Genomic DNA, 72,089 nt, shown 5'->3' with positions numbered 1-72,089 from the left:
TTTGGGTAGTGTATTGTAGGTTATGATAGAGTAGTGTAGTGTATATTAGGTTTGAGTAGTGTAGAATTGGGTAGAGTAGTGTAGGTTAGGGTAAAGTAGTGCAGTATAGATTAGGGTAGTGTAGATTAGGGTAGAGTAGTGTAGTGAAGATTAGGGTAGAGTAGTGTAGATTAGGGTAGAGTAGTTTATTGTAGAGTAGTGTAGGATAGGGTAGAGTAGCATAGTGTAGATTAGGGTAGAGTAGTGTAGATTAGGGTAAAGTAGTGTAGTGTAGATTAGGGTAGAGCAGAGTATTGTAGAGTAGTGTAGGATAGGGTAGAGTAATGTAGTGTAGATTAGGGTAGAGTAGTGTAGATTAGTGTAGTGTAGATTAAGGTAGAGTAGTGTATATTAGGGTAGTGTATTGTAGAGTAGTGTAGGATAGGGTTAAGTAGTGTAGTGTAGATTAGGGTAGAGTAGTGTAGGTTAGAGTAGTGTAGGTTAGGGTAGGGTAGAGTATTGTAGTGTAGATTAGGGTAGAGTATTGTAGATTAGGGTAGAGCAGTGTATTGTAGAGTAGTATAGGATAGGGTAGAGTAGTTTAGTGTAGATTAGGGTAGAGTAGTGTAGGTTAGGGTAGGGTAGAGTATTGTAGTGTAGATTATAGTAGTGTAGTGTAGGTTATGATAGAGTAGTGTAGTGTAGATTAGGCTAGAGTAGTGTAGATTAGGGTAGAGTAATGCAGATTAGGGTAGTGTAGAGTAGTGCAGTATAGATTAGGGTAGCATAGATTAGGGTAGTGTAGTGTAGATTAGGGTAGAGTAGTGTAGATTAGGGTAGAGTAGTGTAGGTTAGGGTAGAGTAGTGTAGTCTAGGTTAGGGTAGAGTAGTGTAGTGTAGATTAGGGTAGTGTAGATTAGGGTAAAGTAGTGTAGTGTAGATTAGGGTAGAGTAGTGTAGATTAGGGTAGAGTAGTGTAGGATAGGGTAGTGTAGATTAGGGTAGAGCAGTGCAGGTTAGGGTAGAGAAGTGTAGTGTAGATTAGGGTAGAGTAGTGCAGGTTAAGGTAGAGTAGTGTAGTGTAGATTAGGGTAGTGTAGTGTAGATTAGTGTAGAGTAGTGTAGTGTAGATTAGGGTAGAGTAGTGTAGGTTAGGGTAGAGTAATGTAGATTAGGGTAGAGTAGTGTAGATTAGGGTAGAGTAGAGTAGTGTATTGTAGGATAGGGCAGAGTAGTGTAGATTAGGGTAGAGTAGTGTAGTGTAGAATAGGGTAGAGTAGTGTAGTGTAGATTAGGGTAGAGTAGTATATTGTAAAGTAGTTTAGGATAGGGTAGAGTAGTGTAGTGTTGATTTGGGTGGAGTAGTGAAGGTGAGAGTAGTGTAGGTTAGGGTAGAGTAGTGTAGTATAGATTAGGGTAAAGAAGTGTAGTGTAAATTAGGGAAGAGTAGTGTAGATTAGGGTAGATAATTGTAGGTTAGGGTAGAGTAGTGTAGAGTAGATTAGGGTACAGTAGTTAAGGTTAGGGTAGAGTAGTCTAGTGTAGATTAGGGTAGATTACGGTAGTGTAGATTAGGGTAGAGTAGTGTAGATTAGGGTAGAGCAGTGAAGGTTAGGGTAGAGTATTGTAGATTAGGGTAGAGTAGCGTAGTGTAGATTAGGGTAGAGTAGTGTAGATTAGAGTATAGTGTAGTGTAGATTAGGGTAGATTTGGGTAGTGTAGTGTAGGTTATGATAGAGTAGTGTAGTGTATGTTAGGTTTGAGTAGTGTAGAATAGGATAGAGTAGTGTAGGTTAGGGTAAAGTAGTGCAGTATAGATTAGGGTAGTGTAGATTAGGGTAGAGTAGTGTAGTGTAGATCATGGTAGAGTAGTGTAGATTAGGGTAGAGTAGTGTAGGATAGGGTAGTGTAGATTATGGTAGAGCAGTGCAGGTTAGGGTAGAGTAGTGTAGTTTAGATTAGGGTAGAGTAGTGCAGGTTACGGTAGAGTAGTGTAGAGTAGATTAGGGTAGAGTAGTGTAGATTAGGGTAGAGTAGTGTATTTTAGGATAGGGCAGAGTAGTGTTGTGTAAATTAGGGTAAAGTAGTGTAGTGTAGATCAGGGTAGAGTAGTGTATTGTAGAGTAGTGTAGGATAGGGTAGAATAGTGTAGTGTAGATTAGGGTAGAGTAGTGTAGTTTAGATTAGGGTAGTTTAGTGTAGTGTAGATTAGTGTAGTGTAGTGTAGATTAGGGTAGAGTAGTGTAGTGTAGATTACGGTAGAGTAGTGTAGTGTAGATTAGGGTAGAGTAGTGTAGTGTAGTGTAGTGTAGGTTATAGTAGAGTAGTGTAGATTAGGGTAGAGTAGTGTAGTGTAGGTTAGAGTAGAGTAGTGTAGATCAGGGTAGAGTAGTGTATTGTAGAGTAGTTTAGGATAGGGTAGAGTAGTGTAGTGTAGATTTGGGTGGAGTAGTGTAGGTGAGAGTAGTGTAGGTTAGGGTAGAGTAGTGTCGTGTAGATTAGGGTAAAGAAGTGTAGTGTAAATTAGGGAAGAGTAGTGTAGATTATGGTAGATAAGTGTAGGTTAGGGTAGAGTAGTGTAGAGTAGATTAGTGTACAGTAGTGAAGGTTAGGGTAGAGTAGTGTAGTGTAGATCAGGGTAGTGTAGATTAGGGTAAAGTAATGTAGTGTAGATTAGGGTAGAGTATTGTAGGTTAGGGTAGTGTAGATTAGGGTAGAGCAGTGTAGGTTAGGGTAGAGTAGTGTAGACTAGGTTAGGGTAGAGTAGTGTAGTGTAGATTAGGGTAGAGTAGTGTAGGATAGGGTAATGTAGATTAGGGTAGAGCAGTGTAGATTAGGGTAGGGTAGAGTAGTGTAGACTAGGGTAGAGTAGTGTATTTTAGGGTAGAGTAGTGTAGATAAGGGTAGTGTAGTGTAGATTAGGGTAGAGTAGTGTAGGGTAGTGTAGTGTAGATTAGGGTTGAGTATTGTAGATTAGGGTAGAGTAGTGTAGGTTAGGGTAGTGTAGATTAGGGTAGAGTAGTGTAGATTAGGGTAGTGCAGGTTAGGGTAGTGTAATGTAGATTAGGGTAGAGTAGTGTAGAGAAGTGTAGATTAGGGCAGTGTAGTGTAGGTTAGGGTAGTGTAGATTAGGGTAGAGTAGTGTAGATTAGGGTAGTGCAGGTTAGGGTAGTGTAATGTAGATTAGGGTAGAGTAGTGTAGTGTAGAGAAGTGTAGATTAGGGTAGAGTAGTGTAGTGTAAATTAGGATACAGTAGTGTATTGTAGAGTAGTGTAGGATAGGGTAGTGTATTGTAGGATAGGGTAGAGTAGTGTATTGTAGAGTAGTGTAGGATAGGGTAGAGTAGTGTAGTTTAGATTAGGGTAGAGTAGTGTAGATTAGGGTAGATTACGGTAGTGTAGTGTAGATTAGGGTAGAGTAGTGTAGATTAGGGTAGAGTAGTGAAGGTTAGGGTAGAGTAGTGAAGGTTAGGGTAAAGTAGTGTAGATTAGGGTAAAGTGTAGTGTAGATTAGGGTAGTGTAGTGTAGATTAGGGTAGAGTAGTGTAGGTTAGGGTAGAGTAGTGCAGTATAGATTAGGGTAGTGTAGATTATGCTAGAGTAGTCTAGTGTAGATCAGGGTAGTGTAGATTAGGGTAAAGTAGTGTAGTGTAGATTAGGGTAGAGTATTGTAGGTTAGGGTAGTGTAGATAAGGGTAGAGCAGTGTAGGTTAGGGTAGAGTAGTGTAGACTAGGTTAGGGTAGAGTAGTGTAGTTTAGATTAGGGTAAAGTAGTGTAGTGTAGATTAGGGTAGAGTAGTGTAGGATAGGGTAATGTAGATTAGGGTAGAGCAGTGTAGATTAGGGTAGAGTAGAGTAGTGTAGACTAGGGTAGAGTAGTGTAGCTAAGGGTAGAGTAGAGTAGAGTAGTGTAGATAAGGGTAGTGTAGTGTAGGTTAGGGTAGAGTAGTGTAGTGTAGATTAGGGTAGAGTAGTGTAGATTAGAGTAGTGTAGTTTAGATTAGGGTAGAGTAGTGTAGGTTAGGGTAGTGTAGATTAGGGTAGAGTAGTGTAGATTAGGGTAGTGCAGATTAGGGTAGTGTAATGTAGATTAGGGTAGAGTAGTGTAGTGTAAAAAAGTGTAGATTAGGGTAGTGTAGTGTAGATTAGGGTAGAGTAGTGTAGTGTAGAGTAGTGTAGGATAGGGTAGAGTAGCGTAGTGTAGATTAGGGTAGAGTAGTGTATTGTAGAGTAGTGTAGGATAGGGTAGAGTAGTGTAGTGTAGATTAGGGTAGAGTAGTGTAGTGTAGAGTAGTGTAGGATAGGGTAGAGTAGCGTAGTGTAGATTAGGGTAGAGTAGTGTATTGTAGAGTTGTGTAGTATAGGGTAGAGTAGTGTAGTGTAGAGTAGTGTAGGATAGGATAGAGTAGTGTAGTTTAGATTAGGGTAGAGTAGTGTAGTTTAGATTAGGGTAGAGTAGTGTAGTATAGATTAGGGTAGAGTAGTGTAGTGTAGGTTAGGGTAGAGTAGTGTAGTATAGATTAGGGTAGAGTAGACTAGTATAGAGTAGTGTAGTGTAGAATAGGGTAGAGTAATGTAGTGTAGATTAGGGTAGAGTAGTGTAGATTAAGGTAGATTAGTGTAGTGTAGATTAAGGTAGAGTAGTGTAGTGTAAATAAGAGTAGATTAGGGTAGAGTAGTGTAGATTAGGGTAGAGTAGTGTATTGTAGAGTAGTGTAGGATAGGGTAAAGTAGTGTAGTGTAGAGTAGTTTAGTGTAAATTAGGGTAGAGTAGTGTAGGTTAGGGTAGGGTAGAGTATTGTAGTGTAGATTAGGGTAGAGTAGTGTAGATTAGCGTAGAGTAGTGTAAATTAGGATAGAGTAGAGTAGTGTAGATTAGGGTAGAGAAGTGTAGTGTAGATTAGGGTAGAGAAGTGTAGTGTAGATTAGGGTAGAGTAGTGTTGTGTAGATTAGCGTAGAGTGGTGTAGATTAGGATAGTGTAGATTAGAGTAGTTTAGTGTAGATTAGGGTAGATAAGTGTAGTGTAGATTAGGGTAGTGTAGTTTACTGTAGGTTAGGGTAGTGTAGTGTAGGTTAGGGTAGAGTAGTATAGTGTACATTAGGGTAGAGTAGTGTACTGTAGGTTAGGGTAGTGTAGGGTAGTGTAGATTAGGGTAGAGTAGTATAGTGTAGGTTAGGGCAGAGTAGTGTAGTGTAGATTAGGGTAGAGTAGGTTAGATTATGGTAGAGTAGTGTAGGGTAGATTAGGGTAGTGTAGTGTTGGTGAGGGTAGAGTAGTGTAGGTTTGGGTAGAGTAGTGTAGGTTAGGGTAGAGTAGTGTAGTGTAGATTAGGGTAGAGTAGTAGAGTGTAGATTAGGGCAGAGTAGTGTAGGTTAGGGTAGAGTAGTGTAGGGTAGAGACGTGTAGTGTAGTGTTGATTAGGGTAGATTAGTGTAGGGTAGATTAGTGTAGTGTAGATTAGGGTAGAGTAGTGTAGATCAGGGTAGAGTAGTGTAGTGTAGATTAGGGTAAAGAAGTGTAGTGTAAATTAGGAAAGAGTAGTGTAGATTAGGGTAGATAAGTGTAGGTTAGGGTAGTGTAGTGTAGATTAGGGTACAATAGTGAAGGTTAGGGTAGAGTAGTGTAGTGTAGATTAGGGTAGATTACGGTAGTGTAGTGTAGATTAGGGTAGTGTAGTGTAGATTAGGGTAGAGTAGTGAAGGTTAGGGTAGAATAGTGTAGATTAGGGTAGAGTAGTGTAGTGTAGATTAGGGTAGATTAGGGTAGTGTAGTGTCGGTTATGATAGAGTAGTGTAGTGTAGATTAGGGTAGAGTAATGTAGATTAGGGTAGAGTAGTGTAGATTAGGTTTGAGTAATGTAGAATAGGGTATAGTAGTGTAGGTGAGGGTAGAGTAGTGCAGTTTAGATTAGGGTAGTGTAGATTAGGGTAGAGTAGTGTAGGGTAGAGTAGTGTAGATTAGGGTAGAGTAGTGTAGGTTAAGGTAGTGTAGATTAGGGTAGAGCAGTGCAGGTTAGGGTAGAGTAGTGTAGATTAGGGTAGAGTAGTGTAGTGTAGATTAGGGTAAAGTAGTGTAGTGTAGATTAGGGTAGTGTAGATTACGGTAGAGTAGTGTAGTGTAGATCAGGGTAGTGTAGATCAGGGTAGTGTAGATTAGGGTAGTGTAGATTAGGGTAGAGCAGTGCAGGTTAGGGTAGAGTAGTGTAGTGTAGATTAGGGTAGTGTAGATTAGGGTAAAGTAGTGTAGTGTAGATTAGGGTAGAGTAGTGTAGGATAGGATAGTGTAGATTAGGGTAGAGTAGTGTAGGATAGGATAGTGTAGATTAGGGTAGAGTAGTGTAGATTAGGGTAGAGTAGTGTATTGTAGGATAGGGTAGAGTAGTGTAGTGTAGATTAGGGTAAAGTAGTGTAGTGTAGATTTGAGTAGTGTAGTGTAGTGTAGATCAGGGTAGAGTAGTGCATTGTAGAGTAGTGTAGATTAGGGTAGAGTAGTGTAGTGTAGATTAGGGTAGATTAGTGTAGTGTAGATTAGGGTAGAGTAATGTAGACTAGGATAGAGTAGTGTAGATTAGGGTAGAGTAGTGTAGATTAGGGTAGAGTAGTGTAGATTAGGGTAGAGTAGTGTAGATTAGGGTAGAGTAGTGTATTGTAGGATAGGGCAGAGTAGTGTAGATAGAGAATATATGCCAAAGCATGGGGGCCTGTGGTGGCCAGTGGGTGGATGGCCCCTATTCTTCGGCATATATATTTTATATTTGTTGGCACATTTCATGTGTGCCCACCATTAGAAGTGGGTGGATGCAGGGAGGTTTCTAATGGTTGGCATACCACCACACACTTTTTCTGGCAGTGATTTCTTCTCTTTTTTTTCATTCAGCCCACAGGCTGCATAAAGAAAAAATGAACATAGCATATACACCCAACAAGGAACAGCGACGTACTGGTACATCACTGGACTTTGTATGGTTATACCATTTTTTCAGCCAGCAGTGGGCTTTCATGGAAAAGCATTCCTAGTGGTTAATTAGCTGCAGGATTGCTTTTAAAAGCAGCGGGAAAAATGACCCCCCCCCCCTCCCTGAGATAGCATTAAAAGTGATTAAAAAAAAATTAAACGGACAGTGTAAAAATAATTAAAAAAATCAGAAAAAAAGGAAAAAAAAGGACCCTCGCCCATCCGCGCACACCTGCGGTCGTGAGCGTTGACCCTGTGCCAGTATGGAAACAGCGATTGCACCATGCATGTGAGGTATCGCCACGAACATCAGATCAAGGGCAGTAATTATAGCTCTAGACCTCCTCTGTAAATCTAAAATGGTAGCTTGTAAAGGCTTTTAAAGCGTTGCCTATAGATATTTAAAATGTATGCAGTTTGTCACCATTGCACAGGGCATGTGTAATTTTAAAGCATGTCATGTTTTGTATCTATTTGTTCAGCATAGCATCATCTTTCATATCATACCAAATAATTGGCCAATATATTGTGTTTTTGTGCATTAAAATTAAAAAAAATGTATATTTTTCAAAAAAATTGCGTTTGGAAAATCGCTGTGTAAGTAATATGTGAGATAAAAAATTGCACCACCCACCATTTTATTTACTAGGGTGTCTGCTCTAAAAAAATATATAATGTTTGGGGGTTCACTTTAATTTCCTAGCAAAAATACAGATTTTTTTAATGTGAACAAAAAGTGTCAGAAAAGGCTTGGTCTTCAGGTGGTTAGAAGAGTGAGTGATGTGTGGCATAAACTTTTAATGCTGGGCATAAAATGCCCCCACCCCTCAAAATGACCCCTTTTTGGAAAGTAGACACCCCAAACTATTTGCTGAGAGGCATGTTGAATCAATAGAAGAATTTATTTTTCTTGAGGACAGGCGTGTCCTCAAGACGGATCCAGGTTTTAGCTCTAAAGTATCCTCCTCCTTTCACAGGTCTCAGGATATAGTCCTGCCGATCTTTTACTCTTCTCCTGAAGGTAAGGAAGAAGAAAGGCTAAGTTTGCTAGATGTAAGGAGGAGTCTTATGATTTATCTTGATAGATCCCGGGAATTTAGAAAGTCAGATTCCCTTTTTGTTTTGTTTTCTGGTCAAAAGAAGGGTTCTGCAGCATCCAAATCCACTATAGGTAGATGGATTAGATTGGCTATCGGGGAGTCTTACAAAGTTTTAGGTATTCCTGCCCCCTTTCTTTAAGCCCACTTGACGAGATCCTTAGCGACTTCTTGGGCAGAGAGGGCCGGGGCTTCGCAGGAGGAGATCTGTAAGGCAGCCACCTGGTCAAAGTTGTCTACCTTCGTCAAGCATTACCGCCTAGATCTCCTGTCAAATAGGGAGCAGGCATTCGGACGCAGGGTCCTCCAGGCAGTGGGCCCGCCCTAAGGGGTAAGTTCTTTATTATTGTCTTAAGGGGCTGTCCTGGAAGACGTAAGGAGAAAACCAGAGCTAGGCTTACTGGAAACTCCTTTTCTTCGAGTCTTCCAGGACAGCCGCAATTTCCCACCCTTCAAATGTACAAATGTTGTATATGGGGTTATCTATATGTATATATATTTGTGTCTTCCGCTAGTTCTCGAATAAAAACTGGGGATGGAGGTCTGGAGGCCCGCCTTTAAAGGCGTGAGGGATGGCGTGTTTCCTGACCTGGAGGGAGGAGCTCTACGTCTCAAGGGACTGTCCTGGAAGACTCGAAGAAAAAGAGTTACCGGTAAGCCTAACTCTGGTTTTTCCTATATGAGCAGATATAGATTTTTTCTGTAGGTTACCGTGGTTATATAGCTTGTAAAGTTCATGGACTTACTGTGCAATGGGCTAAAGAGAGCTTGTAGACAGTCCTCCTTTGGGCTACCTCGAGGGGAATTTACTTAAAATGGGTGCAGACAGGATCCGGAGTAGTTGTGCATCGTAAGCAATCAGCTTCTCACTTCAGCTTGTTGAGTGAAGGTTTGAAATGGACACAAGGAGCTGAGTGGTTGCCATACTCAGTGGCTCCAGATTCTGTCGTCTCCCTTTTTAGTAAACGCCCCCTCAAAATACTACAAAGCTCTTTACTGCTGTCCCGTCTGCGTGTGCACGCTCGACTGTAAAACGGGGAAGAAGGTGTACCCCTTTACAGAGGATAGACAGCAGGACCTGTTCGCCTAAAGTGTGGTTTTCCCATGGGCGTGGTCAACCTGGTTCTTTACACAACAGCCACTGTTGTTAGAGAGAGGTGGGTGGTCAAAGTTGACCAGACAAGCGACAAACCGCTGGCCGTTTTATTGCAGCACGGGTAGGGCGGTTGCGTGCCTCGTGCGCACCCACTACTTGTTTTGCAATATCATGTTTTAAACGTGATTTTGCCCAGCGGTGCCACCTTGTGGCTGTTTTTCCACAGTGGCTGGATGGCAAGCAGTTACATGCCTCTACTTGCCTGCTCGATGTCCTCTCCAGCTCTGTAACCTGATCTGCACATGCACAGCTCAGCCTATGGCTCCGGGCCAGTCTCTGTGTGTCAGAATGACTAGCTCCTGTGCATGCGCAGAAGTGATGTCATCTCGTGTCAGCCAATGAAGATGGAGAAGATTCAGGACAGGATTGTTGGCGGAAACATGAGTATATCGCTCCTTTTGGTTCCATTTTTATTTCTGTTGTGAATGCTCCAACAGGAAGACTCTCACATTTATGAGTTGGACCGCACTTTACAGAGGAGCCTTGGTGAGGCAGTGTGGCTTCCACATACATTTGCAAATGTCTGCAACTAAAATCTCTGTTTTTAATGTAAATTATTAGGTTGAGTCATTTTTCTTTTTCAAGCTAGCTGGTAAGTGTGCTGGGAAATTTTCTGTTTGAACTGTGCCATGCCCTCCATGTGCACCTTCAATAGCTAGTTATAAATTGGGATTGTTGTCATTTTTTTTTATAGCTTGTTCACTGGATTTGCTGTGGAGACACATTGTACGCCTTCAGGTGCCATTGTGCTCCTGCTGGGCTTCTATTGGGAGGAAGGGGCTCCCTCCAGGTATACTTGCCTTTCACCGCTTGATGTCAAATCACGTACATGTATGCCATTTGGTGTTAAGTGGCTGTACTGGGATGATAAATGTAGCTTCATGCAGGCATCATCCCGATACCATTTTTTAGAGCCGACGGTCTAAAAATAAGCAGCTGGAGGGGACACCTCCACCGAGACACCCGATCAACCAGTCCGCGCTTCTGCCGGCTGATCACAGAGCCGAACAAGGAGGGCAACCGCTCCGTTCGGTTCTGTGATATAGTGAACTGGAAAGGATGACCTTACATCACTTCCTATTTATCTGGATGTAAACGGCACCATTTTTAAAAATGAAAAGCATGTGATCAAATACTTTTAAGGGCAGAAGAGGGATTTGGGGTCTTATTGACCTCAGAACCCTCCATAAAGAGTACCTGTCACATGCCTTTTATTGTCACAACGATATTTACATTTCTTGTGACAGCAATAAAATTGATATAAAGAAATTAAAGTGACAGTGTAAAAATAAAAATTAATAAAAAAAAAAAACATTCAAGTGCTCTCATTCCCTTGTGCTTGTGCGCAAAGGCCAAGGCACTCACCAGTCACGCGCAAATGCACTCAGCAGTCACGCACTCAGGCAGTGATCGTCCCACACGTGAGGTATCACTGCGAACGTCGGGCACTAATTCTAGCCTATGGACAGTAAAATTTTCATCATTTGTCGCACAGGCATGCAAAATTTTAAAGCGTGACAAGTTTGGTATCTATTTGCTTGGCGTAACATCATCTTTTATATTTTGCCCCAAAAAATTAGGTTATGTATTGTTTTTGCATTAAAATTAACAAAAATATATTTTTTTCCCCAAAAAATTGCATTTGAAAACTGCTGCGCAAATATCGTGTGACATAAAAAATTGCAACAACCGTCAATTCATTTTCTAGAGCAGGGGTGTCAAACTGGCGGCCCTCCAGCTGTTGCCAAACTTCCAAGTCCCATCATGCCTGTACCTTTTTGGAGTCATGCTTGTAACCGTCCGTCTTGCAATGCCTCATGGGACTTGTGGTTTGGCAACAGCTGGAGGGCCGCCAGTTTGACACCTCTGCTCTAGGGCATCTGCTTTAGAAAAATATATAATGTGTTTTGGGGTTTGTGACGGGAGTCACTTAGGGTGGGGCGGCCATGGAACCCAGCTCACTTAGGAGACCCCTGTCTCAGCTCCCCATATCCCTCTTATGTGTAAATCACCCTTTGCCTGTTAGGGGTACAGGGTGATCTGTCCTAATATTGGGGTGGGGGGGGTTGTAAATAATAAATACATTTTAGTAAATTGTTTGACTGGATTTTTGGTCAAGGTATGTGTATGCACATTTATTTGCACATTCAATGCATGGACAAATGAAGTTTGAAAAATTCACTTGCTTTTAACATTAAATTTTAAAATAAATATAATTTTTTAATGAAAACCACATAAACCGTTCAACCCACTAACGATTAGGAAATCGAACGAATGTTCTTAAGGTGAAAATTTTCATACAAAAATTATATATTTGTATGGCCAGCTTAATAGATGGACAAGCCGAAATATCAGACAAGTGTTTTTGAATCTGCGGATTCCTGCTGATAATAAGGGAGCACGAGCAATTCTATCCCTTGAAGCTGCCGAAGAGTTTGACAGCATTGAGTGGCATTATTTTTGGCAGGTGCTCGCTACATTTCAGTTTGACCCATGTTTCATAAAATGGATATGGTTACTGTATACCACCAATGTACGTATAAAATTGATAATGTATTGTAGGACCCCATTTCCTCTGCATGGGGAATGAGGCAGGGGTGTCTTATTATCTTCCTTGCTCTTTGGTACTGGTACTTCACTGGATTGGAAGAGTGATATCTTGTTCATTACTGCAGCTACAAAAATGACGGCGATATCATTTTCTTCTGCCAGCAATCCCCTTCCCTGTAAAAGCAATCCTAAGAAGCTGCTGGATTACTGTTACCGGTGACGGAAGGTGGTCCCATCTCACTCCCCCTGCCGCCTTTACCTGGCTCTTCTGAGCAATCGGGGAGCCCCTTAAGGATGCCACTGGCAGCATCGGCTTCCCTGAACACAGAGGAACTGATCTTACTCCTCCCACTGTGTGATGTCAGAAAACAACTGGTTTCTGACGTCTCACAGTGGGACAAACAAGATTTCAGTTTTTTTCTTTGCAAGCCATTCCTAGCTTGTGTAGCAGCAGATCAAACCAATCTCAGTTTTTTGTCCGCTGCTTTGGAGGCCAGAGGAGAGATCTGGGGTCTCAGAGACCCCAGATGTCTCCATAAAGAGGACCTGTCATGGTCCATGCTATTACAAGGGCTGTTGTTCATCCTTTGTGATAGCAATATAGATAAAAAATATAAAGATACAGTGTAAAAACAAAATAAATAAATAAATGAAATTGAACCACTTTCCAGCCGCCCTATAGCAGAAGTAATGCTACAGGTCGGCAGGGCTGCGCAGTCACATGTGTGTATATATATATATATATATATATATATATATATATACAGTGGGGATCGAAAGTTTGGGCACCCCAGCTAAAAATTTGTATTAATGTGCATAAAGAAGCCAAAGAAAGATGGAAAAATCTCCAAAAGGCATCAAATTACAGATTAGACATTCTTATAATAAGTCAACAAAAGTTAGATTTTATTTCCATCATTTACACTTTCGAAATAACAGAAAACAAAAAAATGGCGTCTGCAAAAGTTTGGGCACCCTGCAGAGTTAATATCTTGTACTGCCCCCTTTGGCAAGTATCACAGCTTGTAAACGCTTTTTGTAGCTAGCCAAGAGTCTTTCAATTCTTGTTTGAGGTATCTTTGCCCATTCTTCCTTACAAAAGTCTTCCAGTTCTTTGAGATTTCTGGCACTGCTCTTTTAAGGTTTATCCATAGATTTTCAATTATGTTGAGGTCAGGAGATTGTGAAGGCAATGGCAAAACCTTCAGTTTACGCCTCTTGATGTAATCCCCCGTGGATTTCGAGGTGTGTTTAGGATCACTGTCCATTTGTAGAAGCCATCCTCTCTTTAACTTCAGCTTTTTCACAGATGGCATCAAGTTACCATCCAAAATTTGCTGAAATTTTATTGAATCCATTTTTCCTTGTAATCGTGAGATGTTCCCTGTGCCATTGGCTGCAACACAACCCCAAAGCATGATTGATCCAACCCCATGCTTAACAGTTGGACAGAGGTTCTTTTCATTAAATTCTGTGCCCCTTCTTCTCCAAACGTACCTTTGCTCATTCCGGCCAAAAAGTTCAATTTTAACCTCATCGGTCCACAGAACTTTTCTTCTGATGACTCTTCCATGAAGACCATATTTGTACAAGTATCTCTTTATAGTGGAATAGTGTACCACAACTCCAGTGTCTGCCAGATCTTTTTGGAGGGATCGTGCAGTCAAACGTGGGTGTCAGGGATCCCGGGCGCTCGGCGGTGCGCGCATGCGCAGACTGCCGATCCGTCCGAGCCGGCGAGCACAGAGTCCTCGGCGATCGCGGCGGCCGCGCATGCGCACTATCGATCGCGGCCGCACCAATGGGAGAACAGGGAGCTCTATTTAAACCTGCCCTGTGCATCTCCAAGTTGCCGCAAGGTCTTGTTCCTGTTCCTGTAAGTATGTTTCCTTGTTGCCTGTTCTGATTTATGCTGACCCTCTCCTGCTCTGACCCCGGCTCGTCCCTGACCATTCTTCTGCCTGTAGTTTCTGTTATTTTGGACCCCCTGTTACTGAACCCGGCGTGTGACCTGACTACTCTTTGCCTACTGCTTGGTACCGCACCTGTCCCCACTGTTACCGACCCGGCTAGTCTGACCTCGCTCACTCCTAGCAGTCATCCATCCATCCCGCTCGGATCGGGACCTGTCATCCCCTTCACAGCAGGCTCATGCCGGGCACACACCCTCAGCGGGACCCCTCTACCACCGCCGGGGGTGCCCAGGGGCGCGACCTGGTTCCAGTCTTGCACCAAGTCCATCCCCACCATCAGGGGCTCTGGTGAAAAGGCAGACTGGGACTTAGACTCCGCGTCCTGGGAAACCCCGTGCTGTGGACCACTAGAGATCCCGTTGGTTGGAGCCTGACAGTACCTTGCGGCCATGACTGAGCCTGGAAGGGGAACTTCCCCTCTGGATGACATCTGTCAACAGATGGAGACCCTTACACAAGGAGTTAGGGGTCTACAGGAGGGTTATACGGAATTGGACAGTCGCATGCAGACCTTAGCTACACCTACCAGGGGGTCTGGGGAACCCACTAGGGAGACACCGGGGGTTTTTACCCGTTCCAGAACCCCGTGTCCCCACACCAGAACGTTTTTCTGGAGACCGAAGTAGATTCAGGGCCTTTCGTTGCTCCTGTCAGCTATACTTTAACCTCCAGCCTCGGACCTTTTTCTCCGAATCGGTGATGATAGGGTTCATCATTTCCCTACTACAGGGTGAACCCCAAGACTGGGCCCACCGGCTCTTAGAGAATCGAGACCCACTGTTGAGGTCGGTGACAGTATTTTTTGAGGCTATGGCCCTCTTGTATGACGACCCTCTGCGCACAGCAACGGCCGAGAGGGCCCTATATACACTCAGGCAGGGTCACCGGACAGTGGAGGACTATGCCGCCGAATTCAGGCGTTGGCGTAGTGACAGCCAATGGAACGAGGCAGCCCTGCACCACCAGTTCCGCATAGGGTTAGCTGAGTCACTGAAGGACGAATTGGCCCGAATAGACATACCTAGTACTTTAGAGGCCTTAATAGCTTTGACTATTCAAATTGACCGACGGTTGCGGGAGCGCAGGCAGGAAAGACCGACTGGAACACCCCCTCATGCTTTAACCCAGTCGCAGCAGGCAAGCCAGAATCAGGATGCTATGGATACACCCAAGTCCGGGCCATCGGGAAGGATACGGCCGACACTGGCACCTGAGGAACGCCAGAGGCGTCTGGCCAACCATCTCTGCCTCTACTGTGGGGGAGCAGGCCATGTGGTACGTACCTATCCAGCCAAGAGGGGTAAGTGTTCCGCTGTTTTCTCTACGGTCACTTCTAACAGTATGGGCAACACTAGTTATCTAGCGGTACCTGTGTCACTTCAGCTGCCTGGGAGGACGGTGGTGACCACAGCAATTGTGTACTCTGGGGCGTGTAGTTGCTTCATAGATTTGGACTTTGCAGTTCAGCAACAAATCCCCCTACAAACAAAAGAGGTGGGATTGAATATTTTTCTAGCAGATGGATCCCGTATTAAGTCAGAGGTGGTGGACCACGAAACCCCACCTATCCGTACTACCGTATCGACCCATCATGAAGAACTCCTTCGGTTAGACGCCATAGCATCCCCATTATTCCCAATTATTTTGGGGCTCCCGTGGTTACGAGCCCACAATCCCCAGGTGGACTGGAAGACGGGTTATATCCAGTTCCTATCCACATACTGCCAGCAGCATTGCCTCCCTAAGACCTCCCCGATTCCGGAAGCCTTGTTGTGTCTAGAGACAGATGCGGAGCTGGCGCAAGTCATTCCTTCAGCCTACCATAGTTTTTTGGATGTGTTTAGCAAGCGGGGGGCGGACACTCTTCCCCCGCACCGAGCTTATGACTGCCCAATTGATCTCCTCCCAGGGTCGGAAATCCCATTTGGGCGGATATTCCCCTTATCCGAACGGGAATTATTAGACCCTCCACGTCACCAGCCGGGGCGGGCATTTTCTTTGTGGGAAAAAAAGGACAAGTCCCTCCGGCCCTGCGTAGATTACCGGGACTTGAATAAGGTCACAATAAAAAAACGCTACCCGCTACCACTGGTCCCCGAACTTTTTCAGAGGCTGAAGTCAGCATCTGTCTTCACTAAACTAGACTTAAGAGGTGCCTATAATTTAGTCCGTATCAGAGAGAGGGACGAGTGGAAAACAGCATTCCGTACCAGATTCGGACACTTTGAATATTTGGTTATGCCCTTCGGCCTATGCAACGCTCCAGCCACCTTCCAGCATTTCATAAACGATGTGTTCAGGGACTACCTGGATATCTTTGTCGTTGTGTACTTAGACGATATCCTCATCTTTTCCCCAACCTTGGAGGACCATAGAGGTCACGTGAGGCGTGTGTTAGAACGGCTCCGCCAACACAGCTTATATGCCAAGGCAGACAAGTGCTGTTTTGAACAGCGTAGTATCTCGTTTCTGGGTCTAACCATCTCTACCACGGGAATAGCCATGGATCCCCAAAAGGTTTCAGCCATTTTAGATTGGCCAGCACCCACCGATAAGAAAGCGGTCCAACGCTTTATCGGCTTCGCAAATTTTTATAGAAAATTCATTAAGAACTTTTCAGGCCTAGTGTCCCCTATCACCCAGCTGACTAGGCAGGGAGTTCGCTTCCAGTGGACACCTGAGGCACAGAGGGCATTCGAAGCCTTAAAAGAGTTGTTTATGGCAGCTCCTATTTTGAGCCACCCTGATCCGTGCTTACCATATATCTTGGAGGTAGACGCATCCGAGAATGCGGTCGGGGCGATCCTGTCCCAGAGAAAGGGCATCAAGGAGCTTATGCACCCGTTGGCCTTCTTCTCCAGGAAACTAACTCCTGCCGAAAGGAATTATGATATCGGGGATCGGGAACTCTTGGCGATCAAGGTGGCGCTAGAGGAATGGAGATACGTGTTAGAGGGGGCGGTACACCCAATATTGATTTTCACGGACCACAAGAACCTAGAATATTTGAGAACAGCTAAACGTCTAAGGCCACGTCAAGCCAGGTGGGCACTGTTCTTTTCATGGTTCTTTTTCCACATCACCTATAGGCCAGGGTCAAAGAATACGAAACCAGACGCGCTCTCCCGCATGTTTGGGGATCCCGAAGAGAGTCCCAAGCCAGACACTATCCTGTCCCCAGGGAATTTCCTAGTCCTCCAATCGGAGCTCCGTTCTAAATTGCAGACTGCTTCCGTAGGAATGCAAGGTCTACCCGGTGTCCCCTTACTGAATAGGGAGGGACTTCTCTGGAAGGAGGATCAGATTGTGGTCCCTGAGGAAGCCCGTACGTTAGTATTAGGATACTGCCACGATCACCCGCTGGCCGGGCACTTTGGGGTACGTAAGACCTTGGAGCTGCTGCAGCGTACTTTCTGGTGGCCTAATATGGCCAGGGAGTGCGAAACTTACATAAAGACCTGTCCCGTTTATTAGAGAAACAAACCCACTAGGAATAAGGCTTGCGGTCTCTTGCGTCCACTACCAATACCTGACAGACCATGGACAATGATTTCCATTGACTTTATTGTGGAACTCCCACCCTCTCAGGACCACACAGCAATCTTCGTGATTGTAGACCGCCTGTCCAAGATGGCTAATTTTGTACCTTTAAAAGACACACCTACGGCCTTTGAGACAGCACGAGTTTTTATTAAGAAAGTGGTAAGACTCCACGGAATTCCCAGGGATATTGTATCTGACAGAGGGGTTCAGTTTACATCTAGGTTCTGGAAAGCTCTATGTGAAACCCTGGGAATTAAGCTATCATTCTCCTCAGCTTACCACCCACAGACCAATGGCTAGACGGAGCGTACTAACCAGACCCTAGAACAGTACCTCAGGTGCTATACACATCACATTACGGGACGTCCGGCGAGAAGGACGTGCGTCGGCGAGCTCCTGCTCCCCTGGCCCCAATCCGCTGCCATCTGGGCAGCAGCGGACCCTGACGGGGGCCCCACGATCCTTCGGTCCCTGCTCGTCAGCCAGGTAAGGCCACTGGACCTTTTTCCCGGACCTCCGGGACTTGCGGCCTACCCGGCACCCGAAGCCGCGGCCTCGATTTTTGGCGCGGCCGACTCGGATCGCCGGGCATCAGCCCAGGCTGCTGCTGCTCTGTTCCCCGGTCCCCGCCGATCAGCCAGCCTCCCCAGGGCCCCCCTCACTGGCCCTGGGTCCATCCCGACCACCGGGTACCAGCTCGCCCAGAGCAGCCACGTGCTCGTCAGCTCCGGTGCCCCCGCGCCCCATCCGCTGCCATCCGAGCCCCTGAGCCTGCTGCCGATGTCCCCACCAACACCCTGAAGGGGCCACAGACACTCCGTCCCTCCAGCGGAGCTCCGGCGGTCCGAAGCGGCTTGAGGCCTACCACGGCACCCGAAGCCGCGGTGTTTCCTGCCGGCCGTGGCTAGAATCGCAGTGGGACGCCTCCGCTCCTCCGGGGAAGCTACCACCACCACCAACGGTCCTCCTAACATAGGAGGGATCCACCTCCACCCCGACGCTCCAGGACCCAGGACACCAGGTACTCCACCAGGGGCACCCACTACCCATCAGGGAGCCCAACCACCATCCCACCGCCAGCCACCAGGGACACACTCAGGGATCCCACCATCCACCGGAAACCCGAACCACCAGGGACCCTTAACCACTATCCCTCCAGGGATCGCTACTACCCCACCAGGGATAGCATGGCCACCATCCCACCAGGGAACCCCTGCCCTCCACCCCACCTGGGACTACCAGCCACCTCCCACGGCGTTTCGGACACTGCTTCGCCATCCCTGACCAGCACCCCCTCACCCACCCCGACCCTTCCTGCACCCCGCTCACCCCAACATGCCGCCCGCGCTCCTCCTCCTCGTCCTCCTCTCCTCCATCCCTAAAACCGCCTTCCTCTACCCACCCACCCCCGCTAAGCAGCTCTATATCGCCCCCGCACTTCTCCCCTCTCTTCACTACGGCACCCACCACCTCCTCCTGCTACTCCATTTCCCCGCTGACCCACTTGCCACCTCTTTCAGACCCAAGCGCTCCTACACCTCCCGTTCCCACGCCACCTTCCTCACCCTCCTCCTTCTCATATCAGCTGGAGACATCTCCCCGAACCCTGGCCCCTCACCACCTCACCCCGGCCCCTCACCACCTCACCCCGGCCCCTCACCACCTCACCCCCCCCCTAGAGCCCCCCCTGCTCACGCCAGCCGACGCGACCCCCTCAACCTCATACCCCTCCTCCCCATATCTATCCCCCCTCTCTCGGTTGCACTCCTGAATGCCCGTTCGGTTTGCAATAAGCTTACCGCCATCCATGACCTCTTCATCTCCCGCTCCCTCAACCTCCTAGCAGTCACCGAAACCTGGGTACAGGCCACCGACTCCACTTCCCCTGCGGCACTCACTCATGGAGGTCTCATCTGGACCCACTCACCAAGACTGAGCGATCGCAGAGGTGGTGGTGTCGGCTTGCTCCTAGCACCGCTTAGCACCTTCCAGGTCCTCCCTAACCCACCCTCTCTTTCCTTCCCCTCCTTTGAGGCGCACTGCATCCGACTCTTCTCACCCACCCCCCTAAGGATCGCAGTGATCTACAGGCCTCCCAGACCCATACCCCGCTTCCTGGACAACTTCGCCGCCTGGCTCCCCTTCTTCCTCTCCTCTGAGTTACCGACCATCATCCTCGGGGACTTCAACATCTCCATCAACGACAACAACCCGGCCACTTCCCAATTCCTCCACCTAACCTCCTCCTTCGCGCTCACACAGCACACTCAATCCTCCACCCACATCGGAGGGAACACCCTGGACCTCGTCTTCTCCCACCTCTGTACCCTCAACCAGTTCTCTAACACCCCCTTCCCTCTCTCCGACCACCACCTCATCACCTTCTCCATCTCCCCTTCCCCCAACTCCCCCCCTCAAAAACGCCAAACCATCACCAGCCGCAACCTCCGCAACCTGAACCCGGCCCCCCTCCACTCTGCCGCCGACCGCCTACACGACAGCATCCTCTCACTGTCATGTCCTGACATAGCCACCACCTTGTACAATGACTCACTGTCAGCTGCCCTAGACTCTCTGGCACCCCTAACCACACGCATCATCAAACCCAGACCGCATCAACTCTGGCAGACCGACAACACTAAACGCCTCAAACATCGCAGTCGCGCACTGGAGAGACTGTGGCGCAAAACCAGGTCCCCTCATACTTTCTCCCTCTACAAATCTGCATTTCTTATCTACACCTCCTCCCTCCACGCCGCCAAGCAGGCCTACTTTGTTAACCTAATAAACACCCTCTCCTCCTGCCCACGCCGACTCTTCTACACCTTCAACTCCCTGCTCTCTCCCCCCCCTCCTCCACTCAGTACCTCTCTCACTGCCCACGAGATTGCCACCCATTTCCACAACAAGATTGACGCTATCCGTAAGGACATCGTCAACTTGCAATATACCTCCCCACCTAGCCTCCTCACCCCCGTCACCCCCTCATCTCCCCCCTCCTCTGCCCTCACAACCGCACTGCCCCCCACCTCTCCCAATGCCCGCCCACCATAACCCCCCCTGCACTGCACTCCCTCAGCCCTGTCACTACTGAGGAAGTCGCCAAAGTCCTCTCAGAAGCCCGCCTCACTACCTGCCCCCTGGACCCTATCCCCTCTCAACTCCTCCGGTCACCCCCCGCCTCCCTCATCCGCTCCCTCACCCACATCTTCAATCTCTCCCTCTCTACTGGCATATTGCCCTCCCCCCTAAAGCACGTGCATATCACCCCCATCCTCAAAAAGCCCTCCCTGGATCCCGCGGACCCCAACAACCTCAGACCCATCTCCCTGCTGCCACTCACCTCCAAGCTCCTTGAACGCATAGTCTACGATCGCCTAAGCTCCCACCTTACAGATAATAACCTCCTTGACCCTCTACAGTCTGGCTTCCGTCCCCTACACTCCACTGAAACTGCCCTCCTCAAAATCACTAACGACCTACTAAACGCCAAAGCCAAGGGCGACTACTCTGTCCTCCTTCTCCTGGACCTCTCTGCGGCCTTCGACACAGTTGACCACCCCCTCCTCCTTAATAAACTACTCTCCCTTGGCATCAGAGATACTGCTCTCTCTTGGTTCTCATCCTACCTATCCTGACGCTCCTTCAGTGTCACCTACAATGGTGCCACCTCCCCCTCCCTCCCCCTCTCTGTTGGGGTCCCCCAAGGCTCTGTCCTTGGACCCCTTCTCTTCTCCATCTACACCTCCTCCCTGGGCAAACTCATACACTCTCACGGCTTCAACTATCACCTCTACGCTGACCACACCCAAATCTACCTCTCCACCCCTCTCCTCACCCCCACTATCTCCGCCCGCATCACTCACCTCCTAAATGACATCTCAGACTGGATGTTGCTACATTTCCTCAAGCTCAACCTCTCCAAAACCGAGCTCCTCGTCTTTCCCCCTGCCAACACCCCCCCCCCCCATCCTATCCATCATCACCAACAACTCCACTATCACTCCCGCCCCGCAAGCCAAAGTCCTTGGCGTCATTCTTGACTCGAACCTCTCCTTCCAACCGCATGTCAAATCACTCACAAACACATGCAGGCTCCATCTTCGCAACATTGCCAAGATACGTACCTTCCTCACCCTTGACACCACCAAACTTCTAGTACACTCCCTCATCATCTCACGCCTTGACTACTGTAATTCTCTTCTCACCGGCCTACCCAAGTGCAGGCTCTCCCCGCTCCAGACCATCCTGAACTCAGCGGCTAGACTCATCCACCTCACCACCCGCTCCACCTCTGCCACCCCCCTCTGCCTCTCCCTCCACTGGCTCCCGATTGCCCAACGCATCAAATTTAAACTCCTAACCCTGACCTACAAAGCCGTTCACAACACTGCCCCTGACTACCTCACCAACCTGATCCCCAAGTACCGCCCTACCCGTACCCTTCGCTCCTCACAGGACCTCCTTCTATCCTGCTCCCTGGTCTCCTCCTCCCATGCACAACTGCAGGACTTCTCCAGGTCCTCCCCCATCCTCTGGAACTCACTGCCCCAATCCATCAGACTGTCGCCTTCCCTCTTCACATTCAGGCGCTCCCTCAAAACCCATCTCTTCAGGGAAGCCTACCCCACCCTCACCTAACGGCCATTCTCCCTCTTTCCTCCCACCCCTCATTCCCCTCAGCCACTTCCTACTGTACCTTTACCCCCTCCCTCCTAGATTGTAAGCTCGAAAGAGTAGGGCCCTCTTACCCCTCGTACGTTGTTTGTTGTTGTTGTATTGTGCCATGTATTGTCCCCCCTCTATTGTACAGCGCTGAGCAAACCCTTTGGCGCTATATAAACTCGTAGTAATAATAATAATACCACCTTCCTCCAAAATGACTGGTTTACTCTCCTGCCACTTGCGGATTTCGCATATAACAATGCGAATCACTCTGCTACTAGACAGTCCCCGTTTTTCACAAATTATGGGTTCCACCCTGTATTCCTGCCAGATCTGATCACGGAGGTCGCAGTCCCGGCCACGCAGGATATGTTGAACTTTTTGTCGACTAACAACAAAGTATTGCAGGAAGCAATGGCAAAGGCCCAGGGTGACAATAAGAGGGCATTTGATAGGAAAAGAAGAGGGGAATTAAGTTTGCAGCCAGAAGACCAGGTTTGGTTGTCCACCGCAAATTTAAAGATGTCCTGTCCCTCGAAGAAATTGGCTCCCAAATTCCTGGGGCCTTTTCGGGTCAAACGTAAGATCAACGAGGTAGCATACGAGCTCGCACTGCCCGAGTCTATGAAGGTTCATCCGGTCTTCCACGTGTCCCTGTTGAAGCCAGCAACTCCAGACCCCTTCCCGGATCGAAGGTCTAAACCACCGGAGGCAGTAAACGTGGATGGGGAGGAGGAATTTGAAGTTGAAGCTACCTTAGATTGTAGGAAAAGGGGAGGCCAAACTCAGTTTCTGGTTAAATGGAAGGGATATGGGGTGGAGGAAAATTCGTGGGAGCCGGCCCAAAATGTGCACGCCCCAAGACTTGTGCAGGAATTTTTTCAGAACCAGCCGTTAAGAAGGGGTCGGTTGGGCATCCGGAGGCTGCCCGTAGGGGGGGGGGAAATGTCAGGGATCCCGGGCGCTCGGCGGTGCGCGCATGCGCAGACTGCCGATCCGTCCGAGCCGACGAGCACAGAGTCCTCAGCGATCGCGGCGGCGACCGCGCATGCGCACTAGAGATCGCGGCCGCACCAATGGGAGAACAGGGCGCTCTATTTAAACCTGCCCTGTGCATCTCCAAGTTGCCGCAAGGTCTTGTTCCTGTAAGTACGTTTCCTTGTTGCCAAACTCGGCCTGTTCTGATTTATGCTGACCCTCTCCTGCTCTGACCCCAGCTCGTCCCTGACCATTCTTCTGCCTGTAGTTTCTGTTATTTTGGACCCCCTGTTACTGAACCCAGCGTGTGACCTGACTACTCTTTGCCTGCTGCTTGGTACCGCACCTGTCCCCACTGTTACCGACCCGGCTAGTGGACCTCGCTCACTCCTATCAGTCATCCATCCATCCCGCTCGGATCGGGACCTGTCATCCCCTTCATAGCAGGCTCATCTTGGGCACACACCCTCAGCGGGACCCCTCTACCACCGCCGGGGGTGCCCAGGGGCGCGACCTGGTTCCAGTCTTGCACCAAGTCCATCCCCACCATCAGGGGCTCTGGTGAAAAGGCAGACTGGGACTTAGACTCCGCGTCCTGGGAAACCCCGTGCTGTGGACCACTAGAGATCCCGTTGGGCGGAGCCTGACAGTGGGTTTTGAATTGTTTTTCTCACAATCCTGCGAGCTGTTCTGTCTGATATTTTTCTTGGTCTTCCAGATCTTGCTTTAACTTCCACTGTTCCTGATGACTGCCATTTCTTAATTACATTCCGAACAGAGGATATTGACATCTGAAAACGCTTTGCTATCTTCTTATAGCCTTCTCCAGCTTTGTGAGCGTCAACTATTTTCAGTTTCAGTTTTCTAGACAACTGCTTAGAAGAACCCATGGTGCTGATTGTTGGGGCAAGGTCAGATGAGTCTGGGCATTTAAAACCTTTGAGCTTGACATCACCTGGTCTTCCCAGACGATGATTGAGAACAACCCATGACACTGGCAGGTCTCAGCTTTGCAAAGGGGGCAGTGCATGCTATAAATTCTGCAGGGTGCCCAAACTTTTGCAGACGCCATTTTTTTGTTTTGTGTTATTTTGAAAGTGTAAATGATGGAAATAAAATCTAACTTTTGTTGACATATTATAACAAAGTCTAATCTGTAATTTGATGCCTTTTGGAGATTTTTCCATCTTTCCTTGGCTTCTTTATGCACATTAATACAAATTTTTAGCTGGGGTGCCCAAACTTTCGATCCCCACTGTATATATATGTGATTTAGTACAATTGTAGAAAGTGCAGCGCTAATAATAAGACTGGATAATTAACAGGATATTATCCAAATAAAGTGCTTAGTAATAACAAAACAAAATGCTTAATATCCAGATAAAGTGCTTAGTAAATAACCACCATAGGAAATAATTGATATTCAAATCAATGAATAAAAATTAATAATGTTCATATATATAATAAATAAAAACAGTCCCAATAAGTGTAAGTGATTCGGATATGAACTAATAAATCTTGTTATCCCAGTGGCATATAAACAGATATTCTGGTGACGTGTGTGGTATGGTAAAAATGCACACTCACCAGATGTGCATTTTAAATGTGCAGTGTATAAATATGTTGTAGTCAGCCAGAGGTCCCCATTAGGGTGGGATGAAATACAGCCTGGTCTGAATATCCCTCCTCTGGAGTCTGGGGTGGTTAGAAATCAGCCAGAGGTTCCCCTTAGATATTCCATCCCATCTAAAGGGGACCTCTGGCTGAAGGTTGTCTGAAAGTACTTCAAATTACCCTTTGCTTTTACCATTGGATTGTCACATGATTCTGTCTTCTCCCTTTTTAGTAAACTCCCCCTCAAAATACTACAAAGTTCTTTACTGCTGTCCCTTCTGTGTGTGCACTCTCGACTGTAAAACAGGGAAGAAGATGTACCCCTTTACGGAGGATAGACAGCAAGACCTGTTCGCCTAAAGCATCGTTTTCCCATGGGCGTGGTGAACCCATCATTCTTTACACAACAGCCACTGTTGTTAGAGAGGTGGATGGTCAAAGTTGGCCAGACAAGCGACAAACCACTGGTCATTCTATTGCAGCAAGCACCTAAGATCTCCGTACTCCTTTATGGGAAACAGACAGAAGGACCTGTTCACCCAGAAAGCGGTATGGTATCGTATCGTATGTGATATGCATGCAAAAGAGACGGGGCATATAGTTTGTAAACTGCTCAAAGAGGATCTACAACCATAAAAAGAAAAAAAGTCAGCATCTACAAATACTGCAGCTGACAAATTTAAAAACGGATATCTCCATGTCCAGGGATCCAGCACTGTCCTAACCCAGGCCGGTTCTTTTCCAGTTTTTGGGTCCCAAGCGCTGCCATGTTGACTGTTTTAAGCCTGCTGTGACTCCTTGCGGCTTCACAGCTGGCTCCCCACCATGCATGCATGAGCTGCACTGTGATCTCTGAGTGGTCCTGCAGCTTCTTAGGAGCTTTGAAGTTTCCCAGGAGACTGCAGGTCGTGAGGAGGGGGACAAATTTCCTCTGGGAACACCCAGACAATGCCAGCAGAAGTGAGAGTGGGTACTTGTCAAAACCAAGTACCCACTCTCCCCCCCCCCCGAAAATAAAACAGCTTTGCATTAGTGGCAAATAGCGGGGGAAGGAGTAGGAACAGCAGAACTTGCAAAACAGTTTACATCAAAATCAACATTTATTCCTTTAGTCTTCCTGGGACCAATGTTTTTTGAATCTTCAATCCATTTCTATGTGTTTGTTTAGCACCAGAGAGATTTAGAGAACCCCAGCTTGGGAAACATTGTCTGCAGTACATCCCATCTCCACCTAAAAGAGCCCTGGAGAAGGTGGTTCCATAGACTCTGCACCTCATCGGTGGGGACCCCAGAAGAGGCTTGAGACTGCTCTGTGCAAAACCATTGCACCCACAACGTTTTTTTTAAATTTATTATGGTGCCAGTTTTTAAATCTAATTACCACTTTTTTTTCTTCACTATAGCTCAGAAATTCAGCTGTCCATTTCCCCCCAGCTAAAAGAGAAAGTTTCCTTTTAGTTTATTTCCCCAAGTTAAAAGAAACAATATTTCCTTTAACTCTGGGGAAAGTGACAGCTAATTCTGTGAGCTATAGTGAGGAAATAAAAAAGCTGGCAATTACATTTAAAAGTCGGCACCGACATACACTTCGTATTGCAAAAAAAATTTGTAAACCGAGGCGTTATTTTCAATGGATTTTCATTCGTAAAACGAAAATTACGTTAACCAAGGTATTTGTAAACTGAGGTACATCTGTTTTTGAAAATAAATGATGGTTTGCATTTCTAATCATTATTTTTGATAAGACTATTATACTGTTATTTTTAATTGTTTATTATTTATCGTCACCTATTATATTTTATTACCATTTTGCACTGATATTTATTATAAATAAATCTATATTTTTGCACGTTACAGCTTTTTATTTTTCCTTCAGATTAGCACAAATAAAGAATTCGAAACATCAGTTGATTTATGAAAATTAGTAGTCCTTAATTCCAGATCCCCCCAATTTTCATAATTTTATATGCTGATTATTTTCTCAGAGCTAAAGTTCTGATATATTTTGGAGGTCCCACTGAGATTTGCCTACATTTGAAACAAATAGAAAAAGATAATTTTGCAAGTATATATATTTTATTGACATTTTTCTTGGTTTTGAAAGCACTGTTGTCAGTAACATATACAGAAAATGTCCGATCCCAAACGCGTTTCTAGTATATCTAGGCATACTGGTGCAGAATCTGAAGCTATTTTGAGTCAGAGAGATGTTAGAGAATTGATGACATTTAAGGTGATGTCTTTTATGAAAGATAAATTGGACATTGAGGAGCATATTAATGATTGGGTGACTGAAATGCAGAGAAGGATTGCAGGGTATGCAAATGATATCTGGTCTATTGAATCACGTATTGCTGTCTATCTGTATAAAATAGCTGATATTAAAACAAAGAAAGAAAAACATGGCTGCCTAAATCTTGGCCAGAATTATTTTTTGTAATTTTTGAATTGGCAGAACATTAAATAAAGCATAACTAGATACCAGGCGAGAGGCTGATAATGTTAACAATTTACAGAAAGCACTTCATGAGATAGAAATTCAGTCTGCAAACATTTCTGGTGAAATGGAACATTTGTCAGCTACAATGTTTAATTTTAAAGTGTTTGTACAGGCTGAAGTTTTTTTACCTTCATGCATTCCATGGATGAAGGTAAAAAAAACCTGTGTGCAGCAGTGCCCCAGCCCCCTTAATACATACCTGAGCCTCATTGCTATCCAGCGATGTGAATGACAGCCTCGGCTGTTCCGGGTCTGTGCCTCCTCATTTGCTGAGACAGCAAGCGGGAGCGATGTGAATGACAGCTTTGGCTGTTCCGGGTCTGTGCCTCCTCATTGGCTGAGACAGCAAGCGGGAGCGATGTGAATGACAGCCTCGGCTGTTTTCCGGGTCTGTGCCTCCTCATTGGCTGAGACAGCAAGCTGGAGCGATGTGAATGACAGCCTCGGCTGTTCCGGGTCTGTGCCTCCGCACTGGCTAAAACAGCAAGCGGGAGCAATGTGAATGACAGCCTCGGCTGTTCCGGGTCTGTGCCTCCACATTGACTGAGACAGCAAGCGGGAGCCATTGGCTCCCACTGCTGTCAATCACAGCCAGTCAGCCAATGAGGAGAGAGAGGGGGAAGGGCCAAGCCATGGCTCCATGTGTGAATGGACACACAGCGCATTAGGTGCCCCCATAGCAAGCTGCTTGCTGTGGGGGCACCTGACAGACAAGAGGTGCCAGGAGAGCCTGCAGGGGACCCAAAAATAGGAGGATCCAGGCTGCTCTGTGCAAAACCACTGCACGCAGTAGGTAAGTATGACATGTTTGTTATTTTCCCCCAAAAAAATGAACCGTTAGAATCGCTTTAAGGAAAAAGATTTTAAAAATAAAGAATTGATCACTTCTCTACAAAAGAATCTAGAGCAAATTTCTGATTAATTGTCTTATTGTAATGGGATAAAATCCATTTTAGAACGAGAATGTGAAAAAGTGAGCATTGCTAATACCCATCTCCAGCATGAGTTAGATGTCCAAAACTGTGCAATCGGCAGTTGGTACAGGAAACACAGGAGTTAAAAGCCAGCAGTACAAGGGTTAAACCTTCTACTTGGCAGAGAACAAATGTCATTGAAACCTGTAGCTGCTCACACCCAGACTGTTCTGTGAAGCCTAAAATTGTACACCCATTAAAAACTGAGGCTTCAGAATCTGAGTGTAACTACAGTGACCCCTCAAATGAAGATGAAATGCCTTCCAGTAGTGAACAATATCTTCCTAAATTAAAAACCATCTCACTTAATAAACACCCCAAAAGTGAGAGAAAATCCCAGAAGCCCGTGTATGATACCACCAAAGTGATAAAATTCTTAAAATAAACTGTGGGTCTCTTTACTAAGAATCGCCTTCTATAACTGATCATATAGAAACCTATGAAGAGGCAATGATCACACTAAGTTTGAATTATTATTATTATACAGTATTTAGAAAGCGCCAATAGTTCGCTCAGCGCTGTACATTACAAAGGGGGACAATGTGAATAATCATATGCTACCTATACCATATATAAATCCCCAATCTTAAAAATAAATAAATACAAAATGTATATGATAAAGAAAGTGTCCAAATATAAATAAGGGCAAAAATAAAAAAAAATAAATTAAAATGTTAAAAATTGTGTCCTTCAAAAATTAATATAGTTCCAAAAAAATCCTGGTGTTGAAGCCTTTCAAACGGCTCCCACGGACAAAGTAAACCTCAAAGCAAAAGAGAAAGTACGTGCATTATCCCTGATAAGCCATTATAAACATACACTGTGTCAAATAAATATACTCTGTAAAACCGTATCAAAACCAAAAAAACGCAGGTGACCACTGACAGTGAAAAAGTGAATTGATGTGTCAAATGTGACAGTGAATCAATCATGTGAAAAAAAGGCATCCAGCAACAAGTGTCAATAACTGTGCACACTTCTATTGTGTAAGGAGTGAATACCCTTATTAAAATTAATAAACACGCCTTTAGAACCAACAGGATAAGATATAATTCCAAAGAATGTACTCCACCGAGGAGATCCTTTCAGGATATCATCACAGCCTTATGGATACATTCCTGATGTCACCTGGGTAAAGCAACCTGCATATTCCTTTATCCTTCTACTACCAGGCTCCACCGATGCCCACTCTAGGAATGTCATGGTATCCTCCACGAGTGTTTAGAGAGGATTTACCAGTAACCAAGATGGCCGCTCCGTCACTTCTGGTTCCACTGCGCGTCTGATGTCACTTCTCTTGACGCGTTTTGTCATCGGACTTAACCATAAGGGATGCGGACCTCGGACAGGAAGGTCCTACTTATACTCCTCCCTTACATGGCGCCGGGACCATAGCTGCCATGTTAAAGCAGGGAGTAATGCCAGTAGTATTCGGTATGTAATAAACGGAAGGTATATAAAGTACCGCAGTTTCTAATTCAACTACCCTCCGCACTACAACTAGTAAACAATAACTCAGGCAGTACAAAAGGCTAATAATAGGATATTATACAAATCGCCAACATAAACTACAGTAAAACTTATAGCATTTGACTCTATCATTTACATAAGCCACCCCTGGAGGGTACTAAATTCATCAATTAACAATAACTAAATGTATATGTGTGTATATATAACTACATTCACCTATACTCATATACCTCATCACATTTACCTGAAAAACAATACCTATAATAATAATAAATATAAGCAGATATATTAAAAAAAGTACGTATATCTAAAATACTAAATTAAATTACATGATCCAATAATAATCTTAATAAATCTATATTCTAAGATACCTATATAATACTGATACTTCTATAAATATTATTTTATTATTACACCCTCTCATTTATTTAAGCTTATTAAAATTGTTAAAATAACTAATAAAATAATAAATAATTTAATAAATACATATATAATACTAATAATTCCATTAATATACCCTCTAAATTATTAAAATAACTAAATAATCTAAGAAATATAACTCAACTAAAAATTATGTCCAAATTCCAATATTATGATCGCCCTAGTCCATATAGTCTCCAACATGTGACCATAGAGGGACATAAACATGATAATTTAAATAATGTTAAAAAATATTTTTTTATAATATAATCCAATATAACCCCTAAAAGCATTAATAAAAGACTACATAAAACTAAGTCACTTCCATGTCCTGCTCCATTCATTAAAAATTAGAAATAAAACAATTAATATCTAAATCTACATTTAAACCATTAGGTCTTAAAGTATGAAGTTCATATATCCAAAAAGTTTCATTTTGGGAGATTGCTTTTATTTTGTCTCCACCTCTCCAACAAGCTTCTATTCTATTAATTCCACAGAATCTGTGGACACTAGGATCACAATCGTGGCAAATCACTAAAATATCTCGAAAGACAGTGATCCTTTTTCCCTTTTCTAATATTAGCTACGTGTTCACTCAGTCTTTTGGATAATAGTCTAGATGTTCTACCCACATACTGGAGTCGGCACGGACTTTCCAGTAGGTAGGTCACAAATGAAGTGGAGCAGGAAATACTTTTTTTATATTACAATTAAGGCCTGTACTACATGATGTAAAATCCAAGATTTGTCTAGTCTTGATATTGGTAACCTTACATATATTATATTTCCTGCATGGATAAAACCCTTTTAAATCAAACATATGTAATTTTTCTTTTTAGGGGGAGATATAATATTTTTAACCAAAACATCTCTTAAATTATTTATTTTTTTTAGGTAAAATAGAACCCAGCACATTATCCTTCCTCAATAATGGCCAGTACTTATATAAAATAGATTCCATTTCCTTATATTGGCAGTTAAAACCTGAAATAAAAGCATATTCCACCTTATTTACTTTATTCCTATTGTTTTTTTGTGACATTTTAATTTTCTTTTCCCCTATAGAGCTCTTACTGACTTTATATCTAATTTGCTCCGATACCTCAGGATCATATCCTTTTTGTATGAATCTATCTTTAATTAGCTCCGTTTGCTCTATATATTCCTTTAATCTAGAACAATTTCTAAAGATTCTAATAAATTGTCCTTTTGGTATACCATTAATCCAAGAGGGGTGGTGGCAGCTATTAGTCAGTATATAACCATTCCTATCTGTCTCCTTAAAAAACGTTTTCGTAAATAAAACATCATTTTCTTTAAAAATATTTAAATTTAAAAAATTCACTGATGTCTTATCCATATTAAAAGAAAAACCTAAATCATGTTAATTTTTTTCTATAACCTTTAAAAAAGCCTTCAAAGAGTCCATCGGGCCCTCCCAAATTAACAAAATGTCATCTATATATCTTTTCCAAAGGGTGAGCCCTTCCCACTTCTTGATAAAAATCTCCTTTTCCTCCCATTTACTTAAAAAAAATAAATAAATACCGTAAATTTAGATACAAGTTTGAATTATGACAAACAGAAAATTGAATTTGTCCTGTTGGTTGTTTGAGCCAAAGCACAGTTATTTCTTTAGTTGACTTACAGGTGTAAATAAATGGTTTGAAGTGGTATCAGAAATAAAAACAGAATTTGGTCCCCTACCAATCAGCTACAGCTGCTAAAAGAGGCATGTTGACTTTAAAATGTTGACCAAATTAAAGCCCCCGAGAGTTTTTGTCAGTTCTCAAGAATGCGTATAGCCTGGCTGAAAAAAAAAGTCCTGATTATGACAGCCCTGAATTTGTCCAATTGTTTTATGATGCCTTGCCAAATAAAATAAAAATGATTTTGGCCTGGAATTACAATCCCTGGAAAACTCTGGATTGGCTAATGACAGAGAGTACCACCCTCTACGATGTTTTACAGCATAGTGAAGAGTCTCAAGGCAGTAGATTTAAAAAGCCCACAAAAAAATAGTTGAGACTCAAACTGACCCCTTGCCTACCGGGCACTTCTACCCCCTTCCTGCCCAGGCCAATTTTCAGCTTTCAGCGCTGTCACACTTGGAATGACAATTGCACGGTCATGCAACACTGTACTCATATGAATTTTTTTGCATTTTTTTTAGATAAAGCTTTATTTTGGTGGTATTTATTCACCACTGGGATCTTTATTTTTTTGCTATGTAAATTAAAAAGTCCAAAAAGTTTGAAAAAATGTGTTTTTCTTATAAAATTTTGCAAATAAATAGTATTTCATTATAAATCTTGGCCAACATTTATTCCGTTATATTTTTAGTAAAAAAAAACAACCCAAATTAGTTTATAACCAAAAATTATAATTTTTAAACATTTTTTTTTTTAATTTTTTAGATTATTATTTTTTTATTTATTCATTTTATCTTTTTTTTTTTTAGACAGAGCTTTCTTTTGGTGGTATTTAATCACCTCTGGGTTTTTTATTTTTTGCTAAACAAACCAAAAACAGCTGAAAATTTTGAAAAAAAATGGTTTTTCTTAGTTTTTGTTATAAAATTTTGTAAATAAGTGATTTTTCTCCTTCACTGATGTGCGCTAATGAGGCTGCAGTGATGGGCACTGATAGGCTGCACTGATAGGTGGCACTGATGGGCATTGATGAGGAGGCACTGATAGGTGGCACTGATGGTTATTGACGGGCATCACTGATGGGCACTGAAAGGCAGCACTCATATATGGCACTGATAGGCGGCACTGACTGGCACTGTTAGGTGGCACTGACTGGCACTGATAGGCGGCACTGATTGGCAGCACTGATAGGTGGCACTGACTTGCATTGATAGGTGGCACTGACTGGCATTGATAGGTGGCACTGAAAGACAGCTCAGATGGGCACTGATATTTGGCATTGATGTGCACTGGTAGGCACTGGCACGTAGCACTGACAGCTGGCATTGATGGACACTGACAGGTGGCACTGCTGGGGCTACACTGATTATCAGGGCACACTGATCATCAGTGCCCTGATGATCGGTGTACATGTCCCCTCTGAGGGATGCCGATTACCGGCTCTCCTCTCCTCAGCATGACAGCTCGAGAGGAGAGCAATGCCAACAACCGGCATTTCCTTATTTCCATGCAATCAGCTGTGATTGGACACAACTGATCACATGACCGAGCCGACATCTTCGGCTCTTTCTGTTGATCGGTGATCCGCCGTGTCCGAGGGACAGAGCACACCACCAATTGCAGCGCTGCGTGCCCCCGTAGCTGCGCACGCATGGTTAGAGTGGGAGGATGTCATAGGACGTCCTCCCAGAACAAGAGAACCGCCTTGCGCCCGTCATTTCCTTATATGGTGGGCAGGAGGCGGTTAAAAGAGATCCTATAAGTTTGAATCCCCAAAAAGGAGTTATGCTGAAATTGAAACTCCAGACCTCTCAGTCAGAACAAGCCTAAGCCCAATTCAGATTTCAAAAAAACTCAGACAAAAAGCCTCAATTTGCTAAACGCCATTTCCCTAATAACAGGAGAAACCAGGGAGGTTATTACTGGAATTACAGGTCTAACCAGAAAAACGTCCAATCTGGATCTGAAACAAAGTTCTGTCAGATCCCAGACTTCTAATTCCAAAACTCCAACCCCAAACGTACATTGAAAAAATAGAGGTAATGTATATGACCGCAATGGCCAGATGACGGGTCAGTTCAGTGCGGTAACAGAACAAATGGAAAAGATAACCAATTTCTTCATTGCTAATAGCAAGAATCCTTTTTTAGGGAGTTCCATTCCTGCAGAAAATCCCCCACAATAGAAAGCAGGAATGACCAACTTAACCACTTCATGTCCAGACACTTTTACCCCCTTCCTGTCCAGGCCAATTTTCAGCTTTCAGCGCTATCACACTTTGAATGACAATTGAGCGGGCATGCAACACTGTACCCATATGAATTTTTTAGCATTTTTTTTTGAGACAGATAAAACTTTATTTTGGTGGTATTTATTCATCACTGGGATTTAAATTTTTTTTGCTATATAAATGAAAAAGTCCAAATTTTGAAAAAAAGTGTTTTTCTTTTGCAAATAAATAATCTTTCTTCATAAATCTTGGCCAAAATTTATACAGTAATCTTTTTAGTAAAAACAATAACCCAAATTAGTTTATAACCAAAAATTATAATTTTTCAAAAAAACATTTTTCACAATTTTATTTATATTATTTGTTTTTTAGGTTTTTTTTTTTAACATACTGTCACCCTAGCAGTAAAGTGTCACTGTAGTGACACTGTACTACTTGTGGGGGGTGATGAAGATTTTTTTTTTTTTTACACTGATTGCTTTTACACCCAAACAGGCTGTAAAAGCAATAATTTTGCCTTCTCTCTGGCTGCATTCTTGCAGCCATTGAGAAATACTGTGTGAGCTGTGAATGGTCACAGCTTGTCACATGGTACAAGGCTGTTGTGAATAGTCCTGTAGCATGTGACCTCTGTGATCATTCACAGATTTCACACGTAGTAAGCAATGATGTCAGAAGTGACATCTTGCTTACACCTATTCATGTGATCACTGATTGGCCAATAAGTGATCACATGATCGGGACCTCACACAGAGGTCCCGCACAGCGATCGGGGTTCCGCAGTGTCCGGAGGACACAGCGGGCTCCGGATCGCGGTGCTGCGCTCTCCCAGGGAGTGCGCCCAATCCAGAATGGTGGGCGCAGTTTATGAACAGCAACTCGCCCCTGCACTGCCACCATCTGGCCGTTTGTATACAGCGGCCGGACGGGAAGTGGTTAACACCTCAAACAATGCTAATGCCTGTAATGTACCAATAATGAAAAGCGAGCAAATTAACCCAAGAGTCTGTATGCCTGAGCAGAATTTAACCTGTTCAATGCCAAAAGGCAAGGGGGGGGGGGGGCAGACTGTTTGTGTTTCTGTTTCACAGCCCACAGAATCCTCCACAGTGAAAACATGTGACAGGCAGTCCAAGGAGCTTACATGTGAAAAGGATAGGGGATCAGCGGGGAAGACAAAGCACAAAGATAGTTTCTCCTCTCACCCAAGGTACCTCTGCCCATTACAGGAGATCTACAAAAGGTATTACACTGAAGTGGAATTGCAGAATAATTTACCAAAAATCATGGCTTTCTTAGACATGGGTAGCCAGGCAAATATAAAATATTTCCAACAAATCCAAGACTAATGCAGGCCATACATGGTTCAAATTCCGAATGATTTCTCGTCTGAAATTTAAAAACCTTAGCTCATTAACACGATGGTGCCATCAATGATTTCGAAAATCGGCCGACCAAGTCATAAAGTTCACCCCATATAACAGGCGAAACTTCTGTTCCTTCCAGGTCACGGCTCATGCGCATATTCTTATCGGAAAAATTATCGTAAGATTTGACCATCATTGAGTCAAAAATCTGTAGTTTTTCATGACATGCCCCATCACCGAAAAGGGGAGGAACCACAAAAATCGGCTGGTGCCATTGACCCACTAACAGAGCGAAAATAAACCGATTATTCTTAGGTCTGATTTTCGGATGAAAAATCAGTCAAATTTCAACCCACGTATAGCCGGCCTTATCTTCAGAAAAGTATAAGCTGAAAAGTTGCACAGCTAAACTTGTAAGTGTATCCAGTACAGTCATGAAGGTATTACCCACATGGAAGAAAAATATATTTGAAATATATTTTAAAAATATTCTTCCCAAATATTTTGACATATATTTGAAATCCTAAAATTTTGGCCATGTTCAATATATTTAAAAAAAAATACTATATATATATATATATATATATATATATATATATATATATATAAAAAACACTGCATGTTGAAATGTGTTTTAAAAATATATATTTTTTTAAATATATTCTTCAGGTTTTTTTTTTTAACATATAAAGAAGTCATTTTAACATATATTTTTACATATATATGTAAATGCATTCCAAAAATGTAGAAGAAATGTATTTTTAAAGACATACAGTGTATTTGTATTTTTAAAAATATTTTTCACACATTTTCTAATTAAAACGCATTTCAATATACAGTGTATGTGTATATATATTGAATATGGCCAAAATTGTAGTATTTCAAATATATGTCAATATATTTGAGATGAATATTTTAACAATATATTTAAAATATATTTTTCTTCCATGTGGGTAGGTACAGCTTGGCTACATTTTTAAGAGGAAAATAAAATAATCTGCCATCCCACATTGATCGTTGATTTGCCCTGTGATCACCCAATTATTGGTATAGATCTCCTGAAGAAATTAAACCCTGTTATTGATTTCATCAATAAGGTTATATGGTCAATTAATTATGAGCACTCCCAATTCGATCACAATCGGCGTAACTGCCACATTATGGAGGAAAGAGCAGACTCTATTGAGATCCATTTAAGGAATAGCTGAATTCCAGATGTCTCCTTCTTACAGGCAACACCTACCTCCTCCTTATGTGGACAGGAGGATAACACCGTATGTGTGTCCCCTGTAAGAGTAAGAGATGTCTGCCTGGAAGGGGACATTCTAACAATTCACCTCCATAGAGAAGATACTGACTCTACTGGGTTCAGTAATCATACACAATTCCTAGCAGGGATTGAGAAGGTGAATGATGATGTGTTCTTTTCCTTAAAAATCAATGACCTGGGAAGAACTAAAAAGGCTAAACTGGATTTATGCCAGGAAAATAGTTATATTAGTAGAGATCTACCAAAACAAATGGCTAATCCTAAAATAATTAGGTATCCTAACCCTCAGGATAACTGGATCTATGATCTGGATAATGACTCCAAAAGTCATAATATTACTAAATTCATGTTATCTATTTCAACTGGGGGGAAAACAGCCACTCATTTATTCCTGGTAATCAATGAGCCACAGTATTATATTTATATTGGCAATGATTGCCGTACACACGGATCTGGTAAATTCCACATTGTGGAACAGATTAAAAGGCGGTCCATGTAACTTTATAGATGAACACGAAGCCCTTAAATCATCTCAGTTACTGCCATATTAGTACCATATGTTGTCATTATCCATCCAGGTATTAAAAATTTTCTGTTAACTATACAGGTACAAACAGGCCAAAAATTAAAGAATCCTAATGCATTAATATGTCTCTCAAATAGGATACAACAATCAGGAATTTTGGTAAATCCTACACCAATGGTGAATATCCAACCTCTGAAAACCCTAAAAATTATTAATAATAAAAACTCAAATGAAATCTAATCTGGAAGCCCAAAAACATTCAAATTATTACACTTTTAGCTTTCATAATGCCTTATACTTGAACAATACCTTACTGAGGAACAGGTAGTTGAACATTTATTCTTCTCTTGAAAGATTGTTCACAATTAGCTCAATTTATCTTTTCAATCGTGAGATAAGTACATGTAAGGTGGAGAAATCCTCCCTTATTTTTAATCATCCACTTAATGAATGCAGAGGAATATCATATTAAAATGAAGACTTACTAATTCATTAAACATTGAAATACTAAGTGGGAATTAACGTCAAAATAATGTCAAAATAAAAACGGGTACCAAAGTTTATTTTAAACGTAAAATTAGAGATAGTTATAAAAAGCAAAAATTCAGAACAAAATGAATGAGAGAAAATAAAATATATTATATAAAAATAAATAAATGAATAAAATTCTAATAGGAGTTTTACCTTAAAGGTCTGCAAAAGAGGACCTAAAATGGTTTGCAAAAATGATTTTTTATTTTGACATTATTTTGACGTTATTTCCCACTTAGTATTTCAATGTTTAATTAATTAATCAAGTCTTCATTTTAATCACTATGTCTATTTATGCTAACATAGCATCATCATTATTGTACTTTTATCCTTTTCCATTGTGATCATGTCATATCATCATTTTATATATTATATTTTATATTTATATTTGTTTTTATATCTATACATTTACTTTGTATGTTATGAATTTTTGTGACACATTGGGGTTTATTTACTAAAACTGCAGAGTCCAAAATCAGACTCACTTCTGCATAGAAACCAATCAGCTTCTAGGTTTCATTGCCAAAGCTTCATTGAACAAGCTGAGGTTAGAAGCTGATTGGTTTCTATGCAGAAGGGAGTCTGATTTTGGACTCTCCAGCTTTAGTAAATAAACCCCATTTAGTCCCCATAAAAATCCATGCCCCACTCCTGGGAGCGCGCCGGGGGCCATAGATGAACATTATACTTAGGGGTAACCAATCTCTTTGTAACTAGCTCTGAGGAAGAAGGGATCCCACTCGAAATGTGTCAGCTTGACCAAGAGTTTATCTCCCTTCTGGATGGAACTCGCACGTGTCATCTAACCCTGTGTTGGTTTTGGATGTTATATGCCTTTTATACTGCTACTCTTGTGAGTATAATTTATCAATAAATACATAAATTGTTTACTGAGGTAATGATCAAGGTTTGTGCGCTCTTTTCTTTTTGTTCTCTACTACAGTCATATCGAGCTTCCCCAGCTTCGTGATAGAGCTGCATAACCTTTGATCATTGTTGGATGAACAATATCTATTTACCCAATCGGTCCTCCTCTGATCTGAGTCCTTGAGCGCAGGAGGTGGTGGATGTATGTCGACTGGTCCTATCTAAATTGGTCCTGGTATGTATTAGCCTAGCCTGTATATTCACATTCCAAAGGCATGCTGGTAGGTTAATTGGCTCATTTCTAAACTGGCCATGATATGGAACAGCCCTAGGTTGTAGGAACATTCCCAAGACATGCTGGTTGACCAGCTGTCTCCTAAATCTAAATTGGCCCTAGTATGTGTATACTGCAAAAGCTTGTGAAGAAGATGTATGTATGACTGCATATGGAACTATCAATAATTTTTCTCAGAGCCCATGCCTTTTCCTCTCCAGGTATAGGTGTTGTGCAACCTAACCATATAAAAAGGAGATGGTCTTACTGGGCTTTACAAATACTGAACACAACAGAACCTGTGCAACTCTGCACCAAATCTCACATTGTAAGCACAATTCATGTTAAACGTAGTCTAGGTATGATCTTTATTGCATAGTTACCTTGATCCAGCTTAGACCAATGTAGGAATGTAGGCATGCAGATCTCATACCTGAGGGACCGCTGTGGACAATGACAATTGAAGTAGTAGTTGCCACTACTACAGTCATAGCAGTGATCTTCCGGGTACTGTGCTAAGCTGGACCAATGTAATCATGCAATAAAGATCAACTATCACTTACCTAGTATAGACTGAGTAAACGAGGGGGCTTCTCTTGTACCTCCTGCCCAACACTTATCAAGGTGGTGACAGAGACTGTGAGGGCACAGAATGAAATTAGTTTTTTAGCTCCAATGATCCATAGACCTGCTGCACATAGTGCACCTTTGGTAAAATGATGACCTTGATGTGCTACCTTCTTATGGTAGTGTTTGACTAAGAGTGTGGATATGCGATGGTTGGCTGGAATTACAAGAGGGTGTTTCTCATTCTCGGCCATATCTGCATTGTACACATACCCTCCTACTCTGATTAGTCCATCTTTATCAATTTTTGACTTCAAACATTTTACTGGGATTTGATCTGTGAACTTTTCTTCATTTCATTCAATAAAAGTCTTTACCTCATCTAAAAACATGTCTTGTTGGACAGATTTGACAATGACTGTTTCCGCTTGCAAGAAATCTGATGGATAGCATAATCTTTTGAAACAATGCCAACCTTTACATAAAGCTTTTTAAGTTCTGCTTGAAAAGGATTTATTGGTGTGAATAAGCCTTGCTACACCTCTCACAAGAGACTTCCAACTTGAGAATCTGAGAAATCTATGTGAGCCTAACTGATGTTCATGCACTTTAGTTGCCAAAGCAACAGACCTTCATGTCTGATCTCACCGTCAGAATTTGGTTGGAAAAGGTCAAATACGTTGGCTTCAGGATGGTCACTCATATCTGCATGACATAAGAAATCTGGGCCTGAGAACCAGTTGGTATGTTTCAGGTGATCTAATTGAATTAGTCTGGTAGGCCCATCCACCTATGTGGAACTGGCTATCTAAGCTTTCTAAATAAAAGGCCATCAACAGAAACTGAAGGAGGACTCTATGATGACTTAACACCAAGGAAGATCTCTGTTAGAACCTGAAGACATGGGGGAACGCAGTTCCGGCACCTCCAGTACTGATTGTATGTAATGGCAAGGGGTGCTGGTGTGTGCTGGAGGGAGTATTGATGCTGGCTGCTGGAGGATCTATTGTAACTTGAGGGGATGTATTTTTGCATGGTCGTCTATTATTGCTGGGAGGTCAGTTGTTGCCAGAAAGGATCTAATGTTGAGGAAGGGGTCTATTGTTGCTTGCTGATGGTATATTTGTTGTTGCTGCTGGGGGGTCTATTGTTGCTGGGGTGGTATTTTGTTATAGGGGTCCATTGTTGCTGGGGGGGCTATTGTTGCTGGCTGCATGAGATCTATTTTACTGCTTTTCTCCTTATCCTTAACAAATTCCCCACAAAATTATGATTGGCTCTGTATTCTCTAAAAAGAGCCATACTGGGAGGTGGGTAGGGGGTGGAACCAAGGGACAGTGTTTGGAGGTGGGTAGAGGGGAAAAAACAAAGGGTGACTCAAAAAGGGGGAGTTTCTGCACCTATTCTCTGAGAAAAAAAAGCCCTGCCTACGGAGATTGTAAAACCTCTATAATCAGAGCTCAGTAACTTTTCAGCGTATTACTATTGTATACAGAACATAGTTTTGCTAGGAAGTAGGTGGCATTTTGCTTGTTATAGGTATATCTGTCAGTCTTGTATTATATTCCTATAATTGTAATTGTTTGTATGTACAGAATTTTTGTTTAGTAAAAGCAGATTAATATACCACAGAGGTCTGTTTATTGTCTTCTCCATACTCACTTGCTCCCTGTTTTGCTATTTGTTTTAGATCATAAATGGCTATGGAAGAGGAGGGACTATTTCCAAAGACATATACATTCATCCTGAACTCTGCAATGTCTTTGTCAAGGTTATTGTCTTGAAACCATAAGAACCTCAAGTAGTTGTGATGATCTTTTTTAACCATGAAATAGTAAAACATTTGCTGCACATCTGTAGTAACCGCAACTTTCTCTTTGTGGAAATGTATTAGGACCCTCAACAACGTATGATTCAAATCAGGTCCGCTAAGTACATCATTCAATGAGATGATGTCATACTGAGCACTAGAATCAAAAACTACTCTGATGTGCCCTTGTTTTTGAGGGTGATAGATGCAAAAGATTGGTGGGTACCGACTCTCCTCACCTGGTTTCAATGGTGGGGCAGGTTCTGCGTGGTCATGATCAAAGATCATTAGGATAAACTTATGTTTAAATGTTCTTTAATTTCAGGTTTTCTTGCAAAGGAGTGCTGTAGAGCAAGAAGTCTCCTCTGTGCTTGCTCCCTGTTTGGTATTCTAGGGCACATGTGTCAAACATAAGGCCCAGGGGCCAAATCCGGCCCTCCAGGCCATTTCATGTGGCCCTCGCACCCGGGTCTTTTTTTTTCAGCCAGAAAGTGGCAGAGTGGTGCAGAGGTCAAAACAGAGAAGGAGGGGTGGAAGGGAGATGTGGACAGCCTGTGAAGGAACTGAACCCTGTACTCCGTCTGACATAACCGGCCCTTTGAAGGCAACCCTAATGCTGATGCGTTCTGCACTTAAATTGCAATTGACACCCCTGTTCTAGGGGGTGGTTAGCGAAATGGTAGGGGTGCTACCCAGTGGTTTGCTTCATCCACAAATATTTCCATTTCAACAATATCCAGGAACATACAATCTACAGTGGACATAGCATCATTTAGAGTTCTAGTGAACATGTCACCTAAACTGTACACGCTATGAGCTACAGTGCCTGAATAACATAGTGAGGGGGTGCATGGCTGCTATTTGCAAGCATTAAAGGTTTTTTACTTGCATATACCTGGGGCATGGGCTGAGTAGAGAAAGGTGCCCACTAGGTAGCACATTTGTCTTAAAGTGACATTAAAGGTTTGTTTTTTTTAGAATAACAAACATGTCATATTTACCTGCTTTGTGCAATGATTTTGCACTGAACAGCCCTGATCCTCCTCTTCCCTGTGCTCCTGGCCCCTCCTTCCTGCCTAGTGCCCCCATAGCAAGCAGCTTGCTATGGGGGCACCTGAGCAGGCATACTCCTGATCCACTTGCTCTGTCAGTCCATTCACACATAGAGTGTGGCTCAACCCGGCCCCAACTCTCTGCTTACTGGCTTACTGGCCGTTGGGTCTGGAAGTACAGCTGTACATAGAAGGTTTTTTACCTACATGCATAGAATGCATGAAGGTAAAAAACCTTGAGCCTTTAGAAGCGCTTTAAATGAGTTCACGTCTGCTAGTGTGCGAGATCCACCTAATCATACTTCTCCAACTACGACCCAATCTAAATCCAAACGTTGTGCATAGGGAGCATTATGGGTCCATTTATCTGCTCATGCACCTTGTGTACCCTGAGAATATCTTTCCTTAGCAAGAAGAGTATTTGGGCATTAGGATCAAGTGCGGGGATCTCATCTGTTAAGGACTTCAGATTAAGGAAATTCTGTGTAATCTCAGGTGTTGGTATTTCTGACCTGTCATTTGGTATCATATCACATTCAATGAGAGTGGGAAGTTTTCCCATCAGCAGACTGAACAGTGAAGTTGGATGCCCTACTCCCCGTTTTTTCCATAATGTGTGAGAAAATGTTTCACCATTAATGCTGACCACAATAAAGAATTCTAACTTGGCTAATGAGCGATTATGTCGATCATCTAACACTGCATACATTTTCACAGAACAGTCAGGTTTGTTAGAAGGGTATACAGTCACTAAACAAATCTTGGAACATGATTTGGGCCTCATCCCTTCTGCACAAACCTCTTTCCCTTGGATGCAACAGTTGATGGGGTGGGTTCATCTTCTCATCTCCTTGCTCCTTGTTTGTTACTGGAGTCTTGTCAAGGTCCTACCTTTCCTCAGGGCTTGTGCTGCTCCATGTGCTGGCATCCATCTTAGGTGTCTGCAAAGCATTGTGGGATCCTTTATGCTTTCAGCCCCTGCGGCTCCTCCCCCAGGAGGTGGCGGCTTATCACATCTAAGTCTGCTGTTTGTAGCTGTCCATTGCATTAGTGTCCTGTCTGTTGCACAGCAGCAAGCTCCTGTTTAGTTTCTCATTGCTCTCCTGGATACCGACTCGGCTTCGGCAAGACTCCTTCCTGGCTTCTGACCTCGGCTTTGGCAAGACTCCTTCCTGGCTTCTGACCCCGGCTCTGGCGACCATCCTTCCTGGCTTCTGACCCCGGCTCTGGCGACCATCCTTCCTGGCTTCTGACCCCGGCTCTGGTGATCATCCTTCCTGGCTTCTGACCCCGGCTCTGGCGATCATCCTTCCTGGCTTCTGACCCCGGCTCTGGCGATCATCCTTCCTGGCTTTTGACCCCGGCTCTGGCGATCATCCTTCCTGGCTTCTGACCCCGGCTCTGGCGATCATCCTTCCTGGCTTCTGACCCCGGCTCTGGCGATCATCCTCTCTGGCTTCTGACCCCGGCTCTGGCGAACATCCTTCCTGGCTTCTGACCCCGGCTCTGGCGACCATCCTTCCTGGCTTCTGACTCTGGCTCTGGCGATCATTCTTCCTGGCTTCTGACCCCGGCTTTGGCGATCATCCTTCCTGGCTTCTGACCCCGGCTCTGGCGATCATCCTTCCTGGCTTCTGACACCGGCTCTGGCGACCATCCTTCCTGGCTTCTGACCCCGGCTCTGGCGACCATCCTTCCTGGCTACTGTTCTACCAAGTCATCAGCTGTTGCTGTTGGACTGGCATAGACTCTGTCTTGTTTTTGTATAATAAACCTACCTTTAATTGCACCTCCTTGTGTGTCTGGCTCCTCGCTCCCTGACAAGTCTCTGTTTTCCAAGGCGGAGGACCTGCATGCAGTGCCGAGATATGCTGGTTACTGCACTCTCTGCATCTTATATTGACCTTGTAGTCTTTAGCAATGTGTTTGGTAGATGCACAACATCTGAAGCAGATAGCATTTTCTTTCAGGTAAGATTTATGTTCATCAATGTGCTTGCTTCTGAATCCACAGCACTTTGACAACGGGTGTGGCTTTTTATGGATTAGGCATGAGCTGTCTGGTTCCATGGACTTCTTTTCAGAGTCTTTAAGCCGTAAAGTTGCATCAGTGACTGACACCTCTGTCTTTCAGACTGACACTGATGGTCTGTTTCCATGCTTTGCTCCTACCTCCTCCATGAACCTTGAGTTGTTTCTAATCTTTGCTTGGCTGACAATAAACTTGGTGAAGGAACTGAATGGTGGGAAGGAGACATGATGATCTTCCTTGTACTTAGAGCCTTGAGAAATCCACTTATCTTGCAGACTATATGAGAGCTTTTCAATTAGTGGTTTAGTCCCACGTGCTGTATCTGGGTATTGCAGGCCTGATACGTGGCAACATGTCACCAAGTTTAGGTTGTATTTGTTAGAGATTTTAGGGAAGGAAATCTTAAAGTTTCTTCAATAGAGCATTTTCAGTAGCTACTGGGCTGCCATAACTCTCTTCTAATCTCTGCCATACCACTTTAACCCCAGTGACTGGATTATAAATGTGTACAGACCTCATTCTCTTGGCCTGTTGAGATGACTCTGGTCTGAGCCACTTTGTTAGCAGATCTAGCTCCCCTCTAGCCACAAGATTAAGATCTCTTCATCAAGAGTGGACACAATTAGGCAGCGGGTTACCAAATATTTATTAAATCGAAAGTAAGCGACTCAAATGTATTGATATAAAGTACTTGTCATGTGCAAATCATCCGTTGTTTTCTGGGCTGTATGTCCTTTCAAAGTGTCCGGTAGGCATCTTGGGACGGCGCTGGTGGCTCCCAGTGCTTCCTGCAGACTTGGGTACACCGGGAAGGAGAAGCTGACATCACTTTCATTCACGTGGGCAGCGGGGGGTACATGCTACCTGGCCTGAATAGGGAGCAAGCACACCTTTGAAAGCGACATAAAACATTTATTTAAATGAAAGTAAGCAAATCACAAATGTAATGATATAAAGTGCTTGCGTGCAAATCATCCGCTGTTTTCCAGGGTGTATGTCGCTTTCAAATGTGAGAGTGCTCCCTCTTCAGACCAGGTAGCATGCACCCCGCCCGCTGCCCCGGTGCCTGGAAGTGACGTTGGCTTCTCCTTCCCAGTGTACCCGAGTCTACAGGAAGCGCTGGGAGCCACCAGCGCTGCCCCAAGATGCCGAATGGACACTTTGAAAGGACATACAGCCCGGAAAAGAGCGGATGATTTGCACATGACAAGCACTTTATATCAATACATTTGAGTCGCTTACTTTCGATTTAATAAATATTTTAACATGCTGAACTTAGATGGTGCTGCCTCTCTTCTTCACATGCTGGCCACAAATTCCAGCGATGAGTACACAAATAAGCCCACACTGTGACTCCGAGCTTTCTTACACATACCAAGACTTCAGACTGGGCATCAAATGAAGATGAGAAGGAAACTTGCCTAAAAATTGATGAGCTCTCTTCAGATGATTGAATATTCAGTCTAATGGCTGAGTGTTTAGTACATGGTATGTATAAAGAAACAGATATTGTGGTACTTGACTTGATTGATGCTTCAGTATGCAGTCTGTTCATGGCTCTGAAAGCAAGCTCAGGAGGACATTGTCAAGCTCAGCTGGTACAAGGCATGTAGAACACGACCACCAGGTGCCTTGTGATCCCAACTTTCAAGTGTACTCTGCCCCCAATGCTGAATAGCAAAAATCTCTTAGGCCATTGGTTGAGTAACAAGGAACTTTGCTAGTGTTACAAGGAAACAGAGTACCTGGCTCTAAGCTTTCCAGTTTCTACACCTACTTGGACTGCACAGAACCCCATTATTTACCCCAAATAATATTTTTTTATTACAGGTGTTTATATTGGATATATCATGGCTGGTTTAAGCCAGGAGACAATTAACCAGCATTTTCCCATTCCAAAGACACAACCTAAAGGCATGCACTTAGGTTAATTGGTTCATGTCTAAATTGGCCCTGGTATATATTAGCCTAGCCTGTATATTCACATTCCAAAGGCATGCTGGTAGGTTAATTGGCTAATTTCTAAATTGGCCCTAGTATGTAGAATGGTGAAACCGCTTGTGAAGAGGTATATATGGCTGCAGGTGGAAATAAGAAACCATCAATAATGTGTGTCAGAATTGATGCCTTTTCCCCTCCAGGTATAGGTGTTGTGCAACCTAACCATATAAAAAGGAGATGGTCTTATTGGACATCACATATACTGAACACAACAGAACCTTCGCAGCTCTGCACCAAATCTCACATCGTAAGTACAATTCATGTTTTCTTAGCCTACAGGAAAGTAGTTTGTCATACACAAAAATGTTTATTGATAATTATAGAAGTTTTTGGTTGGACATTCAAAAATGATTCAACCACTTTGTTTCTTTTGTTAACACAAGTGTGTGCATATGATAGTTGTACATTTTTGTGTAGTCTGAGTATGGGCAAGGACAGTCTACAGACACTCCTGGTTCCATTGTCCTCAGAGGAGTAATAGCAAGTAAATGGACAAACCAAATAATGACATGGATCTTTTCTGTTTGATATCTACCAGCCAAGGGGAACAGTAGGTGAACACAGCCTTGCTGACCCCTGTCTGATTCTTCTAAAGTCTTTGTAGGCCATGTTCACCTTTATAACATGGTACATGGTACATCTGTATTTAGGGTGTAACATGTTACAGTATAGTAGCTGTCCGCACTCCCCTCAACCCCGCATGACAGCGGGAGGGGATCCCCACTCCACCCACATGGCCTTGTCATTCATTCACAGAGTTCTGTGAATTAATGAGCTACTAGTACCATTGGCTGCGGCAGACGGCTTTTAGTACTCAATGAGTTCCAAAAGCATTGGTGAGCCCTCTTGTAGTTCATTGACTCTTCCTGCCATTCAGTAACTGTTTGCCCATACAGGATGTACGGGCAGACAGCTGACCGAGAGTCTGCAGGAGCCTGGCATTGCACCCATGATCTGCTGATTGCGGATGCAATGCTTTACAGGCTGCAGTGTAAAAAAATAATCAATGCATATTTTTGCCTGCGAAAAGATGTACATTTATTATTTTTTTAATAAAAGATGAACTTATTCTTTAAAGGAGAAGTTCACCTTTTGGACAAAAATAATAAATGCACATTTTTTGCAGGTAAAAAAATGTGCTATTATTATTTTTGTCTGCAGGAGCTTGGAAAGCATTGCACCAACAATCAGTAGATTACTGATGCCATGCAGGTCTCCTGCAGACCTGTCAGAATATCTGCTAGCTGTATGGGATGTACGAGCAAGCAGATATTCTGACAGGGAGCTTCAATAAACTACCACGGCGCTACACAGTGACATGGTAGTTCATTGAAAACTACAAGCCGACAGCCACTAAGGCTGCCGGGACTTGTAGGCACTCATTCACATTCACAGCGATCTACCGATCGCTGGTGCAAAGCTTTCCAGGCTCCTGCAGACAAAAATAATAATAGCACATTTTTTTACCTGCAAAAAAATGTGCATTTATTATTTTTGTCCAAAAAGTGAACTTATCCTTTTGAAGAATAAGTTCACCTTTTATTAAAAAAATAATAAATGTACATCTCTTCGCAGGCAAAAATATGCATTGATTATTTTTTTACACTGCAGCCTGTAAAGCATTGCATCCGCGATCAGCAGATCATGGGTGCAATGCCAGGCTCCTGCAGACTCTCAGTCAGCTGTCTGCCCGTACATCCTGTATAGGCAAACAGTTACTGAACAGCAGAAAGAACTCTGTGAATGAATGACGCGGCCATGTGGGCGGAGCCCTCCCCGCATTATCTGTCAGAAGGAGGGGGAGGCAGCGGACGCGGGTGTGGCTATGGGAACGTGTTACATGTTTCACCCTAAAAGTGGGTGCAACATGTAACATGTTTCAAAGGTGAACTTATCCTTTAAGATCAGATGGCCATCTTTAAATGCTAATTGGTGCCTGAAAGCTGGACTCTATGGAGATAAAAAAGACACAAAATAATGCAACTCTGTGTTCAGGAATACATTAGTAAATGTAACTTTTAAATACAAGTAGTGTACGTATCTTGGTATCAACTTCTTGCAGTAAATGCAAATAATTAGCAAAGAAAGGTCTGCACACCACTATAATCCACACCATCCAGCAACCAACAATAGATTGTTTTTGAGGTCTCCACAGTGTATCAGTCAATCCTTTTAAATATAACGTAGGCACAGCACATAAAGAAATGCTTAAGAATTAAAGTTGTATTCAGAATATACTGTACCAGGGGCGGACTGACCATTTGGAAACTCGGGGCACTGCCCGAGGGCCCCGGGGTCAGTAGGGGGCCCCATGAGATGCCCCTGGTACCTTTTTCATAGCCTTTTTTGAGTTTGGGCAAGGACACAGGGGCCCCATGATCCCCTATTGCCCGGGGGCCCCATGAGTTGTCAGTCCGCCCCTGTACTGTACATACAATTATTCAACAGGTTCAGATAATGAACTGATTTCTTCCTTGAGCTGCTCCTTCCTTTGACACTCCAGCTCTGCTCTAAAGGGACTTCAAGAAGCTGATACATTGAAATATATATAGAGTAAGCACACTACATAACAAAAATGCTTTAGCATTCAAGTTGTATAAGGCATATACTGTACATGCAATTACACAATAGGTACAAATATCCAATGTATGTTCCATCACATCAAGCATACAACAGCATAGGTATCCTGTCCACTGTTGCATCCCACCAACAAATATATATGCATGTATATAGGTATGGAGAGCAACACATAGAACATAAAGCAGCTGATGTTCAGAAATACATACAGGAGTCAGTACCCAGAATGAAGTAATGCAAAGGATAGCCGAGCCAGACCCTGGGCAAAAGGAAGAGGAGGAGGAGGAAAAAACAACAATTCTAGATGTAGGAATCCCCTTTCTCAAGAACCTCCTAGGAGTTCTGTCCACTTGCCCCCAAATCATGTACATGTACGCACTTGACTTCAAGTGGTTACTCCGGGGTTATGGCTGCAGCTGTCAGAAATAAGCCAGTATTGTTTTTTTCAGCCAGCAATGCTGTAGAAGTAGAAGCAATCCTAGCTGCTAAACAGCCGCTGCATTGCTTTTACAGATGGTGGGAGGGCTCGTTCCCCCCCCCCCCTTTCGCCACCTACTGGTGCCTCTCCAGGCTTTCCAATGCAATCGGAGAGCCCAGTATCCGATCCGGCGGTAACGCCACCTGATCGCGGAGCGGGGACCGGAAGGTCTCCTGTCATCTCTATGGTCTAGAAACCGGAAACAACGGCATTTCGTCACTTCCAGTTAAGGCAGATGTAAACGATGCCATTTTTTTTTTTTCAAAATCAATTTTTTTTTTTTTTATCTCGTGCTTTCCAGGGTAGAGGAGAGATCTGGAGTCTTATGGACCCCGAATGACTCCATAAAGAGGACTTGTCATGCTTTATTTCTATCACAAAGATGTTTACATTTCTTGTGATAGGATTAAAAGTGGCCAAAAAGAAAATTAAAGGGACAGTATAAAAATAAAAAAAATAGTAAAAGAGATAACAAATTTTTTTTCAAAGCACCCTTGTCACCCCATGCTTGCGCGCAGAGGAGAACGCATATGTAGGTTGCGCACGCATATATAAATGGTGTTCCCACCACACATGTGAGGTATCACCACGGATGTTATAGCAAGCCTAATAATTCTAGTGTTAGGCCTCCTTTGTAAACTGGTAACCTGTAAACATTTTTAAAGCGTCGCCTATGGAGATTAAGTATCACAGTGTTTCGCTATTCCACAGGCACACAATTTTAAAGCCTGATATGTTAGGTATCCATTTACTCGGTGCAACGTCATCTTTTATAGATTACCAAAAAAAATGGGCTACATATTGTTTTTTGTGCAATAAAATCCATTAAAGTGTACTTTTCCCCAAAAAGTTGCATTTGAAAAACCGCTGAAGAAATACCATGTGACATAAAAAATTGCAATGACCACCATTTTATTCTCCAGGGCCTATACTAAAAAATATATGTAATGTTTGGGGGGGGTTAAAAGCAATTTTCTAGCAAATACTGATTTTTACATATAGGTGTCAGAATAGGCCAGGTCTTCAAGTGGCTATTCTGGGTCTTGAACTCCTGAATGCATTTCTGAACATCAGCTGCTATATATTTCATGTTGCTGTATGCACACCGTACCTATATACATGCATGTATTTTTGTTGGTGTGATTCAACAATGGAGTGAATAGCTATGCTGTATTATACTTGATGTGATATGACATACTTGGATATTTGTATCTATTGTATAATTGTACATAGATGCCTAATAAAATATTAATGCTAAAGCATTTTTGTTATATAGTGTGCTTACTCTATATATCTAAAATTATCAGCTTTTTGCAGTTCCTGTACAGCAGAGCTGGAGTGTCAGAGAAAAAAGCAGCACAAGGAACAAATCAGTTAATGCGCTGACATGTGGACAAGAAAAATGAAAGAGAAATGGGCTAATCATGGTTCTATTCGCCTTTCACCATTCACAGGATGGGTTGGGTCCTAGTTAAACTTGACTCAGAGTTGGTAGGTTGAATGACGCTGGCCATTAGATCGAGGATATCTACTGGTAGAAAAAGTGTATTTGGATTAAAGAGGAATAGTGCAAAAAAAGTTGGTTTTGTGTTTTTATAATTTAATGGGAAAATCGTTTTGATCTTAATATTTTTGACTGGAGTTCTTCATTAAAGCTTACATATAGTCTTTCACTCATCATGAGCCACCATCACCATGTAAAGTGCTTCCCAGTTACTTACAGAGATTTGCAACCTCCAACATCTGATGCACCCTAACATACACATACCGTAGCTACATGTTCTAGGACAGCCTTTCTCAACCTTTTCAACACAGAGGAACCCTTGACATAACTTTCTGGTCCCAGGGAACCCCTGCTACAAATTACTATATCTACAACTCATGATACATTGGTGTGCTGGTCAGTGAGGAGAATGTTCCTTACACTTTTAGTCATTGGGAAGTGTCTACCCATACAGATAGTTAAAAAGACCAACGGTGTCAGTGGGAACTTATCTGAGAGTCAGAAACTTCCCATTGCTTAAGAAACCCCTAGCAACCTCTGGAGGAACCCTGGTTGAGAAATTCTGCTCTAGGAGGTCAATGCTTGGCCCCATCCACTCTGGTTTCCCATGTCTTTTAATTGAAGTAAGGCAATCCAACATATTAATGGGTCATTTATGGGACACAATGCTAGCAGAAAGCATTGCAACTCGAGCCATAGTAGGTGAAGACTGCAGCTCCATCAGAGTGGGTACCAAGTATATACTGTACCTACCATCAGGCCTTGCAGTATCCCATACCTGCCAATCAGAATTCACATCACTTAAGTCAGACCAGAACAAAATAAATTCTAATTGCTTGTCTACACATAAGAAATGGAATATAAAGTAAGCGTGTACTGGGAAAATTATGTAGGCTGCCTTTGCTAAGTTCCTTCTGACAATGCTAGTTGATTGGCTTTCTCTGGTGACAACAACTTCTGAGTCACTGTCTTAGACCAGCAGGCAGAAAGAAGTCAGAACTTCTAATATGTGTGCTTGTTCCACATGAGTGACTGAAAGCATGACTGTCAAGCAACAAGCATTTTCATCAGGAGGTGAGCAGTGGCAACCTTTACAGTTCCTTCAGGTTTGCTGTGAGTGTTTATTTGTTTGCCTGTTCAGCCGGCTATAGAAGGATCGAAATTTGGCCGATTCGGCAGGAACCACATCGACCTATTGACTGACTTCAGTACAGCCAGTCTTTCTGAGGTTTTTTTGAGCAATCACTGCTGGCTGGTATAGCCGCTAGCAGCGATCATGCTTTTCTGCAGGTGGAGAAGGCTTCCTGCGCTCCCTGCCAGCAGAACACAGTAGCACTGCAGGAAGGATTCCCTCATAATACTGACTGTGTTGACAGGGGAATTGGAATAGGGCAATTGAGCTGAAATACGGGCCACTGGCTCAATGAAAAGTTAATGGTAGTGCAATACAACTCTAACAAGGCTTCTTCATGGAGTTGTAGACCAAAGATAGAAGCAGAATTAAAGCATAAAGCCATGCCTCCCAACTATATGAAAAGAGAAAAAGGACACTCCATGTACAGACCACTATCTTACAGTTGATGCAGTGCAGTGTGTAGCTCAGCTCCAGTAATAATAAGAGTCAAGGAGGAAAATGGAAAAAAGAATGCATACCCAAAGCTAGTCACTTCCTTAGAGCCACACACAACATACCAGCAATAGATTGCATGCTCATGTAGAGCTATCTTCTTGAGAGCTGCTAGTTTTGGATCCCCCTATTTTCCTGCACAGCCAGGCAACATGCATTTGCCAACTTTCATTCAGAGTCAGTAACCAGTCCATAGGCTTGTTTTTGTTGTTTTATTTAGGGGTAAACAACTTGGATAGGGTCTAGGGGTACCGTATATACTCGAGTATAAGCCGAGTTTTTCAGCACATTTTTTGTGCTGAAAAACGCCCCCCTCGGCTTATACTCGAATCAACGTCAAGGGGGACGCGTACAGGGGTGGGCAGAGGGCTGCTGTCTCTTACCTGGCTCCCACGATGATCCATCCAGGAAGCGCTGCTCCTTCCGTCACTCCGGCCACTCCCTCACTCCTGCCGCTCGGCTCCGCCTCCTCACCGGTGATTGGCCGCCAGAATTGTAGCTCAGGAAAGGTACACAGGCGGCCAATCACGGGCGAGGAGGCGGAGCCGAGTGGACCCGCGAAAATCGAGTGAGGGAAAAGCCGGTAAGTGTGCAGTGCAGAGGTGCTGCTGCAACCACATATGCTGGCTGCAGCAGCACCATACTGCAACAGGGGTCAGCAAGTGTCATTGGTGTCAGTGGGAGGAATAGTGCCGCATCATTGGTGTCACTGATACTAATGATGGGGCATTATTCCTCCCACTGACACCAACGATGGGGCACTATTCCTCCCACTGACACCAATGATGGGGTACTATTCCTCCCACTGATACTAATGATGGGGCATTATTCCTCCCACTGACACCAACGATGGGGCACTATTCCTCCCAGTGACACCAACGATGGGGCACTATTCCTCCCACTGACACCAATGATGGGGCACTATTCCTCCCACTGACACCAATGATGGGGCACTATTCCTCCCACTGATACCAATGATGGGGCACTATTCCTCCCACTGACACCAATGATGGGGCACTATTCCTCCCACTGACACCAATGATGGGGCACTATTCCTCCCACTGATACTAATGATGGGGCTTATACTCGAGTCAATAGTTTTTTCCAGTTTTTTGTGGTAAAATTAGGTACCTCGGCTTATATTCAGGTCGGCTTATACTCGAGTATATACGGTATATGGAATGCCCAACCTGACTTGAAACCAATACTCTGAGGACAGACTTCCTAAATTTTGTAGACAAATGTGGGATCCTGGACTTTCTACTCCCTCTGGAGTGGCATCAGTCTCTTGACGGATCAGTAACACAGTCTCTGTGAGGAGCACTTGGTTCCTTCTAAGTGAACCTCTTCAGATCCTAGCTAGAAACTGCCTATCCATCTGGCTGTCTTTGATGAGAATTCCAGAAAAGATATTCCAGAACAGAATTGTAGCACTGTCCCAGGGAGAACTAGTTTGGTATGGCACCTAGCAGCCCTCTATTGTGTAGGTCCTGGGGGTGTAGAAGTAAACTACTTTCAGGCTGTTCGCTGGGCTAGATTCTTTCCAAGCTTGCAGGCTGTCCTTTTCCAGTAGACTGTGGGGTAATAATTATTCCTCTTTTAGATTCCTTTCCTTCAGCCTCCAGCTTGGAGGCAGACCCCCCTTCCCTGGGGAACCCTCCCAGGCCACGCAACAGCAACTCAACAATCAATCTTCCACCCGACTCCTACTGCTGGCTAGGCTCTCATATGTGAGGGCTGACCTAGCCACCTTGCCAGGCCTCCTGCCTGGGGATTGGCCAGATTTGCCTAAGTATGCAGATATTGCCTCCTTACCTCCACCCATTAATTTCTAGAAGTTTCCATAAACCTCCAGAACCAGGGGGAGGCCTGGTGTGCAGAGTTTTCCAGCGTGACTTCATACTGAACCCACAGTAAGTTCAGACTCACACAGCAACTATGAGTCAGCTCACCTCACTCTGTCTATTACTAGAGTGTGCTACACTATTTTGCCAAGCTTCCATGTGTGCTACAGGTTTGCTGAACCTGGTAACCACAGGAGGCTTCTGTTGATTTTTGGTAAAGCTCTGTGTTGATCTAAGAGCTCCTCTTCCCCCTCTAGCTCCAGATGGGACTCTTGCCTGCAAATGGGGCCCCATTGCAGTGCAGTGTCCCAGGTTCAGGCTTGCACAGACAGACATTAGCAGCATAAACGCCAAGATCCTCCAAGATTCCCCCTCTCCTGGCTGCACAGCCCCCTCCAGCCATCTCAGACTGCTTCTTTATACTAGTAGGAAAGCGAGAGCTTTGCGTGCATCACTTTGCTAGGATGTCAGCTGTCCATGGAAGCCAAGGCTAGCTAGAAATATTCCCACGTCTCCACCGCCATTCCAGATGCTCGCAGGAGTGAAGGATAGCACACTCCTGCTGAGCCATGGCCCCTATTTGCTCCAATACTTAAAATCTAGCTGCCAAAGCAGAGAAGAAACCAGGGCCAGGCAGGAGGAAGGCTGGGGCCCAATACCCAATGGTTGAGAACAAAGTTGGCTTATTGGAGATAGCCAGGAGGACGTTGGTGGGAAAGAGTCCAACTGTCCTACGATGGTGTAAGTCTATATCTACCCCACTAGGAAGAGCCTAGTGGATATTGGCAGGCGGCAACTGATGATCCTGTAGCTATGCGAGTAGGTGACCTCAGTGCTGAAGAGTTAGTGCCTGTGTGTAGCTTATAAACTCTGAAAGCAGTACTAGTCACCATCAGCATAGAGATCCTGTGGGGATTTTCCTTTTTGTACTATGCAGCCAGAAGGTTCAGGAGTCCTCAAGTTATTCAGGTCTACTGTATATTGGGGTATCCCTACCCAAGTTCATTGTTCCCAACAAAGAAAACAAAAAAGAGACATCTAGACTGTTCTTTGGAGCCAGTGGAAGAGTTAGGAAAATGCTGTGTGCCTGGCTCTCTTTGCTCTAGGAAATAGGACTACATTCACCAGCGGCTCTGACAGGGGTGCGCTACACATACAAAGCCTTGTGTAATATATTTACAGCTTAACTGATTAATGGTGCAGATTTTATTGGCATGAAACAATAGTTTATTCACTTATTTTTTATGTACTTTCTTTCCAGCATATCAACAATGGTGAAGATTGTCCCTAAGAGCAAAAGCAAAGCAGATTTTTGTGGTGTTGACAAGTATTATTATATTGTCAGGCCAGATCTCGGTTGTTATATGCGGTCAACAAGTTTCAACAAAGGAGAAGATCTGGAGATCTTCAGCTTGCACCCGTCCTGCAGGAATGGAGATCATTACTTGGCCTTTGAAGATGACCGCTTCTACATCATCCAGTCTAACTATTACCGTCGAGTTACAAACATGAACACAGATGATGATGCTGTTGTTTATACCCTACACCCCCGCTGTCAAGGAGGTGATTATTATTGCTCAGCTTTTGGATACTTCTATATCATTTTCCAAAGCCTTGGGGTCTATCGCCGAACAAAAACATGAACAAATATGAAGAGGGTGAAGAATTCACGCTACATCCAGAATGCAAAGATGGCATTTATTACTTTGGTATTAAAAGTTACTACTATTTTGTAAGGCCCGATGACCAGTGGGGAATTCAGTACACCAGGTGTACCAACTTCACTACAAATGAAGGTGCTGAAACCTTCTCATTCCATCCCAGTGTCTACAGCTTTCTGCCTGGCGGTCTGGCTATTGCCAAGGGTCCATCTTTTGGTGAATGGGTGTGCATCAAGACCATCAGCAATGATTCCCAGACTCCTATTGAATGGAAGAAGCGGGTAACCAAGAAGGTTGGGTATGACAAGGAGAAGACATCCAGTATACAGCACAACTGGAAAGTATCAGCAACTGAGACAGTAGAGTTGACTGTTTTGATTGCCAAAGCCCAGTTTTCCCTTTCAGCTGAATATGGTGGATGTAGTACAAACACAGAGAAGGAAAATTGGAACGTGGCCACTGAAGTTGAAGAGGCAATAAGTCTCACCTTGCAGCCAGGAAAGAAAATATTTATCTATGTCTACCAGATTGGTCTAGGCAAAGAGCCTGTGCTACATTGCCAGTACATGAGAATTCTTAAAACCTCCACCCCACCTACTGATAACCCCCTGGTACCTGAACTGGTAATAGTAGACAGTAATTCATGGATGCACAATCGCCAAACATAGACACTATTAGCAGTGCATGGTAGTCATTTAAAATAGATCTCTACCCTAACTGGATGAAATGTAGTTTGCTAAGACACTTATGTATCAAAAATGATTGCTATAGTTTTTTTTCAATAAAATACTGTTTTCATCCTTTCCTTTATCTTAGTCCTGCTAATTATTTCCAGCCTCTTTTATCCACTTCCGGTCTACATGTACTTTCTCCAGCATTGACTGTATTTTATTTTTATAGTTGCCAACATTTCAAAACAGCAAGCCAATTAATGCAGAGAATGTATTTTAATTAGGGGTGGGGCATTCATTAAAAATGGTATTACAAGAGGCAAATCATTAACCTAATGTAACACTTTAAACATATTAGACAGCTATTACAGCTACACAGCTAGTTGCTATACTGCAGGTTGCACACTTCTGACTGCTGCACTCCCAGCATACAAACTGCAGAGGTCAGGAGTATATACAGTGCCCCCTTCCCCCACCCACCACCATCATATCCACTCTTGCACCACTGCTTCTGAACAGTTCTATCACCACTGTCTCCCATGTACACATCTGCCACCACTGTCCCTTCCCCAGCACCAATGCACCCTGTACCCACCTCATACACCTCTGACAACACTACACCCCACACACACACACTTTTGCCACCAATGGCCCCAAGCCTCTGTACCCTCATAACATCTCAGCTACCACTCAATTCCCTCACATCTCTATGCCATGAATGTTCCCTCCCCATACACCTCTGTACCTCCCATCACACCTCCTCCACCGTTGTACCCTCGCACGCCTCTGTATCCCCCATACACCTCCAGCACTATAGACTTACACACCTCTGCACACCCCAACACCACTCTTCCTCTTCTAGAGGTGTTCAGGAGTGTGCTATGGTGAGAGTGCAGAGTTCAGGAGAGCACTACACACAGAGTGCAAGGTTCAGGAGTGTGCAGAGTTCAGGGGAGCACTACACACAGAGTGCAAGGTTCAGGAGTGTACAGAGTGCAGGGTTCAGGAGTGTGCCATGTATCAAATGCAAGGATCAGGAGTGCTCTATGTACAGAGTGCAGGGTTCAGGAGTGTGCAGAGTTCAGGGGAGCACTACACACAGAGTGCAAGGTTCAGGAGTGTACAGAGTGCAGGGTTCAGGAGTGTGCCATGTATCAAATGCAAGGATCAGGAGTGCTCTATGTACAGAGTGCAGGGTTCAGGAGTGCACTACGCATAGAATGCAGGGTTCAGGAGTGCTCTATGTACAGTGTGCAGGGTTCAGGAGTGCTCTATGTACAGTGTGCAGGGTTCATGAGTGCTCTATGTACAGAGTGCAGGGTTCAGGAGTGTGCTATGTACAGATTGCAGAGTTCAGGAGTGTGTTATGTATAGAGTGCAGGGTTCAGGTTTTGGTTCCCCTCCCAAAATCATTCCTCTCACCCAGTTTAGAACTCCCATTCCACTTCCAAATGCCCCACCCTAAGAGTACCAGATAAATGGGCTGGCACAGAAGAACAGCTACAACGTACATCAAGAGTGGAAGGAGAACTGTGAGCTCGGGCTTCAGGAAGAGCTGCTCCCACGAAAATAGTTACAAGGTTGAATAAAGACCATAGTCCATCCAGTTCAACCTTTGTGGGTGGGTGTGCTGTATATTGTGTTCACGAAGATGCCCACCTAAGAGTTTTTGAAACTATCAATACTTCCCACTGGCACCACCGATTGTGGAAGTGAGTTCCACATCTTTACCGCCCTGATATTGAAAAACCCCCTACGCAGATTCAGGCTAAACCGATTCTCCTCCACTTTCATTGGGTGGTCCTGTAGCTTCTTATACTCCCTGAGACAGAATAGTTTGTTCCTTATGGCAGAACCACCATTGAGGTATTTGTATATTGCCATCATATCTCCTTCTCAAGCATCTCTTCTCCAGGGAAAATACGTTTAATGTGTCACGTACCTGGGGGGGAGCCAGACGTGCCCACTCGGTGCCCCTGATAGAGCAAACAGAAGGCACAGACCCAGGAGTGGCATGAGTGCCTGGCTGGTCTGTGGTGACAGGTGGATAGCCCGGCGACCAGGATGCAGGTCAGTTACGGATGTAGGTGTGCGGAAGCAGCAGCAGGAAGGGATAGCAGGAATTTGACAACTGCAGGCAGCAAATGATAGCTACTGGCAGGAGAAGTAGCAGAGTCAGACAAGCCGAGTCAGGATCAATTGGGCGGATCAGGTACAGGGAAGTAGATAGTCAAAGGATAAGCTGGGCCAGTGCAGGCAGAGTTCAATCATAGTCAAGACAGGTCATGTAGGCAACAGGATCAGGATACAATGGCAGCAACAGAATGTGGTAGACCAGAAAGCAAGAACTCTTAGTGCAGCAGAGGTTTGAATAGCCCACCTGGTGCCAGTTTGGCGACGGGCGGGCACCCAGCGTTGGGCGCATGTGCGCTTAAACAGTTTCTTCTTTCCCTGACATAATGTGTGTAGCCTTTCCTCGTAACTGAGATCCCCCAGACCCCTTATTAACCCCTTGACGACCGGGCTATAGCCGAATGACAGCTACAGCGTAGTTGTCAGGTTCTGGGAGGGCGTCATATGGGGTTGATTTACTAAAACTGGAGAGTGAAAAATCTGGTGCAGCTCTGCATAGAAACCAATCAGCTTCCAGGTTTTATTGTTAAAGCCTAATTGAACAAGCTGAAGTTAGAAGCTGATTAGCTCCCATGCACAGCTGCACCAGATTTTGCACGCTCCAGTTTTAGTAAATCCCCCCCATGGCACGATTATATAGATGCCTGCTTCCTCCTCAGACCTGTGATCACAGCTTCTGGCAGAGGTCCTCCAAAAGTCCTCCAGCACCCCATCTTTCTCTGGGACTATGAGATGTCATGAGACCAAATTAAGAGAGCCAAAAAGGAAGCTGATGCTAGAAGATGTGAAACATTGTGTCACAATAAAGCATGCCCTTTAGAAACACCCACCTTTTAAAAGAGAAGTAGGGCTTTATTTTCCCCATTTATATTTACCGATGCAGTATCTGTCCCCCTCATCGGCTCCAAGGGTGAGAACTCAGTGATCACATGACTGCTGACCGCTGAGTTCTGTCTGCTCTGAGCAGAAAATGCTGACTGTCAGTCACTGCTGTCTGCGCTGCCCCCCCCCCCCCCAGTGCTCAATGGAGTGCTGGGCTGTGGAGGGGGAGAGCGCTTCACTGAGAGGCGGAGCCAGGTGCAGCTCCAGACTCTGGGGTGGATCCCAGCTTGGACCGGCTGAGTGACACCAGCGGACAGCGGACTTCAGCCCACTGTCAGCTGACAATGGGTCACAGGGGTGAAGAACGAACTGCAGTCCTGTGATCCACAGAAGTACAGCCAAAAGAGCTTTGGCCGTACTTCTCCTTTAATGTGCCAACAAATGAATGCGGCATCTTGCCATACTTTGTGTGCTGAACTTTCATTGGCCCACAGAAATCTGTCCCCAACGTGAAAAGGGATAGTTGGTTGAACTTGCTCCGAGACCAAAGGTTTCTAGTTCTTCCTTGGTCCAGAGCCTTAAGTCGCTGAGCTCCGTACACTGTGCTGTACAACCATTGCCTTATGTCACGGAGCTCCGTACACTGTGCTGTACAACCATTGCCTTAAGTCACTGAGCTCCGTACACTGTGCTGTACACCCATTGCCTTATGTCACTGAGCTCTGTACACTGTGCTGTACAACCATTGCCTTATGTCACGGAGCTCTGTACACTGTGCTGTACAACCATTGCCTTAAGTCACGGAGCTCTGTACACTGTGCTGTACAACCATTGCCTTATGTCACTGAGCTCCGTACACTGTGCTGTACGACCATTGCCTTAACTCGCTGAGCTCTGTACACTGTGCTGTACGACCATTGCCTTAAGTCATGAGCTCCGTACACGGTGCTGTCTGTCCACTCTTAAAAATAATAGAAAGGACCTACTGGAATTCCCCGAGGAGGTGAGCAGTCCTTGCACTGACTAGTAATGCCCTCCTAGCACCCGCACAAACATGTAGATGAAAGGAAGCCGGCAACTCGATCTTCTGCAAAAAATGAGTTTAGGCGTCTGGAGACAGCAGTAGGGCCTCCTGAACGCCTGACAACTGCTACTATAGTGTCCTCTGAAAAGAGATTCACCACAAATCATTTTTACTATCCACCAACAGCTCCCACTTTAACTGCAGAGCCAGGGGTGTACACATGGCTTTGCTTCACAGCCATGGCAGGAACTCTACCCTCTGTTGCACCCATTGAGCATGACCCATTCAAATGAATGGGGCTGCTTTACAAGTTCCCAGCAACCGCCTGCAGTTTGGGGTTCAAGAGGTTAAAGTGTTACTAAACCCTTGACCCTGCATTCACTATATCTGGTCTCCAGAAAAATGTATATTATATAGGGCGTGCTTGTTGGAGCCCAACCTCTGTAGCTGTAGGATAAAGGTGCCAGATGGATATCAGGGATGGATGGATGGGAGCAGTAACACTGAGGCAGCTCTTCTTAGAGTGGAAGCAAGGCTCTAATGCAGTACCAAGAAAAAGAGAGGAAGGCGCCTCTAAGTGCAGTATTGACAATTTATTTAGTAAACAATGGATAAATTACACTTACAAGATCAATAGTTAAAAAGACTCTCTTTGTACTGAAGCAGATTTTCCCTTCGGGTTCTCAAGGCTGTGTTTATGCCGGTGTTGATAGTTTTGTCCTTGTAACCTTTCTTATGGAAGGCGTCTGCTAGTGTCCCAAGATGTTTATCTCTGTCTCTTGGGTCAGAACATACTCGGTGGTATCTGATGGCCTGACTGTGTATGATGGCACGTTTCGTGTGTTGGGGGTGGAAGCTAGAACTGTGGAGGTAGCTGCATCTGTCAGTGGGTTTCCTGTATATTGAGGCGTGAAGCGTATCATCCCTGATGTATACTGTGGTGTCTAGGAAGTTGATGTGTGTGTTTGAGTATTCCATTTTTAGTTTGATTGATGGATGAAAAGTGTTCATCAATGAGTAAAATTGTTTTAGATTTTCTTCACCTTCTGTCCATATGATGAAAATATCATCAATATAGCGAAAGTATCTGTATGGTTTTTGTTCCATGCTGTTCAGGAATTGTTCCTCCAGGTCTGCCATAAACAAAATTGGCATATTGGGGTGCCATTTTACTTCCCATCGCAGTGCCCATACATTGAAGATAAATGTCCTTATTGAAAGCAAAGTAGTTGTGTGTAAGTATGAATTCAATGAGCTGTGTAACATCCTCAGCAGTGTATTTGTTGTTTGGTGAGGATGATAAGGATCTGTGACATGCAGCTAATCCATCCTTGTGAGGGATATTACTATACAGGGATACTACATCCATAGTCACTAGAAGTGTATTAGATGGTAATTGCTGGATGTTGTTGATCTTGTTCAGAAAGTCAGTTGTGTCTTGCAGGAAACTAGCAGTATTCATGACTAACGGTTTTAAAAAAATTTTCTACAAAGCCTGAGATTTGTTCAGTGAGTGTATTCATACCTGTTATGATGGGTCTGCCTGGATTTCCTGGCTTGTGGACTTTGGGCAGCATGTAGAAGTCCCCGATTTCTGGATGATCCGGAATCGCATTTATAAGTTCTGAATGTAGGTGGGATGGAAGTGTTTTAATGAGACCTTTTAATTGCTTTGTAAAGTCCTGGGTTGGATCATAATCCAGTTTTTTATAGTAAATGGCATTTTCCAGCTGCCTCTGGCCTTCTTTTATGTATTTGTTTGTATCCATCACAACAACTGCTCCCCCTTTGTCCGCTGGTTTGATGGTGAAGGCCTGATTTTTGCGCAAATTGTGTATAGCCCTTCGCTCTAGTGGTGTCAGTTCTCAAGAATGCGTATAGCCTGGTTGTCCAATTGTTTTATGATGCCTTGCCAAATAAAATAAAAATGATTTTGGCCTGGAATTACAATCCCTGGAAAACTCTGGATTGGCTAATGACAGAGAGTACCACCCTCTACGATGTTTTACAGCATAGTGAAGAGTCTCAAGGCAGTAGATTTAAAAAGCCCACAAAAAAATAGTTGAGACTCAAACTGACCCCTTGCCTACCGGGCACTTCTACCCCCTTCCTGCCCAGGCCAATTTTCAGCTTTCAGCGCTGTCACACTTTGAATGACAATTGCACGGTCATGCAACACTGTACTCATATGAATTTTTTTGCATTTTTTTTAGATAAAGCTTTATTTTGGTGGTATTTATTCACCACTGGGATCTTTATTTTTTTGCTATGTAAATTAAAAAGTCCAAAAATTTTGAAAAAAGGTGTTTTTCTTATAAAATTTTGCAAATAAATAGTATTTCATTATAAATCTTGGCCAAAATTGATTCCGTTATATTTTTAGTTAAAAAAAAAAAACCCAAATTAGTTTATAACCAAAAATTATAATTTGTAAACATTTTTTTTTTAAATTTTTTAGATTATTATTTTTTTATTTATTCATTTTATCATTTTTTTTTTTAGACAGAGCTTTCTTTTGGTGGTATTTAATCACCTCTGGGTTTTTTATTTTTTGCTAAACAAACCAAAAACAGCTGAAAATTTTGAAAAAAAAATGTTTTTTCTTAGTTTTTGTTATAAAATTTTGTAAATAAGTGATTTTTCTCCTTCACTGATGTGCGCTAATGAGGCTGCAGTGATGGGCACTGATAGGTTTGCACTGATGGGCATTGATGAGGAGGCACTGATGGTTATTGACGGGCATCACTGATGGGCACTGAAAGGCAGCACTCATATATGGCACTGATAGGCGACACTGATAAGCGGCACTGACTGGCACTGATAGGCAGCACTGATTGGCAGCACTGATAGGTGGCACTGACTTGCATTGATAGGTGGCACTGACTTGCATTGATAGGTGGCACTGAAAGACAGCTCAGATGGGCATTGATGTGCACTGGTAGGCACTGGCACGTAGCACTGACAGCTGGCATTGATGGACACTGACAGGTGGCACTGCTGGGGCTACACTGATTATCAGGGCACACTGATCATCAGTGCCCTGATGATCGGTGTACATGTCCCCTCTGAGGGATGCCGATTACCGGCTCTCCTCTCCTCAGCATGACAGCTCGAGAGGAGAGCAATGCCAACAACTGGCATTTCCTTATTTCCATGCAATCAGCTGTGATTGGACACAACGGATCACATGACCGAGCCGACATCTTCGGCTCTTTCTGTTAATCGGTGATCCGCCGTGTCCGAGGGACAGAGCACACCACCAATTGCAGCGCTGCGTGCCCCCGTAGCTGCGCACGCATGGTTAGAGTGGGAGGATGTCATAGGCCGTCCTCCCAGAACGAGAGAACCGCCTTGCGCCCGTCATTTCCTTATATGGTGGGCAGGAGGCGGTTAAAAGGGATCCTATAAGTTTGAATCCCCAAAAAGGAGTTATGCTGAAATTGAAACTCCAGACCTCTCAGTCAGAACAAGCCTAAGCCCAATTCAGATTTCAAAAAAACTCAGACAAAAAGGGGACAGACTAAAACATTTAATGTGAAAATGGCTTAATGTAGCTTAACGTGTAATAAACTGCCTAAATCTCAATCAATTGACTTGAAACTTTGCACAGCCCACGTTCTCAACCTCCCAAACATGTCCTAGAAGTTTCATAGATTTCGGCCTTCCACAAAGAAAATGGGGGACATTAAGCTTGTTTTTTGGGGAGCTTAATGTGGCTTAACGTACAAAAAAAAACTTAGATGTTGACCAATCTCCACCAAACTTTACACATTAGAAGACTCTGTGTATGTCAACATATTCTGAAACTTTCAGATCATTTGGTAAATCACACCAAAAATTATTCACATTAAGCTATATTTTACAGTGCTAAAACATTTAATGTGAACAGCTTAATGTAAAAAGAGCTTAACGTACCATAATGTGCCTGAACCTCAATCAATTGACTTGAAACTTTACACAGCCTAAGTTCTCAATGTCCCAAACATGTCCTAGAAGTTTCATAGATTTCGGCCTTCCACAAAGAAAATGGGGGACATTAAACTTTTTTTGGGGGAGCTTAATGTGGCTTAACGTACATAAAAGATCTTAGATGTTCACCAATTTCCCTCAAACTTTACAAATTAGAAGACTCTATCTATGTCAACATATTCTGAAAATTTCAGATCATTTGGTAAATCACACCAAAAGTTATTCACATTAAGCTATATTTTACAGTGCTAAAACATTTAATGTGAACAGCTTAATGTAAAAAGAGCTTAACGTACCATAATGTGCCTAAATATCAATCTATTTGCTTGAAACTTTGTACAGCCCAAGTTCTCAATGTTCCAAACATGTCCTAGAAGTTTCATAGATTTCAGCCTTCCACAAAGAAAATGGGGGACATTAAGCTTGTTTTTGGGGAGCTTAATGTGGCTTAATGTACAAAAAAGAGTTTAGATGTTTACCAATCTTCCCCAAACTTTACACATTAGAAGATTCTATCTATAGCAACATATTCTCAAAATTTCAGATCATTTGGTAAATCACTCCAAAAGTTATTCACATTAAGCTATATTTTACAGTGCTAAAACATTTAATGTGAACAGCTTAATGTAAAAAGAGCTTAACGTACCATAATGTGCCTAAATATCAATCTATTGACTTGAAACTTTGCACAGCCTAAGTTCTCAACATCCCAAACATGTCCTAGAAGTTTCATAGATTTCAGCCTTCCACAAAGAAAATGGGGGACATTAAGCTTGTATTTGGGGAGCTTAATGTGGCTTAACGTACAAAAAAAAGCTTAGATATTGACCAATCTCACCCAAACTTTACACATTAGAAGATTCTATCTATGTCAACATATTCTGAAACTTTCAGATTATTTGGTAAATCACACCAAAAGTTATTCACATTAAGCTATATTTTACAGTGCTAAAACATTTAATGTGAACAGCTTAATGTAAAAAGAGCTTAACGTACCATAATGTGCCTGAACCTCAATCAATTGACTTGAAACTTTGCACAGCCTAAGTTCTCAATGTCCCAAACATGTCCTAGAAGTTTCATAGATTTCGGCCTTCCACAAAGAAAATGGGGGACATTAAACTTTTTTTGGGGGAGCTTAATGTGGCTTAACGTACATAAAAGATCTTAGATGTTCACCAATTTCCCTCAAACTTTACAAATTAGAAGACTCTATCTATGTCAACATATTCTCAAAATTTCAGATCATTTGGTAAATCACTCCAAAAGTTATTCACATTAAGCTATATTTTACAGTGCTAAAACATTTAATGTGAACAGCTTAATGTAAAAAGAGCTTAACGTACCATAATGTGCCTAAATATCAATCTATTGACTTGAAACTTTGCACAGCCTAAGTTCTCAACATCCCAAACATGTCCTAGAAGTTTCATAGATTTCAGCCTTCCACAAAGAAAATGGGGGACATTAAGCTTGTTTTTTGGGGAGCTTAATGTGGCTTAACGTACAAAAAACAGCTTAGATGTTGACCAATCTCCCCCAAACTTTCTGTCAGATTGCGAAGGTATCTCCTGTGCACAGCCCTCTTCAGATCACCTCACAGATTTTCGATTGGATTCAGGTCTGGGCTCTGGCTGGGCCATTCCAAAACTTTCATCTTCTTCTGGTGAAGCCATTCCATTATTGATTTGGATGTATGCTTTGGGTCGTTGTCATGCTGAAAGATGAAGTTCCTCTTCATGTTCAGCTTTCTAGCAGAAGCCAGAAGGCTTTGTGCCGATATTGACAGGTATTTGGAACATGAAAGTATGCATTTCCCAAGCATGCACCACAAGCCAAGAAACCCCCAGTGATTGGCTGATGAGCCACAAACACACACTCATAATATTCCCCATTGGCTGTCCCACGCAACGCCCACTACACAAGGTGGTAGGGGCTACACAAGCTTAATGTCACTCACTTGCTTTGTGAAAAATCAAAATCTATGAAACTTCTAGGACATGTTTGGGACATTGAGAACTTGGGTTGTGCAAATTTTAAAGTCAATAGATTGATATTTAGGCACATTATGGTACGTTAAGCTCTTTTTACATTAAGCTGTTCACATTAAATGTTTTAACACTGTAAAATATAGCTTAATGTGAATAACTTTTGGTGTGATTTACCAAATGATCTGAAAGTTTCAGAATATGTTGACATAGATAGAGTCTTCTAATGTGTAAAGTTTGGGGGAGATTGGTCAACATATAAGCTCTTTTTTGTACGTTAAGCCACATTAAGCTCCCCAAAAAACAAGCTTAATGTCCCCCATTTTCTTTGTGGAAGGCAGAAATCTAGGAAACTTCTAGGACATGTTTGGGACATTGAAAACTTAGGCTGTGCAAAGTTTCAAGTCAATAGATTGAGGTTTAGGCACATTATGGTACGTTAAGCTCTTTTTACATTAAGCTGTTCACATTAAATGTTTTAGCACTGTAAAATATAGCTTAATGTGAATAACTTTTGGAGTGATTTACCAAATGATCTGAAATTTTGAGAATATGTTGCTATAGATAGAGTCTTCTAATGTGTAAAGTTTGGGGGAGATTGGTAAACATCTAAACTCCTTTTTGTACGTTAAGCCACATTAAGCTCCCCAAAAAACAAGCTTAATGTCCCCCATTTTCTTTGTGGAAGGCTGAAATCTATGAAACTTCTAGGACATGTTTGGGACATTGAGAACTTGGGCTGTACAAAGTTTCAAGCAAATAGATTGATATTTAGGCACATTATGGTACGTTAAGCTCTTTTTACATTAAGCTGTTCACATTAAATGTTTTAGCACTGTAAAATATAGCTTAATGTGAATAACTTTTGGTGTGATTTACCAAATGATCTGAAAGTTTCAGAATATGTTGACATAGATAGAGTCTTCTAATGTGTAAAGTTTGGGGGAGATTAGTCAACATCTAAGCTCTTTTTTGTACGTTAAGCTACATTAAGCTCCCCAAAAAACAAGCTTAATGTCCCCCATTTTCTTTGTGGAAGGCAGACATCTATGAAACTTCTAGGACATGTTTGGGACGTTGAGAACTTGGGCTGTGCAAAGTTTCAAGTCAATAGATTGATATTTAGGCACATTAAGGTACGTTAAGCTCTTTTTACATTAAGCTGTTCACATTAAATGTTTTAGCACTGTAATATATAGCTTAATGTGAATAACTTTTGGTGTGATTTACCAAATGATCTGAAAGTTTCAGAGTATGTTTCTATAGATAGAATCTTCTAATGTGTAAAGTTTGGGGGAGATCGGTCAACATATAAGCTCTTTTTTGTACGTTAAGCCACATTAAGCTCCCCAAAAAACAAGCTTAATGTCCCCCATTTTCTTTGTGGAAGGCTGAAATCTATGAAACTTCTAGGACATGTTTGGGATGTTGAGAACTTAGGCTGTGCAAAGTTTCAAGTCAATAGATTGATATTTAGGCACATTATGGTACGTTAAGCTCTTTTTACATTAAGCTGTTCACATTAAATGTTTTAGCACTGTAAAATATAGCTTAATGTGAATAACTTTTGGAGTGATTTACCAAATGATCTGAAATTTTGAGAATATGTTGACATAGATAGAGTCTTCTAATTTGTAAAGTTTGAGGGAAATTGGTGAACATCTAAGATCTTTTATGTACGTTAAGCCACATTAAGCTCCCCCAAAAAAAGTTTAATGTCCCCCATTTTCTTTGTGGAAGGCCGAAATCTATGAAACTTCTAGGACATGTTTGGGACATTGAGAACTTAGGCTGTGCAAAGTTTCAAGTCAATTGATTGAGGTTCAGGCACATTATGGTACGTTAAGCTCTTTTTACATTAAGCTGTTCACATTAAATGTTTTAGCACTGTAAAATATAGCTTAATGTGAATAACTTTTGGTGTGATTTACCAAATGATCTAAAAGTTTCAGAATATGTTGACATAGATAGAATCTTCTAATATTTAAAGTTTGGTGGAGATTGGTCAACATCTAAGCTCTTTTTTGTACGTTAAGCCACATTAAGCTCCCCAAAAAACAAGCTTAATGTCCCCCATTTTCTTTGTGGAAGGCTGAAATCTATGAAACTTCTAGGACATGTTTGGGAGGTTGAGAACTTGGGCTGTGCAAAGTTTCAAGTCAATTGATTGAGATTTAGGCAGTTTATTACACATTAAGCTACATTAGGCCATTTTCACATTAAATGTTTTAGTCTGTCCCGACAAAAAGCCTCAATTGGCTAACCGCCATTTCCCTAATAACAGGAGAAACCAGGGAGGTTATTACTGGAATTACAGGTCTAACCAGAAAAACGTCCAATCTGGATCTGAAACAAAGTTCTGTCAGATCCCAGACTTCTAATTCCAAAACTCCAACCCCAAACGTACATTGAAAAAATAGAGGTAATGTATATGACCGCATGGGCCAGATGCAGGGTCAGTTCAGTGCGGTAACAGAACAAATGGAGAAGATAACCAATTTCTTCACTGCTAATAGCAAGAATCCTTTGTTAGGGAGTTCCATTCCTGCAGAAAATCCCCCACAATAGAAAGCAGGAATGACCAACTTAACCACTTCCTGTCCAGACACTTTTACCCTCTTCCTGTCCAGGCCAATTTTCAGCTTTCAGCGCTATCACACTTTGAATGACAATTGAGCGGGCATGCAACACTGTACCCATATGAATTTTTTAGCATTTTTTTTTGAGACAGATAAAACTTTATTTTGGTGGTATTTATTCATCACTGGGATTTTAATTTTTTTTGCTATATACTGTAAATGAAAAAGTCCAAATTTTGAAAAAAAGTGTTTTTCTTTTGCAAATAAATAATCTTTCTTCATAAATCTTGGCCAAAATTTATACAGTAATCTTTTTAGTAAAAACAATAACCCAAATTAGTTTATAACCAAAAATTATAATTTTTCAAAAAAAATGTTTTCACAATTTTATTTTATTTTATTTATATTATTTGTTTTTTTTAACATACTGTCACCTTAGCAGTAAAGTGTCACTGTAGTGACACTGTACTACTTGTGGGGGGTGATGAAGATTTTTTTTTTTTTTTACACTGATTGCTTTTACACCCAAACAGGCTGTAAAAGCAATAATTTCGCCTTCTCTCTGGCTGCATTCTTGCAGCCATTGAGAAATACTATGTGAGCTGTGAATGGTCACAGCTTGTCACATGGTACAAGGCTGTTGTGAATAGTCCTGTACCATGTGACCTCTGTTATCATTCACAGATTTCACACGTAGTAAGCAATGATGTCAGAAGTGACATCTTGCTTACACCTATTCATGTGATCACTGATTGGCCAATAAGTGATCACTGATTGGCCAATAAGTGATCACATGATCAGGACCTCACACAGGGGTCCCGTACAGCGATCGGTGTTCCGCAGTGTCCAGAGGACACAGCGGGCTCCGGATCGCGGTGCTGCGCGCTCTTAGGGAGTGCGCCCAATCCAGAATGGTGGGTGCAGTTTATGAACAACAACCCGCCCCTGCACTGCCACCATCTGGCCGTTTATATACAGCGGCCGGACGGGAAGTGGTTAACGCCTCAAACAATGCTAATGCCTGTAATGTACCAATAATGAAAAACGAGCAAAGGAACCCAAGAGTCTGTATGCCTGAGCAGAATTTAACCTGTTCAATGCCAAAAGGCAAGGGGGGGCAGACTGTTTGTGTTTCTGTTTCACAGCCCACAGAATCCTCCACAGTGAAAACATGTGACAGGCAGTCCAAGGAGCTTACATGTGAAAAGGAAAGGGGGTCAGCGGGGAAGACAAAGCGCAAAGATAGTTTCTCTTCTCACCCAAGGTACCTCTGCCCATTACAGGAGATCTACAAAAGGTATTACACTGAAGTGGAATTGCAGAATAATTTACCAAAAATCATGGCTTTCTTAGACATGGGTAGCCAGGCAAATATAAAATATTTCCAACAAATCCAAGACTAATGCAGGCCATACATGGTTCAAATTCTGAATGATTTCTCATCTGAAATTTGAAAACGTTAGTTCGTTAATCCGATGGCGCCATCAATGATTTCGAAAATCGGCCTACCAAGTCAAAAAGTTCACCCCATATAACAGGCAAAACTTCTGTTCCTTCCAGGTCACGGTTCATGCGCATATTCTTATCGGAAAAATTATCGTAAGACTTAACCATCATTGAGTCAAAAATCGGTAGTTTTTCACGACATGCCCGATCACCGAAAAGGGGAGGAACAACAAAAATCGGCTGGTGCCATTGACCCACTAACAGAGCGAAAATAAGCCGATTATTCTTAAGTCCTATTTTCGGATGAAAAATCAGTCAAATTTCAACCCACGTATGGCCGGCCTTATCTTCAGGAAAGTATAAGCTGAAAAGTTGCACAGCTAAACTTGTAAGTGTATCCAGTACAGTCATGAAGGTATTACCCACATGGAAGAAAAATATATTTGAAATATATATTAAAAATATTCTTCCCAAATATTTTGACATATATTTGAAATCCTACAATTTCGGCCGTGTTCAATATATTTAAAAAAAAAAAAAATATATATATATATATATATATATATATATATAAATAAACACTGCATGTTGAAATGTGTTTTAAAAATATAATTTTTTTTAAATATATTCTTCAGATTTTTTTTTTTAACATATAAAGAAGTCATTTTAACATATATTTTTACATATATATGTAAATGCATTCCAAAAATGTATATGAAATGTATTTTTAAAGATATACAGTGTATTTGTATTTTTAAAAATATTTTTCATACATTTTCTAATTAAAACGCATTTCAATATACAGTGTATGTGTATATATATTGAATATGGCCAAAATTGTAGTATTTCAAATATATGTCAATATATTTGAGATGAATATTTTAACAATATATTTAAAATATATTTTTCTTCCATGTGGGTAGGTACAGCTTGGCTACATTTTTAAGTGGAAAATAAAATAGTCTGCCATCCCACATTGATCGTTGATTTGCCCTGTGATCACCCAATTATTGGTATAGATCTCCTGAAGAAATTAAACCCTGTTATTGATTTCATCAATAAGGTTATATGGTCAATTAATTATGAGCACTCCCAATTCGATCACAATCGGTGTAACTGCCACATTATTGAGGAAAGAGCAGACTCTATTGAGATCCATTTAAGGAATAGCTGAATTCCAGATGTCTCCTTCTTACAGGCAACACCTACCTCCACCTTATGTGGACAGGAGGTTAACTCCATATGTGTGTCCCCTGTAAGGGATTGAGAAGGTGAATGATGATATGTTCTTTCCCTTAAATATCAATGACTTGGGAAGAACTAAAAAGGCTAAACTGGATTTACACCAGGAAAATAGTTATATTAGTAGAGATCTACCAAAACAAATGGCTAATCCTAAAATAATTAGGTATCCTAACCCTCAGGATAACTGGATCTATGATCTGGATAATGACTCCAAAAGTCATATTATTACTAAATTCATGTTCTCTATTTCAACTGGGGGAAAACAGCCACTCATTTATTCCTGGTAATCAATGAGCCACAGTATTATATTTATATTGGCAATGATTGCCGTACACACGGATCTGGTAAATTCCACATCGTGGAACAGATTAAAAGGTGGTCCATGTAACTTTATAGATGAACACGAAGCCCTTAAATCATCTCAGTTACTGCCATATTAGTACCATATGTTGTCATTATCCATC

At 43.0% G+C, this 72,089-nt stretch overlaps 1 pseudogene across 1 annotated transcript; it reads left to right on the top strand.

Moving 5' to 3' along the window:
• The first annotated feature begins 46,174 nt into the window (after positions 1 to 46,174).
• Positions 46,175 to 56,563, top strand: LOC149441155 (uncharacterized; annotated as a pseudogene). Its single transcript, XR_016307432.1, has 2 exons — positions 46,175 to 46,304; positions 55,349 to 56,563. The product of XR_016307432.1 is annotated as an uncharacterized LOC149441155 (transcript).
• The last annotated feature ends 15,526 nt before the right edge of the window (positions 56,564 to 72,089 follow it).

This window comes from Staurois parvus, unplaced genomic scaffold (genome assembly GCF_062004578.1).
Source record: "Staurois parvus isolate SC_StPar_1 unplaced genomic scaffold, SC_StPar_1.0 ptg001022l, whole genome shotgun sequence".
NCBI lineage: Eukaryota > Metazoa > Chordata > Amphibia > Anura > Ranidae > Staurois > Staurois parvus.
This window is presented reverse-complemented; position numbering and strand designations above follow the sequence as displayed.